The 60,948-nt window shown below is 35.7% G+C and overlaps 8 protein-coding genes and 1 long non-coding RNA gene across 9 annotated transcripts; 7 read left to right on the forward strand and 2 right to left on the reverse strand.

The window, feature by feature from the left end:
- Positions 1 to 315: 315 nt before the first annotated feature.
- LOC132599433 (high affinity nitrate transporter 2.6-like) lies at positions 316 to 2,435 on the reverse strand. Its single transcript, XM_060312808.1, has 3 exons — positions 1,547 to 2,435; positions 1,334 to 1,449; positions 316 to 1,133 (listed from the first exon to the last, which is right to left on the reverse strand). The coding sequence occupies exons 1-3, from the start codon at positions 2,366 to 2,368 to the stop codon at positions 464 to 466; spliced, it is 1,608 nt and encodes a 535-aa protein (XP_060168791.1). The 5' UTR covers positions 2,369 to 2,435; the 3' UTR covers positions 316 to 463.
- Positions 2,436 to 13,779: 11,344 nt separating this feature from the next.
- LOC132600372 (high affinity nitrate transporter 2.6-like) lies at positions 13,780 to 15,908 on the forward strand. Its single transcript, XM_060313480.1, has 3 exons — positions 13,780 to 14,666; positions 14,751 to 14,866; positions 15,061 to 15,908. Exons 1-3 carry the CDS (start codon positions 13,845 to 13,847, stop codon positions 15,728 to 15,730), a joined length of 1,608 nt encoding a protein of 535 aa, XP_060169463.1. The 5' UTR covers positions 13,780 to 13,844; the 3' UTR covers positions 15,731 to 15,908.
- A 22,222-nt stretch (positions 15,909 to 38,130) lies between these two features.
- LOC132599434 (auxin-responsive protein SAUR68-like) lies at positions 38,131 to 40,296 on the forward strand. The gene has a single exon (XM_060312809.1). It carries the CDS (start codon positions 38,593 to 38,595, stop codon positions 39,031 to 39,033), a length of 441 nt encoding a protein of 146 aa, XP_060168792.1. The 5' UTR covers positions 38,131 to 38,592; the 3' UTR covers positions 39,034 to 40,296.
- A 350-nt stretch (positions 40,297 to 40,646) lies between these two features.
- LOC132599435 (auxin-responsive protein SAUR68-like) lies at positions 40,647 to 41,583 on the forward strand. The gene has a single exon (XM_060312810.1). The coding sequence runs from the start codon at positions 41,005 to 41,007 to the stop codon at positions 41,446 to 41,448; it is 444 nt and encodes a 147-aa protein (XP_060168793.1). The 5' UTR covers positions 40,647 to 41,004; the 3' UTR covers positions 41,449 to 41,583.
- Positions 41,584 to 42,569: 986 nt separating this feature from the next.
- On the forward strand, positions 42,570 to 43,799 carry LOC132600375 (auxin-responsive protein SAUR64-like). The gene has a single exon (XM_060313485.1). The coding sequence runs from the start codon at positions 43,216 to 43,218 to the stop codon at positions 43,654 to 43,656; it is 441 nt and encodes a 146-aa protein (XP_060169468.1). The 5' UTR covers positions 42,570 to 43,215; the 3' UTR covers positions 43,657 to 43,799.
- Positions 43,800 to 44,232: 433 nt separating this feature from the next.
- Positions 44,233 to 46,212, forward strand: LOC132600374 (auxin-responsive protein SAUR68-like). The gene has a single exon (XM_060313484.1). It carries the CDS (start codon positions 45,649 to 45,651, stop codon positions 46,090 to 46,092), a length of 444 nt encoding a protein of 147 aa, XP_060169467.1. The 5' UTR covers positions 44,233 to 45,648; the 3' UTR covers positions 46,093 to 46,212.
- A 1,375-nt stretch (positions 46,213 to 47,587) lies between these two features.
- Positions 47,588 to 50,655, reverse strand: LOC132600376 (uncharacterized). The gene is made up of 3 exons (XR_009567184.1): positions 50,338 to 50,655; positions 49,318 to 49,384; positions 47,588 to 48,026 (listed from the first exon to the last, which is right to left on the reverse strand). It is a non-coding gene; the product is annotated as an uncharacterized LOC132600376 (long non-coding RNA).
- A 637-nt stretch (positions 50,656 to 51,292) lies between these two features.
- On the forward strand, positions 51,293 to 52,085 carry LOC132599436 (auxin-responsive protein SAUR68-like). Its single transcript, XM_060312811.1, has one exon. The coding sequence runs from the start codon at positions 51,521 to 51,523 to the stop codon at positions 51,959 to 51,961; it is 441 nt and encodes a 146-aa protein (XP_060168794.1). The 5' UTR covers positions 51,293 to 51,520; the 3' UTR covers positions 51,962 to 52,085.
- Positions 52,086 to 53,770: 1,685 nt separating this feature from the next.
- Positions 53,771 to 57,061, forward strand: LOC132599437 (auxin-responsive protein SAUR68-like). Its single transcript, XM_060312812.1, has 2 exons — positions 53,771 to 56,442; positions 56,724 to 57,061. Exon 1 carries the CDS (start codon positions 54,018 to 54,020, stop codon positions 54,456 to 54,458), a length of 441 nt encoding a protein of 146 aa, XP_060168795.1. The 5' UTR covers positions 53,771 to 54,017; the 3' UTR covers positions 54,459 to 56,442; positions 56,724 to 57,061.
- Positions 57,062 to 60,948: the final 3,887 nt, after the last annotated feature.

Genomic DNA, 60,948 nt, shown 5'->3' on the forward strand with positions numbered 1-60,948 from the left:
ATAATAGAGTTTGACGTGTAAACACAGGACGTGGTAAGTTTTTACCATTGAACTTGCACCTTCAAACTTCAATATGATTTTCCGCTGAATAAAAGATAAGGGATACAAATTAAACTTGAAATAAGGAAAAAAAAAAAGGAACATTATTTAGCCTAATTACACTAGTGAGAGTTTAATTTACCTAATTAAGCTCGTCTCGCTATTTCTTTAGAGAGAACCATAGTAATTTCCACCTAAAAAGAGATAATGACGAAATAAATTTAAAAGTCATAAGAAACATAGACTATAAGGGAAATGTCATTGCTCATGAGTTATATTTACATCACAAAAAAAAGGTACATGAAAAACTCAAAACAAACTACAATGGATTCATGGTTGTATATGCTCATAACTACTACAGAGCAAAACAACCAATCACATTCCACTTAAAACATTACAAAATTAAGCAAATTCATTTTATTCTTCAAACATGTTCTGGACTAGAGTAAGGTGAAGTGGCTAAATCTGAAACGATCTGTTTTTTCCCACGTTCAGACCGGCAATTTTCTGCAAACTTAACACTTCCATGATGTAGCCCTTTTTGTTTTTCATTTTCAGTCCATTCTGAACCATAATAACTCTCTTCATTATATTTTCCATCATTTGATGCTGGAAAAAACATACTTCCCCATTGCGGAAAATGAATAAACGCAACGGGTACTGTACATGCCACGGCCAGTACCCCCATCCATGTTAGCCCCATAGCAGTAGAAAATCGCGTACTCGAAAAAAATAACAATTGTGTCAAGCCACCTCCAAAATTGCCTCCAGCGCCAGTGAGGCCCGAAATCAGGCCCAATGATCTTCGCGAAACGAAAGGAATGATTCCATAAGTTGCACCACAAGCGGCTTGGGATCCGATTGCAACGAGGATCATTGAAACTATGGCTATGGGAAGTGATTCAGCCCTGCCCAACCATATACAAAAGGCTCCTCCTAATGTCTGAACTATCCATAGGACCCATAACCTGCCTCTCATCCCGAATTTTCGTGCTGCTAAATCAGATGCATATCCTCCAAAAGGACGAGACACAAAGTTGGCCAACCCAAATGTTGCAGCTATCATTCCCGCTGTATGTAGCTTCAGAGTGAACCTGTCAATGTACATTACACTATCAGATTACCTATGAGATAATAATAAATAACCGTCCATAAAAATTGAGTATAGTGATTATGAAATATAGCTTACATGTTACTTACTAAACATGCTAAAATATATTGATTGATTATGTATAATATGTAAGTTAAATTATACAAATTATTAATTAATATGCGTCAAGTTAAAGGAGCTTACTTGTCGTAAAAATACTCTGTTATGATGTTGTTCAGGCAGAGCTCAACTCCCATGGAAAACCCGTAGATGAAGAAAAAGATCCATGTCCTATAATTTGTCACTGCATATCGAAGAACCTAGCAAAAGAAATGTAAAACCAAAATCAGTCCATTTATGTTCCTAACGAGGGATGAACGAGTTAATAATTACTAACAATAGTACATTGATTTGTACCTTTGAAAATTGATCTTTGGTGACATCACCCCTTTTTTGGAGAGTACTAAGGTTTCCATCAGGGAGATCTTGACCAAGTATCAGGACCATAAGTCCTACGATAATATGTAACCATCCCGGGATAAAAAAGGCGATACGCCAGGCAGTGAAAGGAGTAGCCCCGGTTAACTTAATTATATGAAGAAGAAAAGGCATGAGGATTTGAGTGACACCACCCCCCATGTCACCCCACCCCCCAGCCACACCGTTAACGAGTCCAATAATCTGGCTATTAAACATAACACTAGTCCAGTACTGGCACGACACGAATGTGGCTAATGAAAATCCAACCAAGAACCTCATAGCTATATATCCCTCTGCATTTGAGATAAATGCGACGGAGAAAACAATGGGGGCAGTTAAAAGATTGAGAAATGCACAGCCATATCTCGGGCCAATTAAGTCACACAGTGCACCCATGACTAGCCTAGAAAAAATGCTACCGGAAACAGAAGCAACCCCTGCATTACCAATATCTGCACGTGTTAGATTAAGGTTGTCCCTAATAATTGGAACTAAAGGTGCAGCAGCAAAAGTGGATATAAAACAAGTGAAAAATGAAATCCAGGCTAAGTGAAAAGATCTCATGTGGGGTTGTGCAAATGAGAAGATTTTTAGAGCTTTTGCCTTGTGTTCTGAATCAACTGGCAAAGCAAATTTGTTGGATTGGCCATTATTGTCGAGATTATTATGGCTTTGGGAAGTGACAGAAAAGGCAAATGTTTGTTCTCTGCCTGTTAATCCATGCACTGAACTGCCTAGGGGGCTTTCAAAATTAGCCATTTTTGGTGTAAAAACAAAAATTAAAGGCTGAGAGAAGGTATAATTAAGGAAGCTTAATTATAAGCACAAAAAATGATGTTGTGTTGTAAATGGAAACGTAAGGGTGTGGTATTTATAGGGATTGAGTGAGTTGACATTGTAAAAGCACACGTATAGTACACATTGGCATCACATGGTGTGTTTTTGTGAAATAAAAGAAAATAAAGAAAGTACTGCTGCGCTATTTACTTAATTACTAATATTTGTTTATGAAATGTTTAACAACCCTTAATTTGTACTCCAATTAATGCGCAACAATTAAGATTACTAGAATGGACTGATCAACTTAAGGGCAGCAGCTTAAACTTAGCTGATTGAATTTATGCCCTTATATTTTTTCCTTATAAAGAAAAAGTACATTCCACATATTTTAGGAACTCAATGCACTAACTCCTGGAAGCTTCATTCATGCTTCACCACCGATCAAAGAAGACACTACTTCTCTATTCAACCAGAATAGCTTATAATTAAATTCACCGAGAGCTGCGGTAGAATGGTAAAAGTTCCTCCATTCTTAATCAGATGTTTGGGTTCGACTAATTAGGATAAAGTTCCATTTTGGTGGAGAGTAAAAAACTCTCGATAATGAATTTTCTACTGCCCAAATCCAAATTAGTAAAACCAATGAGAATATTGAACATTGGACGGTTAAAAAAAGTAGCAATCCGCTCTCATGATTTTTATTTACATTACTAAACTAATAACGAATAACATTTGACATTAATTTAACAAAGTAAAAAAAGATGAAATTAGAACAATCTGGACCACAAGAATCAAAATTAGGTAAAACTTTTTCAAAGTTTTTTAAGTTAGGTAAAACTTTACCATAATGATGTTTGTATCAAATCATATCAACTTATCATGATTAGATAATAATTTAATAAAGTGAGAATACACATTAATTAATTATGCTTAAATAAAACAAGTGTATTTATAAACTAATGTCATGCATCTATTGATTAATGTAAAACGTTTGATACAAATAAGTTGACATGTAGAGAAGTTTATGTCATATTGAATTGGAAAAGTTTATGTATTGATTTTGCAACTTATGTAGAAAATGATCATTTTATAAAACTTAGGGGATAAACCAAGCAAATTTCATACTTTTTATAATTATGTCGACCCAGTCAACATGGAAGAATATGTTAATTAGCACCAAGTGCAAGTAGAAATGTGAACTCTTATGGGAATATTATATATTAAGTAAGACGTACGCCTGGCAGCTCTTAGGGGCTATCGCAGTTTGTACCTGTATCTTCAATATTCTTTATCATAAAAGACTTGTTCACGTCTTATTTCAGCTCCACTTGCTTTTATCTTTATTAGGTGTGTCAAATGTAGGTGTTGGGTGAATTTAGGCGAGTCAGAATGAATTGAATTAATGTATTGGCAAGTTATTGATCCGTCAAAAGTTATTTGGGTCGAAATGGGTTGTGCCAAAAATAGGCGAAAGTTGGATCATAATTCGCTCCGCCCAAATCTTACTAAATTTTGTTTCTTTGTTTGTTCTTTTCTAGTTTTTAAGTATCTAATAATTTTTTTTCTTTATTATGGCTATATATAACATGTAAAACAAAAAAATGCCTTTTTGAAAATACTTTGACAAGATTTTCATGTGTCAATTTGAGTTACATAACAGATCATTTTTAAATAGATTGAATTGGTCGGATTAAAATGGAATGAGTTAATAATTGAGCGGATCATTGACCCACCAAACTTGAGGGGTTGCGCCTATCATAGTTTTATGGGTCTATTTTGGCTTGTGATCTTTATATTTGTTCCATATACTTAACTTTCAACTTAAAGTAGTATTTTCACGTCGAACGTGGAGTGGGGTGGCTAAGATTCGGAGCCCGTTTGGATTGGCTTATAAGTCGGCTTATAAGCTGTTTTCAGCTTTTTTGAGTGTTTGGCTGGCCAGCTTAAAGTCATTTTATGCTTAAAATAAGCTCAAAAAAATAATTGGACCCATTTGACTTAGTTTATCTAAAGCAGCTTATAAGCTGAAAACAGCTTATAAGCCAAAAAAAATAAGTTGGACTACCCCAACTTATTTTTTTCAGCTTATAAGCTGCAAACAGCTTAAAGCTGTAAGCCAATCCAAACGGGCTCTCGGTGTCACTTCCTTTTCTATTAATTTTAATTAATATCTAGAGTTCTAGTTGAAATTATTTTTTATGAATTGAATTATAGTCAACTTATCAACCATGTGCGTTGGTGCCTTTTTTATTTCTTTTGATATATTATCTCTTTAATCCAACTTGGAACCCTAAACCTGCCTCGACATTTCCAACTAATGTATCTATTCACAGTAAAATTCAGTACTTTGTGACCTGAAAAACGAAAGAAATCACCCCAAAAGAAAGCAAAAAGAGACAAAACTTATGTAACTTCTTTCTTTCTATCAAGCATTAGTGAATAAAGTTATGTGATAATTCTGTCGGTGGGAAGTAGCAAATATTCAAGATATGCACGCAAACATAAACAATTATGGAAAGAAAAATGTGGAACGCTACAATTTTTGAAATTTAAACGTTTTAACTATTAAGTATTAAAATGGTAGATGAAAGGATAGACGTTCGAAATTGACCAATTGATAATCTCTAAAATATTTGTCTAGGACAAAGAAGTTGGACTTTTGCTATTTTGTATTTTGTAGTCTAATACGACAAATGAAAGAATTTTTTAATTAGCTAATTCCTGATTGCTATTTAAAATGCAGATCTCGATGTCTTTACTAGTTTCAGTATCAATAACAAAATATAATGGCGAATTACATAGCCGACCCTTCAAATTTGACATTAATATTCACTTAGACACCTCAAATGAATCTTATATTTATTGAACACTTGAACTCAGCTATCCAGGTACGTGACAACAAGTGTAGCACACCTTCTCAATTAGGCTAAGGTCCTTTGGGGGTTGTAAGCTATCAAAATACCTCGTTTTCGTGAAGAAGATTATAGAATAATATTGAGTGTATAGTTTTCTCGTCTTGCTTCTCAACCTGAAGCAATGACTTCATTATATTACTATATTTTTTCTATTTAGATTGGATTTGACCCTTACAACGTAACCCCAATCTTAGTAATACAATATGGAATTGATCTTTACACGTTCTGTAAATCAGGAGTAATTATGACCAACAATAGTTCAGGTGTATGAAGGATGCTATGGAGTGACAAAGTTGTCTCCATGTGATATGTGGTCACGGATTCAAGTAGAGAAAACAACCCCTAATGTTTGTATTAAGGTAGGTTGTCTACATCACACTCCTTGAGGTGCGGCCCTTGCTCGAACCCTGTTAATACAAAATATTTTATGCAACGGACTGCCTCTTTTAATAATTTAGATGCACACAAACAAAAGGATGTCTAAGTTTAGCCTTTAACGCAATTTGAGCACTAGTAAAGGAGATTTTGGCATATTCTAAGGAATAAAGTATTAAAAGATATTTAATTATAAAAAGATAATATTTGGACTCTGACTTTAATTGAGGTACGGCGAATACGGTTCCGTACCATTTCATTTTCAAATTTCGTAATAAGAAAGAGAAAGGCAGCTTTAATGACAACAAATTAGGGGTGGATTTCTCTGTGATCACGTCTAGAAGGATATGCAATTTTGACTAGTTAAAATCATCGTCAATTTTGATAGAAGTTATTTCCGTAGAATTATGGAGACTTTAATAGTAAAAAAAATAAAAAATTTATAAGTAACATTCTACTTCGTTAAATGTCCAATCCTCCAATATATCACATCCCATCCCCAAAGCCTCCTACCTCCCCCACACCCTACCCCCTATCCTATACCCCATACCCTGCAGTATTTGCCTAGATCATATATATATAATTTTGATACTATATTTTTTGCGTATTTAATTAAAAACACTAAATTAGAAACCTCTTAATTTCCAGAAAAGTATCTTCCATTAAAAACATTTTCCTTCATAAAAAACACACCCTTAGACATAACTCAATTTCAAAAGTTATTTTTTTCTTAATTTTGTTAAATCTAATTGCTAGAGTTTGTCAAATTTTTAACCTCCCTTTTGATAAATTTAAGTGACTAAAACTGCTCAAAAATATATTTAAGAAAAATTTGAACTTATCGTCAAACACAAAGGGTTATTTTTATTATTTTCTCTTGTCTTTCCTATACACTTGCTTGACGGCGCATGTTTATCTTCCTCTTTTTTTCTTCTTTTATCCCAAAAAATCTTTCTTAACTTGCGCCTTAAATGGTGCTGCTTTGACTATTGAGTTGTAAAGAATTCATATAGTCAACTCACCAACAATGTTGTTTTGCTTAGCTTATAGGTTTTGATACCTTATTTCACAGAAACTAAGCATAGAGAAATCACTGTTAATTTTCACCTAAAAAGAGAGAAAAACAGAGAAAATTTAAAGTTCACTGGAACCTTAGATTATAAGGATCGAAATATTATTGTTCATGAGTTATTAACCTCATAAAAAGGTACTCCATATGACAAATGTAATGACTTCATGGTGATAAGATCTTAGCGTATGCCCTAAGTTCATATACTCCTTCCCTCCCGATTTATGTGAAGGTGTTAGTATCTGGGAAGTCAGACAATTTTTTCTATAACTTTCTCAAACTTCATAGAAGTATTTTGAAGCATTAGCTATGTTGATTTGTAATAATTTTCGTGTAGTTATCACACATGTAAAGTTTTTCTCGAGATACTTAAAGAATCTATACCTGACTTCATGGTCAAAATTAAGTGTTTGACCCTCGTACTCCTAACACTTTCATATAAATTGGGATAGAGGAAATACCAGTAAAAATTATTCCTTTTAAAAAATAATGAAGATGATTAGGCTATAATGGTCAAATTTTCCAAATTTGGATCGCAATTTAGATATTAATTTCTGTATAGTTTAAAAGTAAGATTTAACTTAATAGAAACAACGTAGAATTACGAACTATAAATTACAACCTTTTAATAATAAAAGATTTGTAAACAAAAGAAAGTTGTACTTTTAAAGAAAATACTAATTGACTTTCTAAATATTAATAGTGTCTTAAAAACTGGAATAAGAGAGAGTACAATTGATGGATTCATGGTTGCATACTCATAATTTACGAAATATAACAAATCGCCCTCCACAAAAAGTATTTTATTCTCAACCAAACACTACACCGAGTAGCCTAATATGACAACGAAAGAATTATTTAAATTTGTATAAGCCTACTGGTTTCTTGCTAGTTGCATGTGAGTTCCATAAATAATTACAAGTGCTAGTCAACGAAACAAACACAAGTGCAAGTAGACTTAAAATAATATTAATTCTCTAAAGTATGAAATGGATATACACAAATATCTATTTCACCAAAAACAAAACAAAAAACAATTTTGGAGAAGAAAGTAATATAAGTACGGATGATAACTTGCCAGAAGGCTATCGCAGTTTTTACGTGCATGGTATGATTCCCTTTTTTAAAAACAAATGAAATTGAACTCCACTTGCATATTTCTTTAAGTTGAAAAAGTAGTACTATAATAGTTGCTTTCTTGAATTAGACGAGTGGGACGTTGGCTTAAACTTCGGCTAGGTTGTTCTTTAAAGCTATCTTTTTGTGTGGTCGATCTCCCGTTAATATACCATAATAACCAAGTATAGTGAATGAATATTTAATGAATTTTATAATAAGTATAGAGTTTGAGTAAAAGCTAATACATTTTAGTTGACCAATAGATTGTGCTCGACATCTTGTTTGCCTAAGTATACAATTAAAATGTCTCTTTTATTTCCTCCTAATAATTTTTAGTGATACTTAAGCAAATTGAGTGATTTTTTGGTTATAAGAAACAAGTTACTGATTTTCATGTTTAGCTTCAAAAGATAATTTAATAACTTTAACGTAATAAATAAAAGTGGAGTGATTATCTATTAAAGTAACCCCTCAATTGGTACACCAAACATATTTGTTGGTGCAGAAAAGTATGGTTCATCTTCTATGAGATGTCCATGAGCTATATAGTACTTGAATATGTATGTATTTTATTTTTTTATTTTTCCTTTTTTATATTTCTTTCGAGGGGAAGGGAAATGAGAAAAAATAATGTTCGTGATGAAATAGATATGAAAAATCTAACGTTAATGACCCGCCATAAATGATGTTGTTCTTGACTGTTGAGTTATATATAAATAAAGAATTCATGGTCAACTTATCAACCATGTTCTTTTGCTTATAGCTTATAGGTTCACACCTTATTTTCATTTCTTACTTAGTGAATAATCCAAGCCATAATAATGAAATTTCATTGGTTTCAAACCTAATTATCAGAACAACTGGCACTGCGTACAAACTCTTAATGACGGGTTTAAGTTATGTATAGTGTTAGTGTAATGATTTCTTACACTATCAGTCTATCAGATCAATCAAAGTATATTTACATGTAAACTTTCTTAAAATATGGGTTTCTAATCATGAAAATAAGATAAATTACTAATTATGACATGTAAGAATGACTTGATAATCTGAAAGTTCCTTACACTGATAATGTATGTAAGTTAAACTGACAATTTTCATGTCTGCTTTGTCAATTTTTTTTAAAAAAAAATTAATAAAATAAATTCCTTAAAAATAAGAAAAAGACTTCAATATTGGAACAGGGAAAACAAGTTTGTTAAGTGACTTGCTACTTCTCCCATGTACCATCCTTAAGGATACTGCATTCTCCATTCTACAATTTTTTTGCGTATTTAATAAAAACCCCTAAGTAAGAAACCACTTAAACACATCCTTCGACGAAACTCAATTACAAAAGTTTTTTGTAATTCCGTCAAATCTAATAGCAAGGGCCGGCTCTACCATAAGGACAGTAAAGTAATAGCTTGGGGCCCCAACTTTTATTAAATTCTAATTCCCCGCTTTTATTATTTTTATTATCAGATATTCTAATTCTGTACTGTTTTTAATATGTTTTTCTTGCGCCGAGGGTCTATGGGAAAACAATATTTCTACATCCCAAGGTAGGGGTAAGGTCTGCGTATACACTATCCTCCCCAAAACCCCTCTTGTGGGATTACATTAGGTATGTTGTTGTAAATAATCTAATTCCAAAAAGGGAATGTTTTTTTTAAGAATTAATTAAAGGGAAAAGGGTCAAATATACCCATCTACTTTAGTTTATTAGTTAACTTTGCTCTCCGTTAGCGAAAGTAGTCAAATATACCTCTCCCGTTAATAAAGTTTACACCCATACCCTCAGTTGGATGGAATCCCCAAATCAACCTGAATTTCCCAATTTCACTTAAAATTACCCATTTTCCCTTTGTAACCCGACCCGACTATATCCACCTAATTAAAATAACCACGAAACATACCCCATTTCCCCCTAAAATATTTTGGTGGACATTTGAGAGAGAAGGGAGCGTGACTGCTCCTTCTTCTTCTCCGGCGAACTATATAGAATTTATAAATTAAATATTTTTCTTTTGATAATTGACATGTTTTAATATGAAAGTAATAAATTGATAGGATGACATAAGAAACAGACTGTTTTTGTCCTTTTGGTATTAAACCGGGTCTCTATGTTACTTGCAAACTTCTCACAAACACTTCATCGATCGTTACAACAGTGGCACAGTGGAGCTATACATCCCATGGGCCATAGCTCGAGGGGTTCTCTCCACGTCACCGTTGCTCTTGCCTCAACGTTCTCACTTCCACGCTGCCAAAACACAACAAGAATCGGTAGTTAATTTTTCCCCCACAAGAATCGGTAGTTAGATGATCAAGAAAATGGGTTTTGGAGTTTAATTCGTTAAATTAGTTTTTTGAGTACGGCCGGGTCGGGTTAAAAAGGAAAAATCGGATAATTTTAAGTGAAATTGGGAATTTAAGGGTGAATTGGGGGATTCCTTCCAATTGACGGGTATGGGTGTAAAATTTATTAACGGGAGGGGTATATTTGATTACTTTCGCTAACTGAGGGCAAAATTGACTAATAAACTAAAGTAGAGGGGTATATTTGACCCTTTTCCCTTTATTAAATCCCAAAAGGGGCCCTTGATAGCTATATTATCAATTGAAAATGATTTGTTAGAACAAATTGATTATAAAATAGCAGTTAATGACTTCACTTTAAACAACTAGAAAAGTAGACTTTAAATAAATAAATATAAATATATGACGATCTTTCATTTCTTTCAAAAATAATTTAGGGCCTCTCTGTGCATTTTGGCTTTAGGTCACCAATCTTGTTGAGCCGGCCTTGCTAATAGTCAGAGTTTGTCAAATTTTTACCGGAGACCAAAGATATTCTCTTTTGATAAATTTAAGTGAGTAAATTTGCTCAAAAATATATTTAAGAAAAATTTGAACTTATCATCAAACAAAAAGGGTTATTTTTATTATTTTCTCTTGTCTTTCCTATACATTTACTTGAGGGCGCATGTTTATCTTCCTCTTCTTCTTTTTTCCTTTTGTCCCAAAAATTCTTAACTTGCGCCTTAAATGGTGCTGCTTTGACTATTGAGTTGTAAAGAATTTATATGGTCACCTCACCAGCAATGTTGTTTTGCTTAGGTTATAGGTTTTGATACCTTATACAGAAACTAAACCATAGAGAAATCACTGTTAATTTTCACCTAAAAGAGAGAGAAACACACAGAAAATTTAAAGGTCACTGGAACCTTAGATTATAAGGATCGAAATATTATTGGTCATGAGTTATTTACCTCACAAAAAAGGTACTCCGCATGATAAACATGTAATGAATTCATGGTGATAAGATCTTAATTAACGTATGCCCTAATTTCATACCCTTCCCTCCCGATTTATGTGAAAGGTGTTAGTATTGGGAAAGTTAAACAATTTTTTCTTTAACTATAACTTTTTCATAGAAGTATCTTGAAGATTAGCTATGTTGATTTGTAATAATTTCATGTAGTTGTCAAATATGTAAAGTTTATTTCAAGATACTAGAAGAATCTATACCTGAATTCATGGTCAAAATTAAGTGTTTGACTCTCCACTACAAAAAGTAGTGAAGTGGCAACAACTTTTTGGCAACAAAAATGATATTGTTGGCAAAATTCAATATTTGGCAACAACTTAGTTAGGCATATATGATGAAACTTTTAAAAATGAACATTTTTTTGTTGCCAAACAATTTAATTTTGTTGCCATAGTATTGACTATTGTTGCCAAAAGTACGTTTAACAACAAAAAAAAAAAATTGTTACACATCATTGCAATTACAGCCGATGGGAAAAGTTTATGCAACAACAAAAAAAAAATATTGTTGCCAAAAGTACTTTTTGCAACAATAGTCAATACTATGGCAACACAAAAAAAATTGTTGGCATATGTCTTTTTTCTTGTAGTGCTCGTACGCCGAACGCCTTCACATAAATTGGGACACAGGGAGTAGTAGTAAAAACTACTTTTGAAAAAGAATGAAGATGATCAGGCTATAAGGGTAAAATTTTCCAACTTTGAATCTCAATTTGGATATTAGTTTCTTTATAGTTTAAAAATAAGATATAAAGTAACTAATTAGAAGCTACATAGAAATACTATAAATTAAAACCTTTTAAAATGAAAATTTTATAAACAAAAGAAAGTTGTACTTTTAAAGAAAATACTACTTATTAGACTTTCTAAATATTAATAGTGTCTTAAAAACCTCTTATCTTGTTTGCCTAAGTATACAAGTAAAATGTCTCTTTTATTTCCTCCTAATAATTTTTAGTACATGTGATACTTGCAAATTGAGTGATTTTTTGGTTATAAGAAACAAGTTAGTGATTTTCATGTTTAGCTTCAAAAGATAATTTAATAACTTAACGTGATAAATAAAAGATGAGTGATTTTCCATTAAAGTAACCCCTCGATTGGTACACCAAACATATTCTTGGTGTAGATAAGTATGGTTCATCTTCTATGAGATGTCCATGAGCTATATAGTACTTGAATATGTATATGTATTTTATTTTATATTTTTCCTTTTTTATATTTCTTTCGAAGGAAAGGGAAATGAGAAAAAATTATGTTCGTGATGAATTAGATATGAAAAATCCAACGTTATTGACGCTCCATGAATGATGCTGTTCTTGACTGTTGAGTTATATATAAATAAAGAATTCATGGTCAACTTATCAACCATGATCTTTTGCTTATAGCTTATAGGTTCTCATACCCTATTTAAATTTCTTACTTAATGATTAATCCAACCCATAATAATGAAATTTCATCGGCTTCAAACCTAATCAGAAAAAGTGGCATTGCCACAAACTCTGAATTACGAGTTTAATTTATATATATTGTAGACATAATATAATGATTTCTTACACTATCAGATCACTCATAGTATAATTACAAGTAAACTCTTAAAATATGAGATTTCTAATCATGAAAATAAGATAAATTATCGACTACAACCTGTAAAAATGATCTGATAATGTGAAAATTATTTGCACCGACAATGTATATAACTTAAACTCTTCCCAAATTGCAGGGACTTATGTATGTGCTGGGAAATTTTTATATAAGTGCTTGAAACCTTAATCTGGAACCAAGTTTTTCTCGGTATGTAAAAGATATATTGCACTTGATGCTCACATAACTATACTATTTTATTATGGTTAAATACATACTTTTTAGTCATAATGGTATATGTAACATGTGTTATATATTCAGTGGGATTATTTAAACACCAAATGCAAATAATTTTTTACGAGGACAACTTTAGTTAACGTCACGATGTAGGTTTCTGGACAAATACAACCTAAAAAAATCCATTTTCATGCATCTAATGGTGACACACAATGTTAAATATAAATCAGTTGGGAACAAGCATTAGGCTAAAGAAAATTAATTCCGGCCAACTTTGATCAAGTATAAAAATTTCTGATCCATTAACTAATAGCACAAAAAGAGGTTGAACAAAACTAATTCTCCAGTGATTTTGTCTATAAGAAAATTATGTTAAGGTTTTAAGTGATCTGAACATGTAACTTGTTTTTACAACACCCTTGCAAGGAACTTAAGCTCTATTATCCTGTCGCAACTGAACATCAAATTGTTACCAAATTTCAGGTTTTTGTCCACTCAATAATTAATTAAGAGGTTAATTGCATGGTCAATATGAAGGTTAGTTTAATTTTTTTGATCTAATATAAGCCAAAATTTCTCTGCATTCATGCTCAGATACATAAGCTTGTCCAGATACATGCCAGATTACTGTTTTAAATTTTGCCTGCACTAATATTTATATCAAAGTATCAAACTAATACCATGTGACGCCAATGTGTACAATACGTGTTGCTTTTACATTGTCAACTCCCTTAAACTCTATAAATACCACACTTTGCATTTCCAAAAAAATCACAATACACCATCCAAGCTTTGTGCTTATACCTTCTTTAAGCCTTTAATTTTTGTGTTTAGACCCAAAAAAATGGCTAATTTTGAAAGCCCCCTAGGCAGTTCAGTGCATGGATTAACAGGCAGAGAACAAACATTTGCCTTTTCGGTCACTTCCCAAAGCCATAATAATCTTGACAATAATGGTCAATCCAACAAATTTGCTTTGCCAGTTGATTCAGAACACAAGGCAAAAGCTATTAAAATTTTCTCATTTGCACAACCCCACATGAGATCTTTTCATTTAGCCTGGATTTCATTCTTCACTTGTTTTATTTCTACTTTTGCTGCTGCACCTTTAGTTCCAATTATTAGGGACAATCTTAATCTAACACGTGCAGATATTGGTAATGCAGGGGTTGTTTCTGTTTCCGGTAGCATTTTTTCTAGGCTAGTCATGGGTGCACTATGTGACTTAATTGGTCCGAGATATGGCTGTGCATTTCTCAATCTTTTAACTGCCCCCATTGTTTTCTCCGTCGCATTTATCTCAAATGCAGAGGGATATATAGCTATGAGGTTCTTGGTTGGATTTTCATTAGCCACATTCGTGTCGTGCCAGTACTGGACTAGTGTTATGTTTAATAGCCAGATTATTGGACTCGTTAACGGTGTGGCTGGGGGGTGGGGTGACATGGGGGGTGGTGTCACTCAAATCCTCATGCCTTTTCTTCTTCATATAATTAAATTAACCGGGGCTACTCCTTTCACTGCCTGGCGTATCGCCTTTTTTATCCCGGGATGGTTACATATTATCGTAGGACTTATGGTCCTGACACTTGGTCAAGATCTCCCTGATGGAAACCTTAGTACTCTCCAAAAAAGGGGTGATGTCGCCAAAGATCAATTTTCAAAGGTTAGACTCTGCCCCCATATAGAGTAATACGTTAGAGGCATAAATGGACTGATTTTGATATTGTATTTTATTTTATTTTGCCAGGTTCTTCGATATGCTGTGACAAATTATAGGACATGGATCTTTTTCTTCATCTACGGATTTTCCATGGGAGTTGAGCTCTGCATGAACAATGTCATAACAGAGTATTTTTACGACAAGTAAGCTCCTTTAATTTGACGCATTTTGATTATAATATTTAACTAACATATTATACACTATCAATCAGTATATTTTAACATGTTATAGTAGATAACATGTAAGCTATTTTTCATGCTTACTATACTCAATTTTTATGGACGGATATTTATTTATTATCTCATAGGTAATCTGATAGTGTAATGTATGTTGATAGGTTCAATCTGAAGCTACATACTGCGGGAATGATAGCTGCAACATTTGGGTTGGCCAACTTTGTGTCTCGTCCTTTTGGAGGATATGCATCTGATTTAGCAGCACGAAAATTCGGGATGAGAGGCAGATTATGGGTACTATGGATAGTTCAGACATTAGGAGGAGCCTTTTGTATATGGTTGGGCAGGGCCGAATCACTTCCCATAGCCATAGTTTCAATGATCCTCGTTGCAATCGGAACCCAAGCCGCGTGTGGTGCAACTTATGGAGTCATTCCTTTCGTATCGCGAAGATCATTGGGCCTGATTTCAGGCCTCACTGGCGCTGGAGGCAATTTTGGAGGTGGCTTGACACAATTGTTATTTTTTTCGAGTACGCGATTTTCTACTGCTATGGGGCTAACATGGATGGGGGTACTGGCCGTGGCATGTACAGTACCTGTTGTGTTTATTCATTTTCCGCAATGGGGAAGTATGTTTTTTACAGCATCAAATGATGGAAAATATAATGAAGAGAGTTATTATGGTTCAGAATGGACAGAAGATGAAAAACAGAAAGGGCTACATCATGGAAGTGTTAAGTTTGCAGAAAATAGCCGATCTGAACGTGGCAAAAAACAGATTATTTCATCTTTAGCCACTTCACCTTGCTCAACTCCAGAACATGTTTAATTTGTAATGTTTTAATTAGTGGAGTGTGATTGGTTGTTTCGCTCTTTAGTGGATAAGCATATGCGACCATGAATCCATTGTAGTTTGTTTTCGGTTTTTTCATGTACTGATGTACCTTTTACTTTCTTTTTTTTTGGTGATGTAAATATAACTCATGAGCAATAACATTTCACTTTTAGTACTATATGGCTCTATGATCCTTAACTTTATTTCGTTAATTATCTTTTTTTTTAAGTGGAAATTTTTATGGTTCTCTGAAAAGAAACGAGACGAGCTTAATTAGGCAAAATTTATTTCACTAGTATAGTTAGGCTAAATGATGAGCATTTATTCCTATTTCAAAGTTTAATTTGCATCCCTTAAAAGGTTCAGAGGGAAATGATATGTAAGGTGCACGTTGTCAATCATTCAAAACTTAAATACATCGATAAGGTAGTTTTTTTATATACTATCAGCTCACCCAAAAGATATTTATAGATAACCTTTCATAAAAAATTTAGATTTATAATCTTAAGAATAAGACAGTTACATATTACAATAGATAAAACACCCTAACAAATAAATAATCTTTAAAATAAGACAGTTACATGTCATGACAGTTAATAGACGCTAAACTCTTTACAATAATAATGAGTAGTACGTGTTTGCAAAGCATAATTTACTGAGAAATGACATTACTAGGTCGATGGAAACATTAATGCAAGGCCTTATTGTACTCTTCCATTAATGTTGGGATCACATGTTTTTTCTCGCATAGTTAATTATTTCTTGGTAATTACGCACTGGCATTATTAATTTAACTTAAATTCATCGGTACTTACGGCTAAAGGAGAGGAAATGATCTTTTCTACTCGCTTGCAATTTGAACGAAAGAAAATAACTATATAAATTTATCTTATGTTATTCTATAGATTTCTTATGTTATTTTTACTGATCTTCTATTAAAAACCCGTATAACTAAAATAATATTTGTAATGGACTAAAGGATCAAATTTCTCCTAAAAGGCTAAAACAAGAGAGGAAATGGGGAACATAGGCCTGTCAATTGGACCGGGTCAGCCCGGGACCGGCCCACCTAACCCGGCCCATAACTGGCCCGGCCCCCAACCCGGTAAGAGGGTGGTAGGCTGGGCTGGTGGAAAAAATTAGGGGGCTGGGCCGGACATGCCATTTAGCCCGGTAGCCCAGCCCACCAACAGGCCGGGTTCTGGCCCACCGGGAGCCGACCCAGCCCACTTCGAATTAATTTTAAAAAAAAAAATCATAAATAGGCATTTTTACACACACACACACACACACACACACACATATATATATATATATATATATATATATATATATATATATATCGTAACTTCCACCATTTTTTTTTCTCCTAATTGCTGTAAAAAATAAGTTGGTAACACCAAAAATTATGGCGGCAGAGAAAATATCTTTTCGTGAATATGATTCAAGCAAATTAATATAATAACACTATTGAGAATCATGGATATTATTATAAAAATAATCAATTAGCATAATTAAAAGTAAGATAGTTATGTCAAAATGTTGTGTCATCAGTCATCCCTACTGATAGCTGAGTTTACAAAATCGTTAAAATGAAATAAAAGGATCAACTCACAGAGAAATTGGAAGATAGATTGTGATGAAGTACGAAAATGTAGAACAACCAATGTCTAAGATCTTATTAGTTTCAAATATTTTATATCTAATAATAATTAAATATTTTTTAGCGTATTTGAAATGTCTCCGCCGATGATGGAGAGGTGACAATCTGCACATGATATTAGGACTTAGGATCAGATGAGATAATTAAATTAAGAACTTTGGTTTAGTATCAAAACTCATGTGCATTGTTCCCATTTAGTTACTGTGTGATTTCATTTCAACCTTTTCTTTTTGGGGGATAAAAAGCATTAGCTTATTTATAGCAAAAAAAAGTTCCTAATTTATGTATATCTTGTATATGTTAATAGTATATTTGTGTATATCTTGAATATGTTGTTGGAATAAAGACTCCCAACGACTATTTAAGTGTTAAAAATTATAAAAAGTTGAGACTGTGATACAAGACTACATAAGTAATTTAAAATAAAACTTCAAACTTAAATTGATAACATTGCAAATTCAAAACATATAAACTTGAACGGTTAACTTATTACAAATGAAAAGTTCAAAACGCTAACATCGATGGAGAAATTTAAAGAAGAGATAAACTTCAAAGTTCAATTTTGTGCCTTTTGTCCAAGTGCCTACATAACTGACCGGTACCCCCAAAAACCGGTTCTGGCTTATGGAGATATATTTGACCACAATGTTGACATTTAACATGTTCCTCGTCTACTCGCTCAAAATGCAGCCACACCGGACTTGAAATTGATCTTCGGACTGGAGGAGGAGGTGGAGGATTATCATTATCCATTAAATTTAAATATTGAAATTTGAACTTGGAAGTTGGAAGAGAGAGAGAGAGATTTAGATGAGTAGGAAATTTAGGGAAAGAGGAGAGTTGGGAATTGTGAGATAATATGGAGAAGAATGAATGGTATTTATAGATTGAAAATAGGGCCAAAGTATAATTTAAGGAACTTGATGGTTAAAATAAAGTTGACAACAACTGGATTTTAAAGTATCAAACTTAATAAATTTTAGTATTTGAATTTTTTTTTAAAATAATTAAAATCCGGCCCAGCCACTAATTAAAACTCGACCCGACCCACTTAGCTCACTATGTACCCCTACCCGGGTAGGGGGCTGGGCCAGACACTCCTTTCCCTCCTCCAACCCGGCCCACTAACTATGCCCGGCCCGGCCCACTTGATAGGCTTACCGGGAACATAGTCCTTTACGAATTTGAGTAGGAGAATCTGATCCTACAAAGATCTCTGGTGCCTTATTTTCATAGCTAGTATGTGTAAAAGACATAAACTAAAAACAATTTTGCGTACAAACCAATTTACCCGTTTTTATATATCGAATAAAATTTGCCATGCATTACAATTGTGAATTACATCTGTGTATGTTTTCCTTAAACTTAATCAACTATAAGCAGTCGAAACCCCCTTTTTTTTTTGGGGGGGGGGGGGGGGGGGGGGTCTTCTTGGTTTTTTCCTTCTTCTTAAGTTACGACTACGTACGAGTAATATTTACTTTACAAGACATGTTAAAGAAAAAACCTATAAATTGATAAAGTTCGTATTACAAGCCGTACACTTTGACTAGATCACAAGCGTTTACTGGCTTAGCATGTACTTTTCATTGTATCGTAAGTATCCTAAAAAGTTAATTTACTATCAAACAAATTTTTTAAAGACAATATCATGTTTTCCATACATGCATTGGTATATTACAATAAATTAAATCATTAAACGAGACGTCCTGTTCGATCATACTTAAATAAGAAAGCTTTAGTGGCTAACTCCACATTTTATTCCTCTAAATTTTCATAGTTAAAGCTGAATTCTTGAAAGTGAAATATATACAACTTCTGGGTGTATCTGTTGCTCAGTACAACTTCTGGGTCTAGATTGCTCATTAAATAAGTAATCAAAGAAATAAGGCATCAAAATCTATAAGCTAAGCATAAGATATGAACTTGATATATTATAAGTTGACCATGAATTCTTAATTTATAACTCAGCAGCCAAGAAGCATCATTTATGGCACGCCATTAGCTTTGCATTTTTCATATTTAATTCATCACGAACATTAACTTTCTCATTTTCTTTTCCTTAGGAAGAAAGTTTGTTTTTTGAGAATAAAAGGAAAAATAAAAACTTAAATACACGTCTTCAAGTAAATCAATAGGAAAGATATATATCCAATAGCGATATAGCTTATGAATATCGATCTCATAGAAGAGGAAAAATACTCATTCACAACAGATGTTCATACCAATTGCCGGGACATGAATCATGCAGTGGAGTAATTGTTGCGGGATTCACGGAAACCCAGTAACTTTTGCCAGAGGCGGCGGATCCAGGTTTGAAGCTTGTGGGTTCCCGGCTAGCAGTGTCTGTCGTTACTGGATTCTCAGCTCAAATTTCTTATATATTTGAAAGGTTTCACATTATAAATACAAGGTTCGGATAAAAGTTGTGGGTTCCCGTGAACCCACACCCAATGGTGTGGATCCGCTCCTGACTTTTGCTCAAATTCTGTATATATATATATTCAAATTTTCACCAAATATCTAGAAATATTTGGTTATGAACCCAATTATTGTATCAAAATCCGTCTCTGACATCATGCCATTTTTATACATATTGTTTTTATTACTTAATCTTGATTAACTAATACATACTCTTACCTCAATTTATCATTTAATTTGATTATAATATACCAATATAATTCGATGTGAATATCTAGTATGAATAATTCTTTTAAAAAAGACCACAACAAGACAAGATGATTTATAGCTTCAGCAACAAACTCGCCTAAGTTTAAGCCAACCCACCTCTAATTAATCTAATTAAAGAAGCATGGCAACTACAACTTTTTCAACTTAAAGAAATATGCAAGTGGACCTCAATTTCATTTGACTTGCTTTCGTTTTATGATTAAGTTAAAAGTCACACGAGAATTAAAGACGAATATTCCTTTCTATAAAAGTGAGATCATTAAAATCTATAGCCTTCGGAAGTTATCATCCGTACTTATATTATTTTCTTCTCCAAAAATTTTGTCCCATTCAGTATTTTATTTAGAGAATTAATACTACTTTAAGTCTACTTGCACTTGTGTTCCCTGCATCTTGTGACTAGTTATTATGGAACTCACATGCATGTTCTCTCCAGTGAATAGATGCAGTATTTGGTAAATTGAGCATGCATCATGCATGAGTCATTAATTAGTATTTAGAAAGTCAAATAATTTTCTCCTTAACTTATAACTTTCTCTTATGTTGTTTAAGTATTTTTCAAGTAGATCTATAGGAAAGGCAATAGAGAATAACTATCGTCCCTTATGTTTGGGGCAAGTTCAAAATAATCCCCTAAAAATATATTATTGAGCACTTTTGATCTCTGTTAAATATTTAACCAACTCTAGCTATTAAATTTAACAGGAATTATGAAAAACAAAAAGGTCTAACCAGAAGCACCAAGAAAGTCTTGTCAAATCTCATAAATTGCAGTACAACAATTAATAGAAATTACACCTAAAAAAAGGGTACCAGACAACATAATTATAAAAAAAAAAATAGAAAAATTGTGCCTGCAACTATGAGTTCCCTTTAAATCTTTTATTTCTAGCAGTAAAAGTTTGTTAAATATTTGATGGACCAAAAGTGCACAATTTCGGCAAATTAGAAGACCAAAACTACTAAAATATACATTACAAAAAAAAAAAAAAATTAACGACGGACAAGTTCTGTATCTAAACAGCTAAATGCATCGCTAATCCTATTTAGCTAGGATTAACAGTAAATTATCAAAAATTATGTTAGCTACGAGCTATTTAACAATAAATTAGCAACAAAATCCGTAGCTAATTTCATAGTTTTTTTCTCGTAATAATAGCTAAGTAACTACTTTGAACTTAAAAACATTAGAGACCTTTTCTGTATGGCTCAGGCGGAAGGCTCCCCAGTTGTTTGTTGATTCAGGTACTTTTCCCCATTTCTACTCCTTGTCGCTCGAGGACGAGCGATTGTTTAATTGGTATCTGATGTAACGACCCGATTGGTCGTTATAGTGTGAATGACCCTTCCCTAGGTCATCAGGCGGGTTTAGGGTGACTTTTGGAGGCTTGAACCTCAAAGTGGAATCCGTTTGACCTAAAGTTGCCTGGGCTCAAGTGGGAGGCTAGTTAAGCCTTGCTATAGGCCCCAAAAAATTTGAGGCCCCAATTTTTTTTTAATTAATTGTCAGTTTTATGATTTAATTTTTGTTTAGACAATACTGTAGTTTGTCAAAAATAAAAGAAGTAAAACGTATTTATAAGAAATAGTTTTATATTAGAAATATTTTAGAGTTTTAAATTAGACTACTCACATCTTCATATTAGTAAATAAAATTGTATACAACTACATTCAATAGATTGTATTGTAAACACATGATTAACATCTTATACACTTGAATTAATTCTAACTCATATAAATAATAGTCATAATATTATTATGTGAAATTGAAGACTTTATATTATTAAGGAACTACACCATAACAACAACTATGAACAAAATGAAAAGAACATCGGAGGCCTCTTATTAAATATTGACTTTAAGCCACTACTTTTAATGGGAAACCCTTGGCTCATAGGTTCGGGGTCATTATATTTTATACCTCATTTCGATATTCAGCCAATCATCTTTTTCTTCTTTATTAAGTGCTCTGATTGGCTTGTGTGGTCAATCTTAAGAAACATCAAAAGCTTCCTAAGAATGTCTTTGATGTGTGTGATACGCAAATACAGTTGAATAGGAGCACCCAATGTAATGTGTTTATATCTCATGTAAACATCATGTAAACAATATTGTTTACATGATCCCATTTTGTGCAGGGAAGAACATCTAAATAGACAAATTGAATTTTTGGAGCCACGGTGTGCTGGATTTATCAGCCACGGTGAGCTATTTTCCAAGACAGCTGATGTTGTGTCGGTGTCGGCTGTCCAAGATGAGCAAGAAGCCATGATGTAAGTTTTCCTGTAAGAATATCCATGAATGATATGCCCAGAAAGAGGATCTTCTTGTGTGTTGAATCAGTGGAAGAATGAGGGAAAAATGTTACAAAATGGGAGCTTTCTAGGGTGTTTAAGAAGCTCAGGAAGTTTCGGCATTATAAACTGGCTCTTGAGATAGCAAATTAATTAAAGTTTGAATCTATTTTGTGGGTTTTTATGTGATTATTGCTTTGTGTCTCTAACTACCCATGCTTGAATTTCTAGGTTGAACCAGTTAAATTTTATCTTTTTGGTTCCTAAGTTGATTGTGATTAATTGTGTTCTAAGTTGTTTTGCTTGGATTCTTAGGTTTGATATATAATAGTTTAAATTAGGTGTATTTAAGGATAGGTTGGAATTAAACATCTTAAACTTTTTGTTATGTACCAGAAGTGCATTTCTGTAACACCCCGTACCTTTAACCTAAGCTTTGACCATGATCCTTGACTTAGAAAATCCGATAAAGAATGTGGGAATTGGAAATTTCCTCTTCAGTTGTAAGATGGTGGTTTACGCTCATGAACAGTGACCGTATTGAAGTATACGACCCGTATTTCAAGTCGTAAACTGGTACCAAAGATTTCTGAACATTCTGGAATTTGGCATTTGGATGTTACATTGTTAAATACGGACTGTATTTCAAAATACAGCCCGTATTTCAAAACTTATTTGGAATTTGGGGAAACTTCCTTAATGAAAGTTGTAGAGCTTTGAAATACCTTTCCAATGGTATATTATGGGGGTCAAACGGACATCTGTGCAAAGAGTTATGACCATTTTACTGAAGAGACACACTGCAGTCCATACGGAATACGGACCGTATTTCAAAATACGGCCACTATTTAACTGAGTGTAAAATTTAATTTTCCAGAACAGTATATATTCGTCCATATCAGTTCAAATCATTATTTTTCATTCCTTCAAGCCCTAGAACGACCTCCTACCCTCTTCCATCATCAAGAACACCATGGTAAGCCTACTGTAATTATTCCAAGTCAATTCTAATACATATCCTTGTAATCTAAACAAGAAATATCATTCCAAAACTAGGGTTTTCAAGAAAACCCATTTCAAGGTTCAAGATTCAAGATTTTGGAAATTTTCTTCAAAGATCAAGTCTTTAATTCAAGTTTTGGAGCATTACCAGGTATGTAGGGTTGCTATCTACGTGTGGGAACATCATTGTTCTTCCCCACGCCTCTTAATCCATAAAGTATGAATCCTTATGAAAACTAGGGTTTCTATACCATACTCATGATAACTCTAGGTCCCTGTCCATGATTATATGTCCACGATTATATTATGTATGAATTGCTATTATTCTATCATTGTGTTCTTAATAACTCCATATGATTATTGAGAATCAGTCCGTAATCCATGAAAACCCATATCTTGTATTCCATAGGTTCTTGCATGCATGTTTTTAACTAAGAACGATTATTTCATGAATATCTTACATGTCTACAAGTTTTCATGCAACTATATTATATAATTATTTTCATGCTATGATACAAGATACATACATGCTAAATACAAGTTATTTCATGAAACCATGTTTACAAGTTATTTCGTGAAATCATGATTACAAGTCAAGTACAAGTTAATTCACGAAAATCATGGGCTTCTTAGCCAATTATATCATGTTCATGTTTTTGGGAGTTGCACGAATTACCGAAAAGGCTCAGATAGCCTGAAACTACGTAGCCACCATAGGACAAGGATCGCTCCGCCCAGTTAGGATGATTCCTTAATTTTACACTGAATGGATCCATCAGGCACGTTACCACCTTATACCCTGGCAAGATATGGGGGCTCTGCTGGTCCGGCGAGATACCAGACTCCACGTACCCACGTGGTGATATCATGTTGTCGGTTTATGAAATGTTCTCCCTACTTATCATGTTTTACTTATGTTATATATATATATATGTACTCATGCTCATGCTCATGCTCATGTTCATGTCCAGGTTTTCAGTTTCAATTCTTATCATGTTATTTCATTCAGTTGCTTTACATACCAGTACATTCAATGTGCTGACGTCCTCTTTTATTGCCCGGGGGCCTACATTTCATGATGCAGGTACTGATTTACAGGACGATGCATCTGCCCAATAGGACAACATTCGTATCAGCTTATTGGTGAGCCCCATCTCATTCGGGGTTTAGTCAACTCTTTATTTTATGATTAGCTATGCATCTAAGGTTTGCTGGGGGCCTTGTCCCAGCGAGTATGCTTTCCATGTTCAGACTTATGTTAGAGGTTTCATAGACTGGACAAGTCAGTTATGTCATGTCACACTTTCGGAGTCGTATAGCCATTTTGGCTCATTCATGTTATTTCCACACTCATGTTTAAATAAGTACTTTCATTAAGTATTATGACTTATTGCATTTTGTAAAGGTTCATCATGCATTCACGTTGTATTCCGCTCATGTTATGCCTCATGATGATTCAGCAAGCCATGTGATTCGCTCGGTCACATGCAGTGAGGCACCGAGTGCCGTGTTACGCCCAGGCCATGATTCGAATTTCCACTACATTTTCCAATTGAATCAATATTTTTTTCAATGGCATGAAGAAACTTCTAATAACAAAAAAAACTTTGGAAATAAGTGAAAATTGTCATCCTCCTAATAATTTATGAGCATGAGTGGCCCAAAGTCGCACACTCTTAATAATATATTCTTGAGAGCTTGTATGAGTTGTGTGATGCAATCCAATAAAGTACTGCAAATCTTATGTATCTATTGATATCAATTTTGTGAAGGTTTCCTTAGATAGAAGTCTATCTGCTTCTTGTGTTTGGGGTGGTAGAAGTATCTTGTGATTATTTCTATTTTATTTTGTTTATTTTCTTTTTCCTTCTATGTTAATTTAGCTTTTAAATTGTTTTAGAATTCATTTTAATAGAAGATTAAAGCTATCAAAAATATTTAAACACATAACATAAAGGGGAGATAGTGATCCTCTTGTACTAAGAAAATTCGATGAAAGGGTCACTAAACAATACTCATGAAATATAACACGAAAGCATGCATAAATATATGTCATTTTTTTTTTTGGCACTATGAGCCTATTTGGATGGGCTTATTTTAAGCAGCTTATAAGTTGTTTGTAAGCTGCAACAACTTATAAGCTAAAAACAAAAAAAATTGGGGTAGCCCAATTTTTTTTTTTGGCTTATAAGCTGTTTTCAACTTATAAGCTGCTTTAGATAAGCTAAGTCAAACGGACCCAATTATTTTTTTGAGCTTACTTTAAGCACAAAATGACTTTAAGCTGGCCAGCTAAACACTCAAAAAAGCTGAAAACAGCTTATAAGCAACTTATAAGTCAATCCAAACGGACTCTATATCAATACCGCATAAGTTATGTAAGAAGCTGTTTATAATTTTATGCTATATAGAAAATAAAAATGCATGTCTCTATTCACAAAACATAGATAAGAGTAACTTTTTTTATAGTCAAAGCTCCCCGAGAGGAATATATTGAAGAGGGTAACTAAGACAAAAAGATCTCGTACGATAAGCAACCTTCCATAATAACATGTAAATTATTACTTACTACATAGCAATTCCCACATTATTGTTCATCGAATATATAATTTCTGCATTATAATTCGTTCATCAACTATACAACTTCTGCATTATAATTCTTACATAATTCGTAGCTAAACGAAACAACCCGTTGGGGTATTACTATTACGTAATTTTCTCTATGAGTTACATTACATCTTTGAAACAAGCTCTTTTCCATTCATTCATAACAGACTTTTCTAGAAGACTTCTTCCAAATGGCATAATTGTTGACACTATATTCCTTGATCTTCAAAGAAAACTGACTCCTCTTGTTTTAAAGGAATCTGCAATTTTCAGAGTTTTCTCATTGAGCTTACGAGCCTTCCTGCTCCTTATCTCGACTCTCATACTCTCACTCTTCTCAATTTTGTCGTAAAGTTCTTTCTTGATTTTCATGGATGATCTTTTCAATTTCATCTTCAAGCTTATTATTAACCTCTCTAACCCCATCATCACAATTTCCTCTATATAACAAATTCCTGTAAAATAAGAACCTAAGTACCAATACAAGAATATACAAAGAAAGGAGAAGCTAAGATGTTTGCTAGACGATAGTAAGTATGGAGTATATATAAAGAAGGAGAAGTTAATTCCTTACTGTTATATTTTTTAGTACGAAAAGATTTAATAATTAATGAACAACTTTTGATATTTACAAAGAAAACGAAGTAGAGATAGAGCAACTTCTAAGGTCAAAGGACTGGGGATTAGGTATAAATATCTAACATTTCGTAAGCTTGACATGTATAGAAGTTTATTAAAATGGTCAATGAAAATATAATATAATCATCTATTATCATATATATTGCTCAACAACTTTGGAGACTTGTGGTTTCTTCAATACCAATATTTGACGCCACCACAGCGTGATAAGTATTTCTTCATTTTTAACAACATGTATTGAATTCGAGCCTTAGGAATGAAGTAAATTTTGGTATATAACGCTTTACCCTTCAAAATGACACTTCACGGCACAACTATCGATTAGTCGAGTCCAAAAACAAAAACGAATATCGGACACGGAATAGAAAATCAAAAAATTTGACGTCATTTGAGCATGAATAAGAGAAGTCAAAATATGTTTAATTAAGTAAGAGAATATTTAAAGATTGAAGTCAACTAAGGTACGGCAAATACGGCGGTGTACCTTTTCATTTTCGAATTATTTAAGAAAGACAAAGTAGCTTTCATGACAATAAATTTGGGGAGGATTACTCTTGATCACGTCTATTTGCGTGTTTAATGTTAACTCGCTATATTTAAAGCTTCTTTTCTTATAATTAATTGACTCTCAAGTTATTATTTATCTTAATAATAGGTACGATAATTACATTTTTAATTCTAGGTAGTAGACCAAATAATCAATCATACTATTCGTTTATAATGTAATTTTTTTGTCTTGCTTATAATAAAAATAAGCATTCAATGTTAATCTTTAGTATTCAACGCCCCTCAGTAGCCGCCTTAGGTTTTTCAATTTGGTCATTGAATTAGTGGATCTTACTTTAGATTTAATCTTTGTATTACGTGACTAAGCACATATAGCATTCAATTAAATATGTGTAGATTCAATCTAATAATAATTCAATTTAAACAGGCAGTATAAGCATGCTTCTTAATAAAAAATCTCAACAACTAATGGAACAGAGTTCGAACTTCCAACTGATGGCCCTATTATATTACCACGATGCACTTTTGGTTTACATCAAATATTTACTAAATTTTGAGTGTTGAATTTAATCGGAGCTGTGAAAATATAAAGTTTAACGAGAATTCATGTTTGGAAGTATAACTTTTGCAGTTTATGTTATATTTATTTTATTTCAAAAGTCTTGTGCAACTTTTTTGAGGTACAATTTCTATTATTTTTTGTGTTTGGTGTAGTTTTTTATGTTGCGGTTCAAGAAATTTATGGTGTTTCTGGTTAAAAAAGATTTCAAAATTCTAGTTAATTTAGCAATCAGAATTTGGTAGATACTAAACCAAAAATGCTCATTTTTGACAAACTTAAAGGACTAAAGGTGCTCACTTTTGACAAACGTAAAAGATCAGAATTGCTCAAGTAATACTTAAAGGACTATTTTGAACTTAATGCCAAAGATTAATGACCCTTTTTGTCATTTTCTCAAAAAATATAAGTCGCAGTTCATGACTGCTACCTAAGGTGAGAATTCTCCCACTCACCAAAAGACGACAATTTCTTAGTCCAACTCACCCGATTTCTTTTTCACTCAACAAATGAAAGAATGCATCAACCTCTATGCTTAAAAGTAGACAAATATCTGGCCATGTCCATAAATCCTAAGGTCCCATAATAAAAAGCAGCACATGATTTTGCCTACCTAACTGAGGGTGGCAACTTAATAACTAAATTTAAATCATACCTTATACGATGCTAATTATATTTGTCAAGAACAGAGAAAACACAAGAGAAAATGAAAAATGACTGTCTCAATTTTTCTCTCCGTCCCAATTTATGTGATATAGTTTGATTAGGCAGAGAGGTTAAGAAAGAAAGGAAACTTTTGAGACTTGTGGTATAAAACAAGTCACATATATTTGTGTAGCCGTAAATCATTTCATTAAGGGTAAAATGACTTGTTTAAGTTAAATTATTTTTAAACATAGAAATGTAATAATTCTTTTTGGTACAGATTAAAAAGAAAAATGCATCACATAAATTGGAACGGAGGGAGTACTTCATTCAAATACATTAGAATACATGATACTTTTACACAAGAAAAATAAGAGAAGAAAGGAAGTATATTACACTAAATGTAAATCCTACAAAAGATTCTTCATAATATTCTAATTTCCTGCCTGAGTTGTTGAACATAATGTTGACACTCAATTTTGGCCCTCCCTCTTCCAGTTCATTTCCTCAAGCTTCTAAATCATTATTATTCAAATATCTTATTTATCGCTATTATTAGTATTATTATTAAAGTATTGTTACTTCGTCTATAACTATTCTTACTATCTCTTACATTAATATATATTTATTAGTTATTACTATTATTAAACTTATGACAATAGTTGGTATCTTACTACTAAATGCACGATCATTACGTATATTCTCCAAATTCTTAATACAAAGAAGTTAGAAAGGAAATAAATGTGAAGAAGGAGAAACTTCAAAATTTGACTTCTATAATAAGCCCAAATAAGGTCCAAATCTTCTCAGTTAATGCAGCCCACTTTAATTCCAACTACATGACATCCTGAAACCGAGCCCAATAACTAGCCTAAATCCTCCCGGTCTTTGAACAGACTACACTACCCCCCCCCCCCCCCCCCCCACTTTATTCGTCAAAATGACCGAACTACCCCCATTTTGAATCCAAATCAGCTAGGGTTTGTAAAATCTCTCCAGCGGCACTCACATGCTCTTTTACCCTTTGAGGAAAGCTTGGACTACTACAGCCATGACTGACACCTTGTATTGTCATTTCGGGTAAGGTGTTAAGCAAATCTTGACTTTTTCGAGCAAATCACGTGAAGTTCGTCCTATTCTACAACGTTTAAATTTCAAACCAATCTCTGGCCAAGATCTTCATCTCGTTTTTCCCGCTCAAGAATCACAAACCTTGGACTTAGTTTTTCATCTATAAATGCTATCTCATAACAGTAGCCGGGAGAGGTTTTTTTAAAAAAACATCTGGAAATACCACCACACTAAATACGATCTGCTCATTTTAACTTTAAAGAATCTTCAATTTCTATAGTTCATCTTTCTATCTCGTTTTAACTTTAGCTGTGCTGGAGACTTAGAACTCATTTGTGTTGAGGTTTCGATTTGTTCATAACGACAGAGTAGATTCGAGGCCACCGACACCCACGTTCACTGCACTACAAAAAGGTAATATCATCCCCTGTTTAGTTTCTTTTACCCGGCAATGTTGTGTTGAAAATCACGTTTTAGGCTTGCAATTGTATGAAATGTGCTCACAAAATTCTAATAAAAGATGTGTTTAGCAATCATGTTTTTAGGATCTCACTTTGTGTTCTAAAAGATATAAATGTACAGTAGTAACTTTACTTAGCCTGAGTTTATTAATTTTGTATAATGGAATATATTTTTCTACCTATGTTTAGTATATTTTCTCACATACTTTAGAACTCATGCGATACCACTGTTGGATTTCTTTCTCGTTCGGATATTCCCTAGACAAGAGACGTCGGCTTATGTCGTAATTGGTTGTATTCTGTTGAATATTTGAAAAATGTATCTTTAGTTGTTTCTTATTAGAGTGCTTAGCTACCATGAACATAGGGTACAATTTCAATCTCTGTCTGGATACCATATTTGTAGTAGTCATTGTCTTTAAACGGACTATCTAAAGATAGATCAGTGAATTCCGGATCAGTTAGTTGTTAGATGTCAAATGAGAAAATATACATCTTCGTGGTACTCACATAGAAACTTACATTTAGGACCCTTCTATATGAGTAGAAACCATACTTAGTTCTGAAGCACATATTTGTAAATTATTAGTTCTTGAGTTTTAAGTTCTCTGTATGTTTAACAACACTTAACTATGTGAGTATTCCTTGACGTCGAAGCCACTTCGAATACATAAGCTGTACCTATCTCTTAAATATATATGATATTCATTTTGTGCTGAAACATTCTAGACACGGCGAACTTGATGTCCATTATTTTGGAATTTATTGCTTGGCTGCACATATGTTACTTTCTTTACTCTGTCAAGAATTAAGTTTCCTTATGCTAATTCCTCGGTTATTTTTTTTTTGTTTTGCATGACAACACCGGAGCCGAAGAGTCCCACGTTGAGACTCGACGTCACCGCAAGCCCTGGAGCGTGCATCTGCATTTCCATCTGTGTCTCTCGCTCCCCCAAATACATCTCAACAGAAATGAAAAGTGGGGGGGGGGGGGGGGGGGACACCCTGCCATAATTTTCTTTCAACTCCCTATCTGTTATGTCCCGTATTTTTATACATTGGGACAACCCGGATTAATTATGATAATTTAGGGCCAGGACTATTCCGGGATTTGAAGTCGGGACTTTTGACCTTTGATTTTATTTCGAGACATAAATTATATATGAAATTGTTGGCATTGAACACTTAGGAAAAATTGGGACCACAATTCATAAGTTGGAAATTAAAAATCTTGCCCAAAAATGTCCTTGTGGCCGTGTAAATGGGAATTGGTCCCACACATCGTGTGGCCAATTTTAATTGGTCCAACACATGTGTGGGCCAAGGACACTTGGAGATATTTTGTGGGATTAAAAGATGACTTTCAAGTCATCTTTCTATCATTATACACTTAGAGAAAAATCAAGAATTGGAGAATTTAGGATGTCCTTGAATATTGTTGGTAAGGATTCGGGTTGGAAATAGAATGTATGAGCGATAATGTGGCTTGAATGTAAGCCGTCGAATTAAATATTATGAATGTTATCGAATGTTGTAAAAAAGGGTACTATTGCTATATTGCCTTTCGAATTGATTATCGATGTTGCTAGGTTGGTTGTTGTTGTTGTTGTTGTTGATTTTGGACGAGTTAAATTCTCGGGGTGGCCTATTTACAGGGGAAATGTTGCCGAATTTTCTGTAGAATTTAGAGTTAGTTTGGAATAAATTGCTTAAGTGCCTACGTTTAATATTGGATATTCGTTGGCATATTTGTAGACCTTGGGGAGCCCGAGGCGTAGATTGGGATTAACTTTAGATTGGCTAGCTTGGAGTGCGTACGAGGTATGTAAAGCCCAATCCTTCTTTCTTTTGGCATGCCTTAGTTTTCAATAGGTTATAGATTATAAGCCTTGAGGAAAATTCTAAGATTCGAAATCCGAGCATGTTATGATCCTCATATATTCCTTGACACTCTTATGTATGATTTGATGAAATATGAACCATTATGTCTTTGAAATAATCGCTTTTCGAACTTTGCATAGAAAGGTTTCACTTTAAAGAGTTTCGTAATTTTTGAATGCCATATCTTTTGCATAAAGGCTCGGATCGCTCCAATATTTTTATAGGAGTTTGCATGATGTATAATGAGTATGTTTTCCATAGGCGGGCCCGACTCGGGTCAATACCCGACCGTGGGTCCCGCGACTTTCCTTTATGTAATTCGGAGAACTTTTGAAAGAATTTGTTATGACTATTATTTCGATTTTCAAGTATGATCATTTTAGGACTGCTGCACCTTCCTCCTCTCTCTAACTTTCTCTCTCCTCTCTCTCCTCTTCCTTTCACCATTAGATCTGAGATTTAGATCAGATTAGATCTGATATCTGATATTTCAGATCCTTTTCCGGCCACTATCACATTCAGGTAATACCGGCGACCAGGTAACGCCGGCGACTTTTCCGGCTACATTTACTTTGCTTTCGCTTTTTCCTTTTTCTTCTCCTCTTCTTCTTCTCTTCTACTTTTTTCCCTTTTTATCTGCCGGATAGCCGCTGCTCAGTCGCCGGAGAATTTTTCCGGCAACTTTTCTGGTTTTTCGCTGTGAACAGTACCCCCGACGTGAACAGTACCCCGGTGTGAACAGTACTCCGTGTGAACAGTACCCCCGACGTGAACAGTATTTTCCGGCGGCGAACAGGTTCATTTCGACTGGAGTTGGTACCTCCGGTTCTCATATCTATGCTTTGTTCATACATTTGTAGCTACATTTGCTGACTTTAGACCTTTGACTAATTTATTAGTTCAAACGCGTTTTCGTGGCTTTGGATATTGATGGTAGACTAGGGTCATGTTCTCGTTCAGGGACGGGGACGGGGACGAGGGTTAGGAGGAGTAAGTGGGTTAAAGGAGCATCTAGACTGAGAGTAGGTTCTTGGAACATTGGGACGTTAACGGGAAAGTCCATAGAGCTAGTTAAGACCCTTAAGAGGAGGAAGATTAATATAGCTTGTGTCCAAGAGACCAAATGGGTAGGACCTAAAGCTAAGGAGGTAGACGGGTATAAGCTTTGGTTCTCTGGTAGATCGAAGTATAGGAATGGGGTAGGCATTTTAGTAGATAGTGATTTAAGGGATCAGGTGGTGGAGGTTAGGAGAGTCAACGATAGGATGATGTCGATTAAGGTGATCGTTGAAGGGACCACTTTGAACATTATTAGTGCTTATGCGCCGCAAGCGGGCTTACGCGAGGAGGAGAAGAGGCGCTTTTGGGAGGATTTGGACGAGTTAGTGGGAGGCATACCGCCTACTGAGAAACTTTTCGTGGGAGGGGATTTCAATGGGCACATCGGGTCTATTTCGGGAGGTTATGATGATGTGCATGGAGGCTTTGGCTTCGGGGACAGAAATGGAGGAGGAGTTTCACTTTTGGATTTCGCAAGAGCTGTTGGGTTGGTGATAGCCAATTCGAGTTTTCCAAAGAAGGAAGAGCACTTGGTAACCTTCCGTAGTTCGGCGGCTAAGACTCAGATAGATTTTTTACTTCTTAGGAAGGATGATAAAGGTTTGTGTAAAGATTGTAAGGTCATTCCGAGGGACAACCTTACAACCCGACATAAGCTCTTGGTGATGGATTTAGGGATTAAGATGACGAGGAAGAAGAGGGTCGGGGAGGATCGACCTAGGATCAGATGGGGGAGTTTGACCACGGCTAGTGCCCTGGAGATGGAAGAGAAATTGAAGGATATGGGGGCCTGGGATAGTAGTGGGGATGCGACCAGTATGTGGGATAGGACGGCTAGTTGTATTAGGGTTGTAGCAAGAGAAATGTTGGGAGTCTCGACAGGTAGTCGTGGTCGGCATCGAGGGGACTGGTGGTGGAATGGAGAAGTGCAAGGGAAGGTGGAAGCAAAGAAGATGGCGTATGCGAAGCTGATAGAAAGAAAGGATGAGGTGGAGATGTGGACGAATAGGGAACTTTATAAGATAGCGAGGAAGGAGGCGAAGTCGGCGGTGTCGACGGCAAAAACGGCAGCTTTTGAACGCCTCTATGCTGAACTAGAAGAGAAAGGCGGGGATAGGAAATTGTTCAGGCTAGCCAGGGTGCGGGAGAGAAGGGCGCGCGATGTGGATCAAGTGAAGTGCATTAAAGATGAGCATGGAAAAGTATTGGTAGAGGAGACTCTCGTTAAATAGAGATGGCAGTCATATTTTCACAAACTCTTGAATGAAGAAGGGGAGAGAGACATCGTGTTGGGAGATTTGGAGCATACAGGGAGGCGTCACGATTTTGGGTATTGCAGGAGTATTAAGGTTGAGGAGGTTAAGGGTGCTGTCCGTAGGATGCGCAGGGGAAGAGCGACCGGACCTGACGAGATCCCTGGGGAATTTTGGAAGAGCGCGAGCTCGGCAGGTTTGGAGTGGCTGACTAGGTTGTTTAATGTCATCTTTAAGACGGCAACGATGCCCGAAGAATGGAGGTCGAGCGTAATGATCCCTCTATACAAAAACAAGGGGGATGTCCAGAGTTGCGAAAACTATAGAGGTATCAAGCTACTAAGCCATACTATGAAAGTGTGGGAAAGAGTGGTGGAGATGAGAGTGAGGAGAGGCGTGCCTATTTCAGAGAACCAGTTCGGATTTATGCCGGGACGCTCAACTACAGAAGCCATTCATCTTGTGAGGAGACTGGTGGAGCAGTATAGGGAGAGGAAGAGGGACTTGCATATGGTATTCATCGACCTAGAAAAGGCTTACGATAAAGTTCCAAGAGAAATCCTATGGAGATGTTTGGAGGCTAAAGGTGTACCTGTAGCATACATTAGGGTGATCAAGGACATGTATGAGGAAGCCAAAACTAGAGTAAGGACAGTAGGAGGGGACTCAGAGCACTTTCCAGTTGTGATGGGGTTGCATCAAGGATCAGCTCTTAGTCCGTTTTTATTTGCCTTGGTGATGGATAGATTGACGCGACAAATTCAAGGTGAGGTGCCATGGTGTATGCTTTTCGCGGACGACATAGTCCTGATCGATGAGACTCGTAGCGGAGTTAACGCTAAGCTGGAGGATTGGAGACATACCTTGGAGTCTAAAGGATTTAAGCTGAGTAGGACCAAGACAGAGTACTTAGAGTGTAAGTTCAGTGAGACACCCCAGGAGGTTGGCGTGGAAGTTAGACTTGGTGCTCAGGCCATCCAAAAGAAAAGTAGTTTCAAGTACCTTGGGTCTATCATGCAAGGCAGCGGGGAGATTGACGATGATGTCACACATCGTATTGGGGTAGGGTGGATGAAATGGAGGCTAGCTTCAGGAGTGCTATGTGACAAGAAGGTGCCACCACAACTGAAAGGCAAGTTCTACAGAGTGGTGGTTAGACCGGCTATGTTGTATGGGGCGGAGTGTTGGCCAGTTAAGATCTCTCACGTTCAAAAGATGAAAGTTACCGAGATGAGAATGTTGAGATGGATGTGTGGGCACACTAGGAGCGACAGGATTAGAAATGAGGCTATTCGGGATAAGGTGGGAGTGGCCTCGGTGGAAGACAAGATGCGGGAAATGCGACTGAGATGGTTTGGGCATGTGAAGAGGAGAGACATAGATGCCCCAGTGCGGAGGTGTGAGAGGTTAGCCATGGATGGTTTCAGAAGAGGTAGGGGTAGGCCAAAGAAATATTGGGGAGAGGTGATTAGACAGGACATGACGCAGTTACAGCTTACCGAGGACATGACCTTAGATAGGAACGTGTGGAGGACCCACATTAGGGTAGAAGGCTAGTATATAAGTCTCGTTATCTTTCCTTATTAGTAGGCGCATTAGTGCATTATAATTTCTTGTGCTTTGATTTATGTTATTATTTGCTACTTTCTGTACTTTGATTACTCTATTTTATCTGTGCCGCTTTCGTGATTTGCATTTCCATATCGCTTTGAATTCCTTGATTATCCTGTTTTACTGTGTCGCTTGCATTATTTCATTGAAATATCGTTTTAAATCTTTTAACCTTATCTGACCCCCTGCTTATGCTTCTATTGAGCCGAGGGTCTCTCGGAAACAGCCATCCTACCTTGGTATGAGTAAGGTCTGCGTACATTATACCCTCCCCAGACCCCAAGATGTGGGATTTCACTGGGCTGTTGTTGTTGTTGTTGTTAAGTATGATCATTTTACTTATGTTTGAGTTCATGATAATGATTTTATGCATATGACTACTCACGACTCTACTCGTGCATTCTGTTATCCCTTTCGCCGAGTCCCGGGCCGGTTCTGTTGTCGTGTGCACTTTGATATACTCCGGAGTTATGCTGTGTTTATGGTTCACCGAGCTACTCGCTAAGAGGGTCGGGTTCCACTTATATTTGGTGTTATGCTGTGTATGGTGTTATGCTGTGTATGGCGTTATGCAGTGTTATGATATGTGACGGGGATACGGAGATTTGAAACCTTCTGGTGTTATGCTGTGTTATGGTGCCATTGACAGGCGGGCGACCATATTCTTCTGTACCCTATGCATGACTTACATATTTTTAAAAGTAAACATTTTGATATGTTGGATTTGTACTTATTTTCTGTACTACTACTTCGTTTATGCCTCAGATTTGTTTCTGTATCTTCTGCTTTGCATACTCAGTACATATTTCGTACTGACCCCCTTTCTTCGGGGGCTGCGTTTCATGCCCGCAGGTACAGACGCACAGTTTGGTGATCCACCAGTTTAGGACACCCTCTTCTGCTATTTGGAGTGCTCTTCTCATTCCAGAGCCTACATTTTGGTATATACATATATTTTGTTCGCTGTGTATGTATATATTTGATCAGGGGTACGGCGGGGCCCTGTCCCGCCATATGTTTTGATTGGTTTGTTTAGAGGTCTGTAGACGTATTTGTGGGTGTGTGTGCCTACTTCTGTTCAGATGTGTTTGTATGATCCTATTCGCTCTGGCAGCCTTGTCGGCGTGCATTTTGTATATGTTTTGGGGCCGTTGTGCCATTTGATAGCCTTGTCAGCTTTTGATATATGTATATGCATCTGGTTGTGCTGAAATGTGTCTGAGATAGTTTGATACAGTTTGAGACGACATATAGTATTTATGGCCGTATATGCTATTTGTATGTGATTCGATTTGGATAAGTCCGTTAGGGTGCCCAGCTCGGGCACCAGTTACGGCCTACGGGGTTGGGTCGTGACACTATCATAAAGTGATATGCCTGTTGTTTCTTTACATATTATCTGGGCACGAATGTTCGTTGCTTACTTTTGATAGTGTGCTTTTAAAATTCTAAGCTTTTTGTGTTAAGCTTCTGTTATTCACCTTTGTAGGGAGTTACATAGGATTTTCATTTATTTAAATTAGCTAGTATTTAATTAATGAACTTATTTTATAAGTTAAGTAAAATATCTGATTTTTTTAAATCTTAGCTTTTCTAACAAAAGAAAGCGTCATCTCATTTTGATTGAGTTAGGGAAAATTATTTTGGCGTTCAACCATTTATCTATTTTGAAAAATCAATTTTTTTCACTCCAAATATTTTTAAGAATAGTTACCTTAGGAATGTTATTCATTGTCCGAATTAAAGGGTCGAAATTATTTTTTTTCCTAAATGTAGCAAAGTACTTTTTTGTTATCAATACTTGTACCATGAAAATCACTTTTTATTAGCCTTAATTAAATAATTAAGTTAATCATTTTTAATGGATCTTAAAGGGTGCTTAATACCTTGCCTTTAGATTAATTGAATCCTTACCTAGAATTTCATAAGTTTAGTAGGCTTTAAAACGGAGTTAACTATAAGCAATTACTTTAATTAAATTAGGTGTCCTAATTCACCATAATAATTAAGTGGTGACTCTTTAACTTTAATTAACCCTGAAATTACCGGAATGTTGTAAATCATTTTGACCCAGAATTTGCAGGGTCATCTTGATGCCCATTGTCCAGAGATAATACTTTTTATCACTCTAAATGATGACTGCAAGCTATGAGCATAGAACCTGGGAAATGCACTATTGGACTTCCACATGGTTTTTCCTTCTATTTTGTCAAAGTATTCAGATTATATATTTGTTGAAAACAAGCTAGGCCACAGAGCTTTACAAGACTTGTGGCAAGGACCTCCTTATTATTGAATGGATGTAGTTGGTGAATTTAGTTATGGACCAGCTGGTTTAAAGTAATGGTGACACAGATCTAGCACAGTATAGAATAGAAACAAGTCATAAGAAGGGTGAAATTTGACAAATAAGAAACTTTTGCTCTATTTGCTGTTACTCCACACAGAAATTTAAATGAAAGAAATGCATCAACCTCTTTGCCTAAAACTAGACAACCAGCCATGTACACAATTCCAAAGGTCCCACATTAAACAGCAACACATGATTTTGCTTTGCCTAACTAACTGAGTGTGGCAACTTTAGCTACAATCTCAATAAACTGCTTCCACGAGCCACATCAATCATCAACCAGACAGCTAGTAATCAAACGTTTTGAAAGATCACATACATTCAATCTTAGCTTAATCCACAAATTTAAGGCCCCATATCAGCATGACTAACGGACAACATCAGATGGATTTGCCTAATCGGTGAGTGGAAAAAATTTCAACTCCAACTCAAATCCTTCTCCAGCCCCTAGTATATAAATAATCCCCCTTCTATAAGCCTTTTCATCATCAACCACAAGCATTATCTATTCAGCTATCAAGCGTCTCTAACTTTATTGTTTCCAATCTTCAAGAGAAAAAACAATGCTAAGTGCTAAGAAACTTATCAAGATGGCTAGGAAATGGCAGAAGTTTGCAGCCATGCAGAGGAAGAGGATTTCACTTCCAAGAAATAGAAACGATGCAGACAGTTGTAGTACATCTTCATCATTTATGGCCGGAAAAGGCCAGTTTGTAGTGTATACAACTGATCAAAAGCGCTTTGTGATTCCATTGGCTTATCTAGAAAATGAGCTCATTTTGCAACTTTTAAATATGTCTGAAGAAGAGTTTGGTCTGCCAAGTGGCGGTCCTATTAAATTACTGTGTGATTCAGCCTTCATGGAGTACCTTGTTTCACTAATCAAGAAAGGTGCAACAGCTGAAGATCTTCACAAAGCATTGATCCTCTTGCTTAGTTCAAGTTGCTCTTCAACTTCTTCATTGCACCAAGAATGGAGAAACCAGCAACTCCTTGTTTGTTGAGTAATGTTCATTATCTTTAGTAAATGATAGCTCAAGATAGATTATCAGATTAAAAGTAGGTAGTTGAAAGTGTGTGTACAAATGGAATCGAGATTTATATGAAATTTAACCAGATTGAAATCTTTCATTTCTCAATTGGTGATTGAAAACTTCTAGCATTCTCATCTTGGGATGGCACTAAAAAGGGCAGCGCGGTGCACTAAGCTCCCGCTATGTGCGGGGTCCGGGGAAGGACCAGATCACAAGGGTCTATTGTATGCAGTCTTACCTTGCATTTCTGCAAGCGGCTGTTTCCACGGCTCGAACCCATGACCTCCTAGTCACATGGCAGCAACTTTACCAGTTAAGCCAAGGCTCCCCTTCTATATATAAGAAATCAAGTAATTGCCTGGAGTGGTTTATTTATGTAGACTCACAAAACCATAGTTATACAATATGCATAGCTAGAAATGAAGAAAAAAGCAAGCTTCAATTTCGAATAAATTATAAACCACCTGTACTATGGCCTAATTGGTCCAAGAACAGAAACTGCATTCTTTGTATGTCTAATATTTTTCTCAAAGGACCTCTCTCCATGGAACAAAAAGAAGTACAAGTAATTTGCACATGTGTGCAACTTTTTAAACGTTTATCTTGCGCTCAGGTTCAATTTCTTTTAATAGAAATAGTATGAGAGAAAAAGAAGCAATAAATAAAGAATGAGATGGTGGATTTTGAAGTCAACATATGTGAACCATTGAATTCTGAAATTGTATTAGCTGTTCGAGCAATTCTGTTCAAGAAACTAAGCTGAACAAGCCCTTTTCTCACACTGCACTCTTATCCATTAGACAAGGTGGTATCTAAGTTACTTTATGCTGGCCACAGAGGTCTTTGAGACACCTCGGACGTCATAATTTTTTTAACTCGGGCCTGATTTCGCCATTTTATCTCTTTCTCACTTCTTTATCATCATTTTTTGCTTCAACCACGTCTATTGATCCACACAATTGAAATACGATGAATTTCATAAGATTGAGCAGAAATACATACTAAAAGAACTACAAAAGTGTAAGTGAACGACACTGAATAAGTGGTAAAATCACCACTTATCCCTTTACGTTGTCCATTTGGGTACTTTGTAAAATGAGCATTTGAGTATATAACTACAGAAACTAGTATGAAGAAGGGGAACTAACAAATCACAAGAAAAAATAATTTTGTTTCCGTGAAGCATGATCATTGCGAAGTCATTAAAATAGTAGCATTAACCTTTTCCATGAACAGTGAACTCTTAGACTTACTCCTGATGTTGAAAACTTCTTGACAACTCACTTAGACGTAACATCAGAGTTATCTATCTAGAAGAGTGATAAAGGAAGAGATTCTTTTGAAGAACTGGATGTGTTTTATAAGAAATGATATATCATAATACATCCTGATAGTTACTGGTGAATGATTGGCAAAACTTTTAAGCCGTACTAGAAGAAAAACGCTAGCACATGGAATTGCCTTCATACTAACTGACAAGCATTTGGTGATCATTACTTATTAGGCCAAATATTATGAGAGGCACAAGGCCCTACCTTTTCTCATAACTTTAGGTACTCCCTCTTCCTAACTCTCTCTCCAAAAGAATTGAATTTTGACCAATCAATAAAGTTGAGCATTCTTGTATCTTAACTAATGACAATGGTGAGGGTCTCATCTGTCTTTAACTAATGTCTTGTTTCTACCAAAGAGAAGACAATAAGGAACCTATTATATTTCATACATTCAAACTATAGCTTCATCCACAAATTGAAGGCCCCAAATCAACATGAGCAACAGACATCAGCACATGGATTTGCCTTTGGTGGTTGTGGCAAAAATTTAAGCTCCAACTCAAAGCCCTATCCAGCCCTGTATAAATTGATCATCAAACACAAGCATTATCTACTCAGCCATCAGAGATCTAACTTTCTTCTTTCCAATCTTCTAGAAAAAATAAGAATGCTCAGTGCTAAGAAGCTCATCAAGATGGCCAGGAAATGGCAGAAGTTTGCGGCCATGCAGAGGAAGAGGATTTCACTTCCAAGAAATAGAAATGATGCAGATAGTTGTAGTATGTCGTCATTATTAGTAGCCGGAAAAGGCCAGTTTGTAGTGTATACTACTGATCAAAGGCGCTTTGTGATTCCCTTGGCTTATCTTGAAAACAAGGTCATTTTGCAACTTTTAAACATGTCTGAAGAAGAGTTTGGTCTGCCAAGTGGCGGTCCTATTACATTACCGTGTGATTCAGCTTTCATGGACTACGCTGTTTCCCTAATCAAGAAAGGTGCAGCTGTCGGAGATCTTCACAAAGCATTGCTCCTCTCAATTACTAATTCAAGTTGCTCTTCAACTTCTTTTCTGCACCAAGAATGGGGGAACCAACAACTCCTTGTTTATTAGTCATGATCATTATCCTTAGTGTATGATAGCTCAGAATAGATTGTATAGCATATGAAAAGTAGGCAATTAAAGATGTTTATTTCAGATGGAATAGAGATTTATCTGAAATTTCACCCGATCTAAAGCTTTCAATTTACATTTTCGAGATTGAGAACTCCTAGCATTCTGGGATGACATTATTTACAGGGACTTATTTTTTATGCTAGTAGTCAACTTTGTTGATCAAAACCAACAGATATAGGAATCATGCACATACAAATCTTGATGTCATGAAAATTAACTCTAAAGAGTTCAAAATGAAGTGAAATCATAAAAGGTATTCCTCTTTACAAGATATAGTTGTTATTGTCCGAGTAGTCAACTTTACTGACAGATACAAAATCATGCCAGACAAGTGTTAATGACATGAAAATCAACTCTGAACAGTTCAAACGAAATGAAATCATAAATGGTATTACTCTTTCACTGCAGTTAAATATCAAACTTGATTAGTCTAGATTGGAAAAGGAGCAGCAGATTACAAGAATATTACTCTACCAAGAAAGTATTCAGTCTTAAATGCAGGTTACCAGCTGCTAATTCTACTTGAAAAATGAGTACAACTACGCACCTCACTTGACAAATATTAAACTACCAAAACTATGTTTTAGATCTTTGCAATGCACCTGGAATATCCAGTTTGTGGCTTCAGAATCACCAAATAGGCATATACTTGTGCAGTCTTCCATTTGCTTATTTTTTTAAATGTCAAAGGTGTAAAGCAGCACCAAAACTATGTTATTATCATTTTAAATAGTTGTGATTCTAAAGTACTTTCGTTGAGCTCCTGAGAAACAGTTACTCAAGAAGATGAGATTTCTCGGATCTGCTTTTTATGAAATATCCAGTTTAGAGTATAGACGCTTATATCTAATGAAAACCAATGTTGATGTTTTTGGTATGAGGAAATGCTTGACTAGAAAGTCACACATTTCTGTTAGAATTCAAAGTCATTAAATTACTAGTGTATAGATTTTTCATGAACAATGAAATCTTGAAAAATATGCTCGTGTAACATATTAGCCAGTTACAAGTCTTTTGGTTGGAAACAAATTCTGGTTTTTCCACACACAAAAAGGAGAAAAGAGACTAGAGGTGATATCCCAACTGTTATTGATATTATAGTAAGTTTACAACATTGCTTTTCACTGTGTAAGAGTAAACAAGACCGACCTGCAAATCACAAATTTTGAACAAACACCAACATTTTTTTTTTTTGGCATTTTGCCATCAGACAGAATAGTATACTGGACGCGGATAGGCATATTGTATAGGCTTCTTTTTTTCATTTTCAGGCTAGAAATACTAGATGATTAAGCTCTAAGGATTGTGAAACTAAAGAAAAGGTAAAGAGATTTTAGTTTATGTGGAGAACTGTGCATTTATAAACAGCTTTGAATACATATGACATAACAGGCAGCACCACATGGTTTTGCCTTTTACCAGCAAAACATTATCTTTTCACAAGAAACTTATCATCTTCCATACATTTGAACAGGATTAATTAATAAATTTAAGGCCCTGTATCAACATGACCAACAGACAACAGCACATGGATTTGCCTTCGGTTGTTAGAGGCAAAAATTCAACTACAACTCAAAGCGTCTGTCCAGCCTCTTGGATAAATAATCCCCCTTCCATAAGACTTTTCATCATCAACCACAAGCATTTTCTATTCAGCTATCAAACGTCTCCAACTTTCTTGCTTCCAATCTTCAAGCGAAAACAATGCTAAGTGTTAAGAAACTCATTAAGATGGCTAGGACATGGCAGAAGTTCGCAGCCATGCAGAGGAAGAGGATTTCACTTCCAAGAAATGGAAATGAGGCAGAAAGTTGCAGTACGTCTTCATCATTTATAGCCGGAAAAGGCCAGTTTGTAGTGTATACAACTGATCAAAGACGCTTTCTGATTCCATTGGCTTATCTGGAAAATAAGTTCATTTTGCAACTTTTAAACATGTCTGAAGAAGAGTTTGGTCTGCCAAGTGGAGGCCATATTATATTAACGTGTGATTCAGCTTTCATGGAATACATTGTTTCACTAATCAAGAAAGGCGCAACTGCTGAAGATCTTCATAAAGCATTGCTCTTCTTGATTAGTTCAAGTTGCTCTTCAACTTCTTCTTTGCACCAAGAATGGGGAAACCAGCAACTCCTTGTTTGTTGAATCATGTTCATTATCTTTAGTAAAGGATAGCTCAAAATAGATTTTATATATATCAGATTAAAAGTAGGTAGTTGAAACTGTGTATACAAATGGAATCAAGATTTATATGAAATTTAACCAGATTGAAATCTTTCATTTCTCAATTGGTGATTGAAAACTTCGTGCATTCTCGTCTTGGGCTGGTACTGTTTACATGAAAAACTAGTTTTTATCCGAGTATTCAACTTTGGCGATGAAAACTAACAGATATATAATGCCCAGACAGTCTTAATGACATGAAAATTAACTCTGAAGAGTTCAGATGAAATGAAATCATAAAAGGTAACCCCCTTGCACTGTTGTTAAATATCACACTTGATCAATCTGGATTGGAAAAGGAGCTGCAGTTTACAAGAATATAATCATTTAGAAAGTAATAAAAAACCTCAATTATTCACTCTGCAGCTTCTTACCCCATCACCACTTCCACTGGGATTCTAGTTTCTTGAAATAGGTCATTCATATTCAAATATATCAAGCCATTGCATGTCCAACTCTAGAAAGCTCATAACCACCTGGCAGAAACAAGTGGTCTTTAGTGAGTTGGACTAAGTAATGAAATCAAGTATAATGGCCTGGAGTGGTACATTTATGTAGACTCACAAAACCATAGTTCTACAATATGCATAGCTAGAAATGAAGAGCAAAGCAAGCCTCAATTTCGGAAAAATTATAAACCACCTCTGCTATGGCCTAATTGGTCCAAGAACAGAAGCTGCAATCTTTGTAGGTCTAATATTTTGTTGAAGGACCTCTCTCCACAGAACAAAAAGAAATACAAGTAATTTGCACATGTGTGCAAATTTTTAAACGTTTATCTTGCGCTCAGGTTGAATTTCTTTTAATAGAAATAGTATGATGAGCAAACAAAAGCAATCAATAAAGATATGAGATGGTGGATTTTGAAGTCAACATATGTGAACCATTGAATTCTGAAATTATCTTAGCTGTTCGAGCAATGCCGTTCAAGAAACTAAGATGAACAAGCCCTTTTCTCACACTGCACTCTTATACATTAGACAAGGTGGGTTCTAAGTTACTTTACATTTGTCCATTTGGGCACTTTGTAAAATGAGCATTTGAGTCTATAACTACAGAAACTGGTATGAAGAAGGGGAATTGACAAATCACTAGAAAAAATAGCTTTTGTCCTTGAAGCATGATCATTGCCAAGTCATTAAAATGGTAGCATTAACTTTTTCCATGAACAATGAAATCTTAGACTACTCCTGATGTTGAAAACTTCTTGACGACTCACTTAGACTAAACATCAGAGTTATCTATCTAGAAGAGTAATAAAGGAAGAGATTCTTTTGATAAACTGGATGTGTTTATCTAAGAAATGATATATCATAATACATCCTGATAGTTACTGGTGAATGATTGGCAAAACATTTAAGCCATACTAGAAGAAAAACAATAGCACATGTAGCACACATGGAATTGCAGTCATACTAACTGACAAGCATTTGATGAATTTTAGTTATTAGGCCAAATATTATGAGAGACACAAGGACCTACCTTTTCTCATAACTTTAGGTACTCCGTCTTCCTAACTTTCTCTCCAAAAGAATTGAATTTTGACCAATCAATAAAGTTGAGCATTCTTCTATCTTAACTATTGACAATGGTGAGGGTCTCATCTGTCTTTAACTAATGTCCTGTTTCTACCAAAGAGAAGACCAGAAGGAACCTATCATATTCCATACATTCAAACTATAGCTTCATCCACAAATTGAAGGCCCCAAATCAACATGACCAACAGACATCAGAACATGGATTTGCCTTTGGTGGTTAGTGACAAAAATTTAAGCTCCAACTCAAAGCCTCTGTCCAGCCCTGTATAAATAATCCCCCTTACATAAGCATTTTCATCATCAACCACAAGCATTATCCACTCAGCCATCACAGATCTCTAACTTTCTTGTTTCCAATCTTCTAGAAAAAATAAGAATGCTCAGTGCTAAGAAGCTCATCAAGATGGCCAGGAAATGGCAGAAGTTTGTGGCCATGCAGAGGAAGAGGATTTCACTTCCAAGAAATAGAAATGATGCAGACAGTTGTAGTATGTCGTCATTATTAGTAGCCGGAAAAGGCCAGTTTGTAGTGTATACTACTGATCAAAGGCGCTTTGTGATTCCCTTGGCTTATCTTGAAAACGAGGTCATTTTGCAACTTTTAAACATGTCTGAAGAAGAGTTTGGTCTGCCAAGTGGCGGTCCTATTACATTATCGTGTGATTCGGCTTTCATGGACTACGCTGTTTCCCTAATCAAGAAAGGTGCAGCTGTCGGAGATCTTCACAAAGCATTGCTCCTCTCAATTACTAATTCAAGTTGCTCTTCAACTTCTTTTCTGCACCAAGAATGGGGGAACAAACAACTCCTTGTTTATTAGTCATGATCATTATCCTTAGTGGATGTGATAGCTCAGAATAGATTGTATAGCATATGAAAAGTAGGCAATTAAAGATGTTTATTTCAGATGGAATAGAGATTTATCTGAAATTTCACCCGACGTAAAGCTTTCAACTTACAGTTTAGAGATTGAGAACTTCTAGTATTCTGGGATGGCATTATTTTCAGGGAGTTATTTTTTATGCAAGTAGTCAACTTTGTTGATCAAAACCAACAGATATATGAATCATGCACATACAAGTCTTAATGTCATGAAAATTAACTCTAAAGAGTTCAAAATGAAGTGAAATCATAAAAGGCATTCCTCTTTACAGGATATAGTTGTTATTGTCCGAGTAGTCAACTTTACTTACATATACATAAATCATGCCAGACAAGTGTTAATGACATGAAAATCAACTCTGAACAGTTCAAATGAAATGAAATCATAAAAGGTATTACTCTTTCACTGCAGTTAAATATCAAACTTGATCAGTCTAGATTGGAAAAGGAGTAGCAGATTACAAGATTATTACTCTACCAAGAAAGTATTCAGAGTCTTAAATGCAGGTTACGAGCTCTAATTCTACTTGAAAAATGAGTACAACTACACACCTCACTTGACAAATATTAAACTACCAAAATTATGTTTTAAATCTCTGCAACGCACTTGGCAGTTTTCTGTTTACTTTTTCTTCTAATTGTCAAAGGTGTAAAACAGCACCAAATCTATGTTATTATCATTGTAAATAGTTTTGATTCTAAAGTATTTCCCTTGAGCTCCTAAAAAACAGTTACCCAAGAAGATGAGATTTCTCTGATTTGCTTTTTATGGAATATTCCAGGTTAGAGTATAGAAGCTTATATCTAATGAAAAACCAATGTTGGTATTTTTGGTATGAGGAAATGCATGACTAGAAAGTTATACACATTTCTTTTAGAATTCAAAGTCCATCTACTTGTTGGTAGAGAAAGATGAATGATAAAGAGACCGAGTAGAATTCAAAGTCCATTTCCAGCCTGAGTTGTTGACCATAAGCCAGAATTTTGTGGAGTCGTCTTGATTCCCATTCCAAGAGATACTATTATCACTCTAAGTGATCACTGAAAACAATGAACATAGAACTTGAAAAATGCACTGCCTTAGATGCAAAAAAATGAAAGCTTTGTGCATTTTGAGACTTGTGAGAGACAACTGCACGTGAACTTCCACATGGTTTTGCCTTCTCTATTATTGTCAAAGTATTCAGATTATAAATCTGTTGAAGAACAAAGCTAGGCCACAATGCTTCTCATGACTTCACAAAGATGAGAAGTTGGTGAATTTAGTTCTGGACCACCTGGCTTAAAGTAATGGTGACACAGATCTAGCACAGTATAGCTGTCACGACCCAACCCCGTAGGCCGTGACTAGTGCCCGATCTGGGCACCCAAACACACCTATCAAATGCTATCTCAAATTTTATCAAACGCATTCAAGTATACAGCAGAAGCCGTCAAGGCTATATTTCAAATTTAGATAATTTCCAGAAAAATTTCGGCAGAGTTTCCTTTGTTTTACAGACTATCCAAATTAACCCTGCGCACAGATAATACCAACAAAGACCACCCAGGGCCAACAAAGCAACATTTAAACATATGCGGACCGGCCGCCGCGGCGAATGGGATCGCCCAAACACAACATATACACGCATCCGTACAGAAAGACCCCAACCCACAAACATGTCTACAGACCTCTAAACAGACCGACAGAATCATATGACGGGACAGGGCCCCGTCGTACCCCTGAGTGACGTACATTTATACAATAGCAGGAGACTGTACCAAAAATATAGGCTCCGGATAAGAGAGCGCCTCAGAATAGCAGAATAAGATCCTAAGAGGGCGGATCAGCGAACCTGTCGTATGTACCTGCGCGGCATGAAAACGCAGCCCCTGAAGAAAGGGGGTCAGTACGAAATATGTACTGAATATGTAAAGCCTGAATTACAGAAACAAAATCATAACTGGTACAGAACGTACAGAAAAAGTGAGTAGAAAATCCAAAGTATCAAATACATATTTTCAAAACATGCGGACTGTGTACAGAAACATATGTCATATCAAATCCGGCCCCTGCCAAGGGACTCGGCAGACAGAACGTGGCCACCCTCCCGACGCTGGTGCCACCACACAGAAGAATCAGAATAGGGGCATAACCCCGTAACATAGTATATCATATCAGATGGCCATAGCAAATCATATCAGAACATGTGTACATGGCACAGCATACTCCACAAACCCATGTACACGTATACCTGCCCCCTCACATTGAGGCACGGCGAACAATGCAGAGGATTACGCTTGACAACATATCCTGGCCCGGGCTCAGTGAAGGAAACATTGAGACATCCACGAGTGGAGTAGTGATAAACTAATGCAATATGAGACATAATACATTTTACAAGGACTCGATGGAGTATTCCGAACAACAACCGTATTAATGAAACCGCACGATAGTCACGGTGCGTATATTTCGGATAACAAAAATAGATTATGTGATAATAGTCTTCTTGGGATCATTTCCATATTCCAAAATAATTTATAAGACTCAATAGAATAACTTAACCAAGTGTCATTTAGTAGTCAGAAGAGTAGTTAAGACGTTTCCTTTAAAACTTCTCAAAATAGGTTAAAATGCAATAAGAGTGAAATCGAGCATAGTGGGCCCACCTCGGGTCAACTAAAGTGATAGGCTCAATTTACGTACATTAAGTCTATAGAGTCATCCCTAGAGATCTTCGAACAATCTCCTAACTTTCCAAGCAATTTGTGTAAACTTACCAAATTCTTTCAAAAGTCGTCCGAATTACATAAAGGAAAGTCGCGGGACCCACGGACGGGTACCGACCCGAGTCGGGCCCGCCTATGGAAAACATACTTATCATATGCCATACAAACTTCTACAAAAATATGGAAGCAATCCGAGCCTTTCTGTGAAAGCTATGGCGTTCACAAATTTCGAAATTCTTTAAAGTGAAACCTTTTTATGCAAAGTTCGGAAAGCGATTATTTCAAAGACATAATGGTTCATATTTCATCAAATCATACATAAGAGTGCCAAGGAATATTTATAAGGCTCATAACATGCTCGGATTTCGAATCTTAGAATTTTCCTCAAGGCCTATAATCTAGCCTATTGAAAACTAAGGCATGCCAAAAGAAAGAAGGGTTGCGCTTTACATACCTCGAACGCACTTCCAAGATAGCCAATCTAAAGCTAATCCAAATCTACGCCTCGGGCTCCCCAAGGTCTACAATTACGCCAACGAATACCAATCATTAGCTAAGGGCACTTAAGCCATTCATTCCAAGCTAATCATTAAATTCTACAGAAAATTCGGCAGCACTTCCCCTGTAAATAGGCCATCCCGAGAATTTATCTCGCTCAAAATCCACAACAACAACCACAATAACCAACCTAGTAACATTGATAACCAACTCGAAAGGCAAAATAATAATAGTAACTCTCTTTTACATCATTCAACAACTTTCATAAATTCAACTCGACGACTTACCTTCAAGCCAACATCGATGCTTATATATTTAAATACTAACTCGAATCCATACCAACAATACTTAAAGACATTCTAAGCAATTCATACAACATTTCCAACAATCCAAAAATTTTCCCTTCCTTTCCACATAATGTAACTCTTCCATTCTAACTTCACACCATCCAACTAATATCAACATTTTTCCATATTCATTAACTAACTCAAGATTACCCAAACATATTTCAATAACATTTTAAACAATATCCAAGGATTCGAACCATTCCGCCCATTTCCATATTCCATTCGAAACTTCTACAATTGCAACGAAACTACCAAATCGCATTGTTTTCTTCCAAATTCATTAATAACAACCATAGTTCACATTTAGCATCTTACTTTCATAATTGCATAAAAATTATATAAAAATCACATAATTTCTCATAACAACATACAACCAATTTCAACACCAACTCAACTCGTTAACCTTTTATCTACGTCATCAATGTCACAACGACACCTCTAACAAGCTAAATAAATTTTTAATTCACCATTCTCTTTCATTACTATGGCTCACGACCACACTCCTCTTCACACGGCTCAATTTATAATTCAACATCAACATGCATAACCCGTTTGTATTCAACACACATCTACCAAGCTATACAAGTCTAAACTACCTCCAAAACATGTAGAAAAAAATTAAATCTTACCTTAGAGACAAGCTCTAATTTTTTTCACCATGAAATGTCTTCAAGAAAGCCATGGCCGTGAGTTGCCATGGCTACCATGAGCTCCATCTTTTTCCTCCTCTTGATCTTCAAATCTCTCCAATTAATTGTGTAGAAGGGGGCAAAAATGGGCTGGGCGTGAACAGTGCCCGTGAACAGTGGCGGCGTGAACAGTAGCGCCGCCGTGAACAGTGGCGCCGCTGTGAACAGTCGCTGTGAACAGTGCCCCCGAACCCCCCTCTCTCTAGGCTTGAGAGCCCCTCTCTCTAAAACCTAATTTGCAAGATTAATTGTAGTGTAGTCATCCACTTATGCTCATTTATATAATCTTTACAAAGTGGACATGTGTCAATTTTCATGACATGTGTCCATCTTTATTCAAGGCCAACCAAATATCGCCACATGTCGTGGGGCCCACTTTCGATAATTAAATTAATTCCTAATCTCCAATATTAATATTTTTATGCTAAATAAAATTTATAAGCAATTTTTGTGATAATCAAAGTTGAAAATTAAAAGCTCTTATTTCATGTCCAAAAATAATTCCGCCTTTAACTTGAGTCGATTTGCTTGCGGATAATTCGTCGTATAAATGTACGGGGTATAACAATAGCAAGATGGGCTCAACAACACAATAGAAACTAGTCATAAGAAGGGTGAAATTTGACTTATAAGAAATTTAGCGCTAGTTGTTGTTGTTCCACACAGCCAAATGGAAGAAATGCATCAACTTCTTTGCCTAAAACTAGACAACCAGCCATGTCCACAATTCCAATTAAAGGTCCCATATTAAACAGCAGCACATGATTTTGCCTTGTCTACCTAACTGAGTGTGGCAACTTTATCTATAATCTCAAAGCCCTTTCTATAAACTGTTTCCATGAACCACTTCAATCATCAACCAGACAGCAATTAATCAAATGTTTTGAAAGGTCACCAATACAGTCAATTTTAACGCCCCATATCAACATGACCAACAGGCATAAGCACATGGCTTTGCCTTTGGTGGTTAGTGGCAAAAATTTCAGCTCCAACTCAAAGCCTTTTGTAGCCTTTTGTATAAATAATCCCCCTTCCATTAGATTTTTCATCAACCACAAGCAATATCTATTCAGCTATCAAACGTCTCTAACTTTCTTGTTTCCAACCTTCAAGAGAAAAAACAATGCTTAGTGCTAAGAAACTCATCAAAATGGATAGGAAATGGCAGAAGTTTGCAGCCATGCAGAGGAAGAGGATTTCACTTCCAAGAAATGGAAACGATGAGGACAGTTGTAGTACGTCTTCATCAATTATAGCCGGAAAAGGCCAGTTTGTAGTGTATACAACTGATCAAAAGCGCTTTGTGATTCCCTTGGCTTATCTGCAAAATGAGGTCATCTTGCAACTTTTAAACATGTCTGAAGAAGAGTTCGGGTGTCCAAGTGGCGGCCCTATTACATTGCCGTGTGATTCAGATTTCATGGACTACATCGTTTCACTGATTAAAAAACACGCAACTGCTGAAGATCTTCACAAAGCATCGCTCCTCTTGATTAGTTCAAGTTGCTCTTCAACTTCTTCTTTGCACCAAGAATGGAGAAACCAGCAGCTCCTTGTTTATTGAGTCATGATCATTATCTTTAGTAAATGATATATCAAAATAGACTGTAAATATAGGTAATAGAAAGTGTGTATACAGATGGAATCGAGCTTTATCTGAAATATAACCGATTTAAAGCTTTTTTCAATTCTCATTTTGGTGATTGAAAACTTCTAGTGTTCTCTCACCTTAGGCAAGCACTATTAGTAGGAAAAACATGTTTTAATCCGAGTAATCAACTTTGCTGATCAAAACTTAACAGATATATAAATCATGCGCAGACAAGTCTCAATGACATAAACAATATCCCTCTTTAACTGCCGTGAAATCTCAAACTCGATCAATATTGATTAAAGAAGGAGCTGCAGCATACAAAAATATAATCATTTGGAATGTAATAAAAAGAGCTCAATGGTTCACTCTGCTGCATCTTACTCCATCACCACTTGGATTCTATTTTCGGTTAATAGGTTCATTTATACATAGTGGTGAAGACTGCCATGCATTATCTTTCGGGCACAAATGCTCTTTGACACAGTTAGCCACTGTTTCTTTGCGTTTAACAATATAAATGAAACCCTCAAGTCTTCCTCATGTTTAAAAACCAAATCAACGAAAAACGAATGTTGATATTTTTTGTACGAGAAAATCCATGAGTATAAAGTCATACACGTTCTTTCAGAATTCAAAGTCCATTTACTTAGTTCGTAGAAAACATGAATGGAGAAGAGACCTGGTAGACTAAGGATCTGAAAACTGAAAGCTTTGTCACTAGAAGATGGAAGAATATGAAGGAACAGAGGTCTTTAGGATACTATAAAGGCATAAATTATGACATTCAGAGAAAACAATCCTTCATGCATTAATTGAACTATCTTATATCAAGAGAACAAGTGAAAATCCTTCTTATAATTTTTCATTCTTAACTCTGCTATTTATTTGCTTGCCCCGATCTACTTGTATATATTGACCAATGTTGATCTAACTATAATGACTTGCTTTGCAAATATCCTAAGCCAGTTGTGTTGAGGAGTTAATTTCCCTGACGGACACTAAACTTACTCTTGTGACATTGAAGTCACTAAACTAACTATTTATAACACTAAAGTCACAAAACTAGTGTTGAATTAACCCGAGTGTTGAGTGATGACTATAAACATTGAACATAGATCTTGACAAATGGGCAGAAAATAAAATCGTTGGAGACTCTATGTGTATATATAAGTTATGGCAAGTTTCATATCTAAATGTTTAGTGGTGAAGAGGAATTTGGTGATCAATGGTGAGAGATAATGGCACATGGACTTCCACATGGTTTGGACTTCACTATTTTTTGTCAAAGTATTATATTATAAATTTGTCGAAGAACAAAGCTACGCCCCAGTGCTTTTCATGAGTTGGGACAAGGACCTCCTTAATATTGAATGGATGCAGTTTGTCACTTTAGTTCTGGACCACCTGGTTTAAAGTAATGGTGAAATAGATCTAGCACTGTATAGCAAGATAGGCTCAACAACACAATAGAAACTAGTCACAAGAGAGGGTGAAATTTGACTTATAAGAAAATTTAGCGCTATTTGTTGTTATTCCACACAGCCAAATGGAAGAAATGCATCAACTTCCTTGCCTAAAACTAGACAACCAGCCATGTCCACAATTCCAAAGGTCCCATATTAAACAGCATCACATGATTTTGCTTAGCCTACCTAACTGAGTGTGGCAACTTTATCTACAATCTTAAAGCCATTATCTATAAACTGTTTCCATGAGCCACTTCAATCATCAACCAGACAGCAATTAATCAAACATTTTGAAAGGTCACCATTACAGTCAACCTAGCTTCATCCACAAATTTAAGGCCCCATATTAGCATGACCAACAGGCATTAGCACATGGCTTTGCCTTCGGTGGTTAGTGGCAAAATTTCAGCTCCAACTCAAAGCCTTCTCTAGCCTCTTGTATAAATAATCCCCCTTCCATTAGCTTTTTCATCATCATTCATCAACCACAAGCAATATCTATTCAGCTATCAAACGTCTCTAACTTTCTTGTTTCCAACCTTCAAGAGAAAAAAAGAAGAATGCTCAGTGCTAAGAAACTCATCAAGATGGATAGGAAATGGCAGAAGTTTGCAGCCATGCAGAGGAAGAGGATTTCACTTCCAAGAAATGGAAACGATGTGGACAATTGTGGTACGTCTTCATCATCTATAGCTGGAAAAGGCCAGTTTGTAGTGTATACAACTGATCAAAGGCGCTTTGTGATTCCATTGGCTTATCTAGAAAATGAGCTCATTTTGCAACTTTTAAACATGTCTGAAGAAGAATTTGGCCTGCCAAGTGGGGGTCCTATTACATTACCGTGTGATTCAGCTTTCATGGACTACATTGTTTCATTAATCAAGAAATGTGCAACTGATGAAGATCTTCAGAAAGCATTGCTCCTCTTGGTTAGTTCAAGTTGCTCTTCAACTTCTTATTTCCACCAAGAATGGAAAAACCAGCAGCTCCTTGTTTATTGACTCATGATCATTTTCTTTAGTAAATGACAATTGTATATCAGATTAAATGTAGGTAATTAAATTAGTGTATACAGATAGAGTTGTTTTTTATCTGAAATTCTACCAGATTTAAAGATTTCATTTGTCATCTTGGGCTGGTACTTATCCAAGTACTTAGTCAACTTTATTTACAGATATTATATAAATCACTTAGAAGTGACATTAAATCAGCACTGAAGAGTTCAAATGCAATGAAATCATAAAAAGTATTCCTCTTTCACTGCTATTAAATCTCATGAAGTAATCAATCTAGAGTGAAAAAGGTGCACAGATTGCAAGAATGTAATCATTTGGATGTATTAAAAGATCACACCACTTGGATTGTAGGTTCTGTTAATATGTCTATCATATTCAAATATATATTGGTGAAGACTGTCATACATAGATGGAAATGAAGAGTAAAGGAAGCCTCAATTTCAAATAAATTATGAACCACCTGTACTATGGCCTAATCAGTCCAAACAGAATCTGCATTTTTTATAGTTCTCATTTCTTTCGGGACCTTTCTTCATGGAATAACAAAAGATTATTAAGTATGTTATTGTTAGCATAATGGAGAGATTGTAGAATATCTACATTAAGATATTCTCAATATGGTGAATATGAAGAGATATTATGAATATATGAAATATTATTAAGGATATTCTACATTTAGTGTAGAATATTATGTACATTAGTGGAAGAATATTTTGTAGGATTTACATTTAGTGTAGGATATTTTACTTCCCTTCCTCTCTTATTCCTCTTGTATATAAATATCAATGTATTCTGATGTAAGGGGATCAAGTAATTGAGATAGTCATTCTTCAATTTCTCTCGTGCTTTCTCTGTTCTTGACATGGTATTAGAGCCTTCTTTTTTTTTTTTTTTTTTTTGAAAGTTTAGTTCTCTTGACTGTTCGTCAACAAGCAGTCCTAAGAATCTAGGGCTTTTGGTTTTGGTTTTGGTCTTGGTTATTCTAGCTATATTTTTGTGTCATTGTGTTTTTGATTTTCTCTATTCAGAAACATGACTTCACATCAATTTGAGTCTTTCAGTGCTCGTTTCACTGAAAAAAATTATTCAGCTTGGGAATTTCAGTTTCAACTTTTTGTCACGGGAAAAGAATTATGGGGCCATATAGATGGAAGTGATGCTGCTCCTAATGATCTTACAAAGTTAGGTTAGTAGAAGGTCAAGGATGCTCGGGTGATGACATGGATTTTAGGGTCAATTGACCCTCTTATTGTTCTTAATCTCAGGCCGTACAAGACTGCAAAGGCCATGTGGGAGTATTTACAAAAGGTTTACAATCAAGACAATAGCGCTAGAAGATTTCAGCTAGAGCATGAAATTGCTAATTACTCTCAAGGAGGTCTCTCTATTCAGGATTATTATTCTGGATTTCAGAATTTATGGGTTGAATTTACTGATATCGTTTATGCTAAAATACCTGCTGAATCTCTCTCTCTATAATTCAAGCAGTTCATGAGGAAAGCAAGCGAGACCAATTTTTGATGAAATTGCGATACGATTTTGAGAGTGTTCACTCTAACTTGATGAATCGTGACCCGTCTCCCTCTTTGGATGTTTGTTTTAGGGAATTACTTCGTGAAGAGCAGCGTCTTGTCACACAAAATGTTTTCAAGAAAGCAAATGATGTCACTGTTACATTTGCTGCTCAAGGAAAAGGAAAGGGCAGGGATATGACTAGAACTCAATGTTATAGCTGCAAGCAATATGGTCATATTGCTAGCAATTGTGGCAAGAAGTTTTGTAACTACTGTAAACAACATGGACATATTATCAGAGTGTCCCACACGCCCTCAAAATCAGAGGATCAATGTTTTTCAAGCTGACGTAAATGGTTCCACAACTGACAACTCATCTTCTGCAGGACAAATTCTTACTCCTAAAATGGTCTAACAAATGATCGTGTCAGCCTTTTCGGCTTTGGGATTACAAGGTAATGATGCTGCATCTAACTTTTGGCTTGTTGATTCTGGTGCTTCCAATCATATGACCAACTCAACAAGTATACTAAAAAATGTTCGTAAGTATCACGGTCCATCACAGATTCAGGTTGCTAATGGTAGTAATGTACCCATTACCAAGGTTGGGGACATTACTCCAACTTTCAAGAATGTTTTTGTGTCACCAAAACTCTCAACTAGTCTTATTTCAGTTGGAAAATTGGTAGAAAATAATTGTGATGTGAAATTTTCTTGTAATGGTTGTCTTGTGCAGGATCAGGTGTCGGGGACGGTAATCGCGAAGGGGCCTGAAGTTGGAAGATTGTTTCCTATACATTTTTCCATTCCTCCTGTTCTATCTTTTGCTTGTACTTCTACTGCTAGTAACATTGAAGTTTGGCATAAGCGTCTAGAACATCCAAATTCTATTGTGTTGTCTCATTTATCGAATTTTGGTTTATTGGGAAATAAAAATCAATTTTCAGCTGCTTCCTTTGAACCTCGAAAAATTTTCCGTTGGTACGCAAGTGAATGAACTAGTGATAAGTATGGGTGTATGATGTCCATGAGCAAGAAACGACGTTTGATGACCTTAGGCGAGATTTCAAAGGAATCCGACGTAAGACGAGAAAGTTGGCTAAGATAAGGCAAGGTGAGGTGAGCAATGCATGTGCATGGATATGGATGATTAAAATGAGAAGTCAAAGAAATATGGAGAGTTGTAGAATTGCAATCTGCCCAGTGGTCGTAAAGTGCAAATACGGACCGTAAACTGGTATACGGTCCGTAAACTGCCAGGTCGTAAACTGGCATGCAAAACTTCAACTTTCTGCCAGTCGAGGAAATGGTAAAATACGACCTAGTTTACGGACCGTAAAGTGATTTACGACCCGTAAACCATGGTCGTAAATCACCATGCAAGCAGCCAAAGTTTCTGGTTTTTGAAAAGGTTAAAGACGACCGCGAGGGACGAACCGTAAAATGGAATATGTGGTCGTAAACTCAGTTTACGACCACTGTTCACCGCAGCACAGATTTTGCAATTCATTAAATAAAGGGACCAACACTTGTTTTATTTCATTTCCACATTACACACCTTCTCTCTAAAACCTCTCTCTACATTTATTATCCAAGTTTTCAAGGATCATAAGTCATCAACAACATAAAACAAAGTGAATCAAGAGTAAGAACATCATTAAAGGTCATCCAAGTCAAGAAATATTAAAATACATGGATTGTAGAAAATATGGTAAGATGGGTTATGAATGATGAATAGTGACATTTTGAGGAATAGTTTGAATTGAATCATGAATGTTGTTGTGTTGTGATATGAACATGTTATAAATGGTATTAAGATCATGAACTAGAAACTTTAGGCGAATGGACGAAGTTGGGTGTTATGACCTTGAACATGGGTGAATTAGAAACAAATTGAGAAATCTAGATAATGTGGATAATGTGAAGGACTAATGGCCATTGTTATGATATTAAAGAAGGTAGAAACGACTAATGGTCATTGTTATGATATTAATGAAGGTAGAAACGCCAACATTGGAAGGGGACGTGCAAGTGTAGAATAATCCGACGAAAAGGTATGTAAGGCTAACCCTTCTTTCATAAGGCATGGTTCTTTGGCCAATTCTCTAGATCCTCTATACGCGTATGTTGCCTTCAATTGATAAATTTTCCGAGCTTGTAAGCTCACGATCCTTGATACATACTACGATTGCACTACGCTCCTCGTATGACGAGTAGGCCCATGATCTAGATGTAACGATAATGAAGAGGATAGTAATGATGACGATAATAATGATGATGCTAAAGGTGCCTATGGGCTATTATACGTATGTGTGCCTATACAGGGCTATAATGAACCCCGAGCTTATAATGCCGGGTAGAATATATGTATATGGATGTATATATGTATGTATATGATTACGTAACGCGCGCACACATCTGCAGATGGTACGGATAACCCTGAAGCCTTGGTAGGGCCAGGTAGATATAACATTGAGCCTTGGTTGGCCAAGTATGTATGAAACACCGAACCTTATGGTCGGGTACGCTATGTATGTATATAAGTGTATGGCTATGTATATAATATGAATATGAATGTGAAAAGACTATGTATATGAATGCGAATAGGGGCATGTATATGAATACGAGCACTATTATGAAATACGCATGAGAAATGAAAAGTTCCTATGAAAGGCAGGTAAGTGCCCTGATGATGATATTATTGTCTTCCCTCCTATGCCACTTCATATATTGTCTATGATGCTTCTATATTGATGTTGATCATGCTTTACATACTCAGTACATTCTTCGTACTGACGTCCTTTTGTTTGTGGACGCTGCGTCATGCCCGCAGGTGCATAGGGAGACAGACTTGATCCATAGCTGCTTATTCAGAGATTACATAGCGGAGCTCCATTTCCTTCGGAGCCATAGCTTTTGGGTACTTATTCTTTTGTGTATATAATTATGGGCATAGCGGAGTCCTGTCCCGCTCATGTGATATGTTTTACTCTTCTTAGAGGCTCGTAGTCACGTGTATATGGTTAGATATGTCTGGCCTTGTCGGCCTATATTTTGTATATCATTTTGTTGGCCTCGTCGGCCCATGTACATTGTTGTGGCATAGATGCCTATAATGATTGAAGATGTTGTCGTCCAATGGGACTAGCATGGTCGATGCTTAGAAATGTATGATTAATGATGTGGCTCACCTAGATGCAACTCTAAGTGTAAGTTAAGGGGTGCCCGGGTGGGCTAGCACCGGGTGCTCGTCGCGGCCCCCTAGTCGGGTCGTGACAGTTTAACTTGTACATTAGGCAAAAGTAAAACTCTTCCTTTTCCTAATTTTGGTAGTCGTGCTACAAAATGTTTTGATGTCATTCATAGTGATGTTTGGGGCATTTCACCAATTACTTCTCATGCTCATTTCAAATGCTTTGTGACATTTATAGATGATTATAGTCGGTTTACATGGGTATATTTTCTCTGTTTCAAATCTGAGGTATTTTCCATATTCAAGACATTTTTGGCTTATATTGAGAATCAATTTTCTACATGCATCAAAATATTAAGATCTGATTCTGGTGGAGAATGTATGTCTCATGAATTCAATAATTTCTTGCTTGAGAAAGGAATTGTCTCACAACGCTCTTTCCCATATACGCCACAACAAAATGGGGTTGTTGAGCGTAAAAATCATCATCTCTTAGATGTCACTCGTACTTTATTGATTGAGTCCTCTATCCCATCCAAATACTGGGTGGAAGCTTTGTCTACTGCTGTCTATTTAATTAATAGGTTTCCATCTAAAGTGTTAAATCTAGATTCTCCATATTATCGCCTTTATCATCATAATCCTAGCTATCATAATTTTCATACATTTGGCAAGTTCTAACAAATTCCGTATTTCTAGAAATGTTGTTTTCTTTGAGAATCGGTATTTCTCTCCTACTCATGTTGAGTCATCTTCTATTTCCCCTATTCTTCCTACTTTTGAGGATTTGTCATCTTCTTCTAAGCGGTTCAAACCTGGATTTGTGTATGAACGACGTCGGCCAGCTTTACCCCCTCCCGATATTGATCCGCCACCTGAGACTGCTCCACAACTAGAATCTGAGATTTCTTCAAGGCCTACTTCTCTTGAGCCTACTCGGCGATCTACTAGACTGCGAAGTACTCCTAATTGGTATGGTTTTTCCTCTACTTTATCCACCATTTCTATTCCAACTTGTTACTCACAAGCTTCCAAGCATGAGTGTTGGCAGAAAGCAATGGAGGAAGAACTTTTGGCTCTTAAAGAAAATGACACATAGGACATTGTTTCATGTCCTTCAAATGTCCGGCCAATTGGATGTAAATGGGTTTATTCAATTAAACTTCATTCTGATGGAAATCTTGATAGGTACAAAGTTTGCTTGGCTGTCCTTGGCAACAAACAAGAGTATGGTATGGATTATGAGGAGACTTTTGCACCAGTAGCAAAAATGACTACGGTGCGAACTATTATTGTCATTGCTGCATCACAGAATTGGCCTCTTCATCAAATGGACGTAAAAAATGCTTTTCTCCATGGTGATCTGAAAGAAGATATTTATATGAAACCTCCACCTGGTTTGTTTTCATCACCCACATCAGATGTTTGCAAGTTGAAGCGATCTTTGTATGGATTAAAACAAGCTCCCAGAGCTTGGTTTGGCAAGTTTCGATCTACTTTGCTTCAATTCTCCTTTGAACAAAGTAATTATGACTCATCTTTGTTTCTTCGGAAAACATCTACAGGTTGTGTTCTTCTTTTGGTATATGTAGATGACATCATTATCACAGGAACTGATTCTTCATTAATCACTAGCCTCCAGCAGCAACTTAAGGGTTCTTTTCATATGAAAGATCTTGGTACTCTAACATATTTCTTGGGGTTGGAAAATCATTATAATTCTTTAAGTGTTTTCTTAAACCAGCACAAATATACTCAGGATTTGATT

The sequence above is a fragment of the Lycium barbarum genome, chromosome 6, assembly GCF_019175385.1.
Source record: "Lycium barbarum isolate Lr01 chromosome 6, ASM1917538v2, whole genome shotgun sequence".
Lineage (NCBI taxonomy): Eukaryota > Viridiplantae > Streptophyta > Magnoliopsida > Solanales > Solanaceae > Lycium > Lycium barbarum.

Coding starts and splice junctions, on each gene's coding strand:
- LOC132600375 (XM_060313485.1), top strand. CDS start 43,216: ATGCTAAGTGTTAAGAAACTCATTAAGATGGCTAGGACATGGCAGAAG.
- LOC132599435 (XM_060312810.1), top strand. CDS start 41,005: ATGCTCAGTGCTAAGAAGCTCATCAAGATGGCCAGGAAATGGCAGAAG.
- LOC132599433 (XM_060312808.1), bottom strand. CDS start 2,368: ATGGCTAATTTTGAAAGCCCCCTAGGCAGTTCAGTGCATGGATTAACA. Junction 1,450..1,546: donor CCAAAGATCAATTTTCAAAG/GTACAAATCAAT, acceptor TTCTTTTGCTAG/GTTCTTCGATATGCAGTGAC. Junction 1,134..1,333: donor ACAGAGTATTTTTACGACAA/GTAAGCTCCTTT, acceptor GTACATTGACAG/GTTCACTCTGAAGCTACATA.
- LOC132599436 (XM_060312811.1), top strand. CDS start 51,521: ATGCTTAGTGCTAAGAAACTCATCAAAATGGATAGGAAATGGCAGAAG.
- LOC132600372 (XM_060313480.1), top strand. CDS start 13,845: ATGGCTAATTTTGAAAGCCCCCTAGGCAGTTCAGTGCATGGATTAACA. Junction 14,667..14,750: donor CCAAAGATCAATTTTCAAAG/GTTAGACTCTGC, acceptor TTATTTTGCCAG/GTTCTTCGATATGCTGTGAC. Junction 14,867..15,060: donor ACAGAGTATTTTTACGACAA/GTAAGCTCCTTT, acceptor GTATGTTGATAG/GTTCAATCTGAAGCTACATA.
- LOC132599437 (XM_060312812.1), top strand. CDS start 54,018: ATGCTCAGTGCTAAGAAACTCATCAAGATGGATAGGAAATGGCAGAAG.
- LOC132599434 (XM_060312809.1), top strand. CDS start 38,593: ATGCTAAGTGCTAAGAAACTTATCAAGATGGCTAGGAAATGGCAGAAG.
- LOC132600374 (XM_060313484.1), top strand. CDS start 45,649: ATGCTCAGTGCTAAGAAGCTCATCAAGATGGCCAGGAAATGGCAGAAG.